Source organism: Camelus dromedarius, chromosome 3, assembly GCF_036321535.1.
Source record: "Camelus dromedarius isolate mCamDro1 chromosome 3, mCamDro1.pat, whole genome shotgun sequence".
Taxonomy (NCBI): domain Eukaryota; kingdom Metazoa; phylum Chordata; class Mammalia; order Artiodactyla; family Camelidae; genus Camelus; species Camelus dromedarius.
Genome location: NC_087438.1, coordinates 3,847,455 through 3,919,543, shown reverse-complemented (window position 1 = coordinate 3,919,543; position 72,089 = coordinate 3,847,455). Strand labels below are relative to the sequence as shown.

The 72,089-nt window shown below is 45.2% G+C and overlaps 2 long non-coding RNA genes across 3 annotated transcripts; one reads left to right on the top strand and one right to left on the bottom strand.

Moving 5' to 3' along the window:
* Positions 1-20,610: 20,610 nt before the first annotated feature.
* On the bottom strand, positions 20,611-29,512 carry LOC105090120 (uncharacterized). 2 transcript variants are annotated; one of them, XR_004133677.2, is made up of 5 exons: positions 29,241-29,512; positions 27,919-28,130; positions 26,517-27,015; positions 22,727-22,813; positions 20,611-21,388 (listed from the first exon to the last, which is right to left on the bottom strand). It is a non-coding gene; the product is annotated as an uncharacterized LOC105090120 (long non-coding RNA). The 2 variants fall into 2 exon arrangements; XR_010377920.1 differs by lacking the exons at positions 20,611-21,388; positions 22,727-22,813 and having other exon boundaries at positions 26,417-27,015; positions 29,241-29,302.
* Positions 29,393-34,521, top strand: LOC105090121 (uncharacterized). Its single transcript, XR_837236.3, has 3 exons — positions 29,393-29,444; positions 31,298-31,447; positions 33,627-34,521. It is a non-coding gene; the product is annotated as an uncharacterized LOC105090121 (long non-coding RNA).
* Positions 34,522-72,089: the final 37,568 nt, after the last annotated feature.

Sequence of the window (72,089 nt, the reverse complement as noted above, 5' to 3'; positions counted from 1 at the left end):
TTAAAACCTCAAGAGAGAAGCGTGGGCTAATATATATGTAGGAACCTAAAAAGCCTTGTAACAAACAACACAGGAATTGGAGGGCTGGGTGTAGGGTGGGCATCGATGCTCAGCTGTTCCCCATCACTGACACACACAGATTCAGGCAGTCCCACTCCACTGTGCCATCTGACTGTCCACATCACAGTTTGGTGATTTGTGATGGGTTCTCACGCCATCAGTTTGAATTAGCCAGGCTCTTTGTAAGTCTCATGCTAATTTAAGATTCGGAAAAAAGGGCCTGAGTTTGTTGACAAGTGCTAGAGAAAAACTTATTCTGATATGTGTCAAAAATGGCAAGGAAGACTTAATTCAAGGCTATCACAATAGGCGGTGCTAGCTGAAACCTGTCACCCACTATCTGGCTCTTCAAGAATGAAGTCACTGGCCATGACCAGTGACCGACCCTCAGCACACCCTGCAAGGAATTCAGGGTGGAGATCGGGAGTGAGACACTGTGATGTGGGCAAAGCTGGCAGCACAGACCTTCAGAGAGTTCAGCGTTTTCAGGAGAAGCTTTTATGAGCCCAGTTACCTGCATCTTCTCATGTCTGGAAGGGCAGTAAAGTCATAAATGGAGATGTTTGCTCCTCATGACCAATGGCAATGTTTGCCAAAATGTGTGCTTGATGGCGTGTATCCCCCTTCACTAAAATAATATATTTACTGTCTCCCCCCTGCCTCTTTGGGGCAGTTCCTCAGAGCTCTCTGAGAGCCTGTCTCCCAGGGTGTAGTCCTCATTTTGCCCCAAATGAAACGTAACTCACAGCTCTCACCTTGTGCATTTCTTTCCAGTTGATAGGGAGAGAGCCTGGGCTCAACTGTGAATACAGTAAGGACAGTGGGGGCTCACAGGCCAGTGAGCAGAGCGAGGGGGCCAGCAGGTGGAAAGTTACTGAGAGGAGACATCAGGGCAGGGGGGATTCTTGCTAAATCAACTTAACAGGATTCTTGCTGAAGGCAGCCAGGGTGACCAGATACTAAGGACCAAGGGTAAGGATTCTCTTTAAAGTGACTTGGCAGGATTCTTCCCAAAACTGGGGAAGGCAAACGCAGCAAGGATGGGGGCCAAGGTTGAGGCCCAGCCAAAAAGAGGGCTCAGAGAAGCCTGACTAAAATGTAGTCAAAGAAAGGGTCTTTACCACAAGCTAAAACCGGAGCAAAGAAATCGAGGCCATATCATGTGGGGTCTGGCTTTGTTCCAGACTTTGAATGGTCCTCCTTCCTCTCTCTCATGAGCCGTTATAAAACAGCTTCCAATCCCAGCAGAGATGCCAAGATCAGATCAGCCCAACTGGGCTGTCATTTCCCATTTCAGTGCCCAAGTGAAGGGCTTGCCAGTTCACGGTCACATCACCACCAGCCAGGGCCTGGCACGTATCAGAAGCTCATGCGTCTCTGTTGAAGGGATAAGTGAGGGAGGGAGCAAATGCAACTGAAGATCACAGGCCTCTATACTAACAACAATTCTTAGTGTTCATTATTAGGTCTTGGGGACGCTCAAGTACATGACCACGACCCTGTGCTCAGTGATATTTTGTGAAATGACACAGAGACCCCTTGATATGCCAACATGTAATTTTATATATTACTTCAGAATGATACTGTAATTGTATATATTATTTCAGAGTAATTTTATTTATTAACCTGCAATATATATAATTATAATTACTAGTTACTAATACATAAATTTACTCTGAATAGTTACATTCTGATCTTGTAACATGAAGAATGAGCTAGAAAAAATTCACTCAAAAAATAAAAGCCCTAAATTAAAACAGAATATTCAAGTACTAACCAATCTATGAACAATGGGTAGATGACCTATGGATTTTTTAAATGATTTTCTGTTTATCCTAAATAATGTCTCTCTACATGAAAAAGAATCACCACCAGCTGACATGAGAACATAAATGCTCCCATTAAAATTGAAAGGTGATCTCACACACCTCATTACTGAAAAGGTTCTGATTATGGCCCATCTGAGTGGTGGCCCAAAGTCTGCAGCCAGTGATGTGAGGCTATTGGGTTTAATGTCTCAGCCTCTGCAGCATATTCACTTCCTTCCTTGTCATTAGCCGTGTCCATCTGTCTGGAGCCACAGATTCGACTGTCATTGCTGACATTCTTCAGTTGTCACCTCTTCAGTCTTCTTGCTGGTGGCCCGCTCACAGCCCTTCAGCTGATGGTCAGCCCAATGCTCCTTCCACATGGTTCTGGCTGGTTTTCGTTTACAGCCGTCCTGGGCTGTATCAGAAGCCGTTAAGACAGCATTCTGGTTTTTGCTTCCCCTATTGAGTTCAGGACAACACTAAGGCTTTTGTTCATTTTGGTAGTGAATCTCACTGATAATAAGGAGCTGTAAGAATCATTCGATTGATACGAGTATATCCAATATGCTATAAAAATCTACTGTGGTTCATACACAGCTATTTTAAACACATGGTTTATAATCATCCTTTGATCAAATACTTGAATATGCTGGGGTGTTTCTGCTGTATTAATAAAAAAGGACACCATGAAAATGTTTGCCTCTACATCCTCTGGAAATACTTCATAAAACACCGTGCAGTAAAGACAGAGAAGGTGTGCTTCACCTGGGACACACGCCATGGCGAAGGGGGCCTGCCTGCCATCCTAGACGGACAGGCGGTGCCCCAGAGAAGTGAGGTGCTGCAGCACCAGGCGCTCGGCCCCCGCTCGTGCCGCCTCCTGCCTGAACACACAGGAGACAGTGAAAATGGAATCAGGTCTGTGAGGCTGAGAAACAGTTCTCCAGACAAATTACCTGTGAGCATACCTCATATGTTAAATTATTTCAGTATTAGGTACTGCTTCTGAATATTTCAGATTGCATTGTGGAGTAAAAACAGAACTCTAAATATCTAAATTTAGACCTTCCTGTTTTGAAACTGAGATGTTCTCATTATAAAACGTAGCGTGGTTTCTTGCCGTTAAGAAGGATTGCAGGATCTCTGCTTAGGGGTGCTGTAACTGTCTCCTGAATGTTACTGGAGAAGAGACTACGGTCCTGCACCACAACTGCTAACACTGGGTGCTGGTCCTCGAGCCAGAGAACCACCCTCGTTCAAACAGCAGGGATCTGTATTGGCTGATATTAGTGACCCTCGCTGAAATGACCTGGTAGGCGCCAGACACTTTTCAAAGATAATTGCACTTAACCATTGTAACAGATGTAGAAGGTCATTATTAGGGACCACTTTCCACAAAAGGAGAGAAGGCACCTTGAGGAAGCTCATTTGCCCACTGAGGTCTCATAGGAAGGACACTGTCCTGATTGCATCCAACCCCAGATGACCTGAGAAGTTCAGATTCTGAGCTCCTGGCCAAACTTTGTATTTCCTTACCTTTGAGCACGAGATAAATGTCTTCTTATGGGATTGTTATGCTTACAGTCTTGTTAGAGGTCCTTAAAAGGGTGTGCCCCAGGCTTAGCCTTGCAAGCAATTCAGCATCACCGAGCCCCCGTTGTGAGCTGGGAACATCCTCATACCAGCATTAAAGTATACGGTTCAAAACACCAGTAGACACAGGACAATAATAGCACATGCTAAGAGAGGTATGAAGGGCTATGGACTCCCAGAAAGGAGTCTAGGCTGTAAAAGGAAAAGGGTGCTGGTGCACAGAGCGTGCTAATGAAGGCGGTGGGAGGCACTCTTCATGAAGGACAACCACAGGCAAAATATGTTAGGAAAGAAAATCGCCTGTTTGCAAAGAGGTACGAAGGAGTCTAGGCTGCAGATGGACCACTCATGAAAAACTAAAAAACCCAGGTATTTAAAATGTAGGAAATTAAAACTACCAAGTTTATCAGTTCATAGTCTGATCATGGTGGATAAATGGTAATTTTCTCAAGTAATTTCCACATTCTCATAGTTGTATCTTTAAACATTGGTATCATAATATTCAATGATAAAGTTGTTTCCACTTAGGAGACAGTAACTTACAGGAAAGCTTCATTTTATCAGCTAGATTAGTGTCCTATAGAGTGTACCTGTTATTTTTTATTTTATCTCAGGGTACAAAATGTTTTGTCTCTGAACGTGGGATGTGTCATGAGAGCTCACAGACAAAGATAGCAAAACAAGGAGCCACTCAGGCACCACAGTCCCACCTTGTAGTCAGTTTTATCCACCTCTGTATCAGTTACTTATTGCTGCATAACAACCATGTCCAAAACCAGGGCTTTGGAACAAGAGTTATCTACCTTTTCTCACATGGCTGTGGGTCTTCCAGGGTTTTGTTGATCTACATTGGGCTTGTTAGGGATGCCTCTGCTTCAGGTATCAGATCTGGGATCCAGGTCTACCCACACCCCTTACTCTCAAGCCAAGGCTGAAAAGCGAGCAGCTACCCATGGGGACGTGTTCTAATGGCAATAGCAGAGACTCGACATGGTGAGTGGAAATGTGTGGGACCTTCCACGGCTTAGAATTAGAACACAGTCACTTCTGCTGATACACCATAAGGCAAAGCAAGGCACATGACCAAGTCCAAAGAGAAGGGTCAGGGAAGTACAGACTGTCTGTGATGAGGCCATGGGGGATATGCATGCACGGAGGGGTGAAAAGCTGGGGGCACCACGCAGTGCACCATAGCCTCTATTGTGTGGCACTGACTACACCATTTTGTGATCCTCTGATTGTGTATGGTTAGTTTTATGGTTTGCTTTACTTCCCACCTTTATTTACTTGTTAGAAAAGATGCTTCTTAATACATTACGTGGTTTAGAAAGCTAAAGCTATACACCATTGAGACTAAGAATTAACTTCTTTGATGAGGCTTTGTCAACCCATAGTTATTTGTCAAAATTATTTTATTGCACTTGTGAGTTAATCTACCAGATCAGACAGAAAGAAGCATCTAATCCATCACCACTATGTTTTTTCTTTAATATCTTCAAGAATAAAGGCACCTTCTTTCTCTGAGATACAAGATTTGTCAATCTCCCCCCACCTTGCCAGGAAGAGACAATGCTTGCTATCATAAGGCCAGGATCCCTTGGGCTACAGAGCAGGCACCAGCCAGCATTCCTGGGAAGCCTTCCCTGATGTCTTTCCACATCTGAGGAAGCATCCCAGATCTGTATCTGCAGGCTGGTCATAGCTAGTGAGATAGGATTTGTGGCATGGTCATGGTTAAAATTATGTTCTGTTAGAAAGGAGAAAGGACTGTTATTGACTCTACATATGTAACTACAGGACCAGGAAAAGCAAAAAGATTCAGCAAAGTTACTTGCATTATATTTCACCAGTGGCATCATTTTTAAAAAAGGTTTGTAGACACAGACAATTAATACACGTAAATATTTTCTATTAGAATCACAGTACTTCAGTGAGCTAACCATTTCCTAGCTTTTATGTAAGAAATTTCATAAAGTTTTTCTTCTTTTTCCTCAAATCTGAGAGATTAGTTGAAACAAGATATTATTTATAGAAACTTTCATTCCAGTTTGTGTAACTATTGGCTGTTACATTGAGTGTTAGAAATAGATTAAGAAGAAACAAGACGGTTTCTCACATGCTCATTAAAAACAGAAATTTAATCATGATTAAATCCACTCTTTGAGTCCATTTCATCCTCTGTAATTTCTTTTTTTTTTTTTGATGGTTCGTGTTAAACAGGTGACTTTCACCAAGTCATCCTTTCCTGAAAAGAGCCCTGGGAGTCTGGCTCAGTCCTGGATGAGACGTGATGGCCTGCAGGGCTCATTCCCCAGGCCAAGGTCAGCTTTCACCGAGGCTCTGAGTCCCTGAGTAGAGTCTATGTGGTAGGAATGGCCAGGAGCACCTCAGAGTTTAGTCATTTATGGCAGTTTCTTGAAGTTCCCAGAAGATTCAAGGTCTGCATGTCACATACAGCCAGGCCTTGAAACAAGTGTCAGGGAAATGAGAAAACCCCAGTTGACAAGGCTCAGTCAGCAAAATGGAACAGCTCTGGTAAACTGATGGCAGCGAAGGCGTCAACGTGGCGGGGGACGTGCGTGACCAAATGAGGAGGATGGAACCAAAAGCTAATCTAAGACGGCGGATCGGGGAGGTTGGGGAGGACACTGACACACCTCCAGAATATTTCCATTTATGCCATCAGCCCTGCCGGCTTGTCCCTAGCCAGTAGCAAGCGTACGTGATACCCAAACTGCAAAGGCCAACCTAACGTTAGCGACTTTCTATTTATTCCTAATTAACCCAGTGAGCAGGTCCCACCTTTTGATGAGCCTGTTCCCTTAGTGTCAGTTCAATCAACAGGGGCGCTCCAACCACACAGCCGAGCTAATTAAAACCTTGGAGCAGGACAAGCCGACCCGATTACGTCCAGCAAGCCTCCTTTAGTGGGACCCAGCCAGCAACAGGAAAGCCCTTCCGAGAGTTAAAAAAGACATCTTTACACTGTTACCATTCTGAGGCTGGGGTATCAACTTGGAACAAAAGACAATACATATACGTAAGTCGTAAATACTTAAAGACAGGAAGTAATCAGTCTAGAATGAAGCAAAACAAAACTCCGCAGAGGGGAACCATCACTATTGGGGATTTTAGCTTAAAGAAAAGAAAGAAAGAAAAAGAATTTTGTTCAGAGATAGTTCACGAGTGCAGCAGAAAGCGTGGGCGGGAACCGCATAACTGGGTGGCGACAGGACAGCGAGGAGCTGAGGCACAGGGCAGCTGCGCGCTGCTGCCTGTTAAAGGCGGAGTCTGTACATTATTATGCATATTCCAAGGTCCGTGTGCCATTTACCAGCAAGGAAACCCAAATACCGGTTTTTCTTTTCTATGCCATCCATGCGATCATTTGCAGACACGCTTTTACAAGTCTTTTTCTCATTTTATAATTACACTCCTTGACCAAAAACAAACTTTGTCAAAATTTAAACACGTTTCACTGCTCGTCTCAAATTTATTGCTTGTAAGTGATATAAACCCAAGCTTAATTCCCTTTATATTTTTCACACTTACCTTACACTGTCGAAAATGTCTTTTCTTACCTTCTTTTCCATGATGGTACAACCAGCCATTTATATTTTAGTATAAAGTTACACTGATTTCACCTTGATGAACAAACATAAACGCACCCGATGTCTTCTGTAACTGCCCCCTACAGTCACCGTCCTGTTATCTGCAACGTTCTGAGCAGTTCACAGGAACGTGCTTTCTTTAAAAGGCATCAGTCATTACAATTCAATTAATTTTAACAAAATTTTCACATATAATTTGAAATATTTTATAGCTAGAAAGATAATGGGCTTGCTTTATATAAAAGTCTAAGATATTTAGCAGTACAAATTAATTGGAATTTTAATAAAATAAATCTAAATCTTGTATAAACTGGGATATGTTAGTAATATTATGTCTTATGCTCTGTTAAAAAAGGAGGAAAGAAAAATATTAAAACTGAAATTATCACACCGGTCTGAAAATAATTTTGTCAGCTATTTTTCCGTGCTGTCAACTTGCTTTGTCAATTTTTTTTAAACTTTCTCATCTTGCAAATTATTCAGCAAGACCATTAACTAAACTCATGGCTAAACATTGTTTCCTTCTGATTTGAGTAAATGCCTAAAACTGCAAAAGGTGACAGTTTTGAGGCATTCGATGTTCAACTTTCATCATTTTAATTTCTGGAAATTCTTGATGTCACTTAGATTTATATAAATGCTTAGACGTATGTCTAACCTAACCAGAAGAGAAGCCCTGTTGAAAGCAAGACATTTTACAGCCCACCTTTTTTCCTGAAGGTGGGAGAAGCTCTCAGTGTGTGTTTGCCCAGAAACACAGAGAATGGGGCCAACTCCTGGGCCGGCTGTGGGGCTCTGAGGCGTGTATGGACGACCGTGTCGTGGCGTGTCATTCTGCACGCCTTGCCCAGCTGGACTGTGGGCTAAGTTAGGGCCGCAAATTTAAAGTTTATTCCCATACTCCACAGAATGACCTGAGCACCTGTGTGTCGGCATGAGGCTCGCCCGTGCTTTCGAGGGAGGAGAGAGAGATCTCTCCTTTGCGTTTCTTAGGAAGTCAGGATGTTCCAGACGTACCAGAACCTGGCTTCCTAGTCTGTCCACATTCCCTGCCAGCCACGGTGCTCAACACATTAAGGAGAACTCTCCTCTGTGTCTCTTCTTTGCTCTCCAAACCACATAAAAAACAGCTGCAAAGCTGCTTCCTCCCACCTCTGCCTCTCTTCCCTTTGTTGATAATGTGAATGAAAATGTCACAGGTCATATCAGCAAACAAAGGATGCTGTGGCTGTCAAGTCAAGAACTATGCCTTTCTGAAGGATGCATCCTTAGAGTGTGCACAAAATCATAGACTCCTGTGGCCAGTTTTTGTGAAATGTGTGTGTGTGTGTGTGTGTCTGTGTGTGGAGGCAGGGAGAGTGAGCGAGACGCTGCATAAACCAGCTGGCCGAGGAACCAGACGGGGCTACAGCTATAAACACATGATTTTAATAAAGGACAGGAAGGGATTTTTATTAAATCTGTCTTTTCCACTTCGACAATCAAAAAGAGAATTAGAAGCCTCAGCTGTATCACTCCACTCACAGGTCAAAAAAAAAAAAAATCACGCAGACCTACAAGCTCACTAGCTCATTACATCTGCAGAACTCAAGGCACTTCCTTCATTCCAGAGGGAACAAAAGTTCTCTTTCGCGGTGACTGGAGGTCATGGAGACATGCTGAAAAGACAAGCAACATAGAGATTCTCCCGATTGTCAGAGGACAAGATAAACCAGTGATGCGGAGAGGGACAGAAATGACATCATCCTTACAAAAATCGTATCTTGTGATCTGGTGGCCAGCAGACGTCTGTTTCAAATGCCAGAAGCTGTCAGAGTTCCAAGACCAAATGGCCAAAAAGCCAAATGCACTCATGCACGTGTGCACACAGGTGTACATGCATGCAATCACCAGATACAGTACCATTTGCCACCCGACAGAAACTATCAGATGTCAGACTGTAAGATTCCCAGTTGTGCCTGCACACACAAGGAGAATGTGAGTGGCCAGGCTCAAATCAGAATCAGAGCCAGAGTGACTAAGAACCTGACTTAATCCAGAAACAGAATAGGAAGAGAGTCAAAAAAGAAAAAAAAAAGACAGAGATGGATCTAAAGATATGAGATGGAGACAGAGAGAGAGAGAGAGGGAAGAAAGAATAGAAATAAAAGCCCTTGAGAGCTGTGCGGGATTCTCCCTGGAAATTGAAAGAAAAAAAAATGTGTGACTGCTGGGGCAAAAAACAAACAGTGAGGTGCATTTCTGTGGTGGCAGAGGTTCAGCTCTTTGCAGTTTGGTTTGGTGGTCTCCGCTGGTGCGTCCACCTCAGCACCTCTCAGTGGAAGCTCCACCTGGGAAAGAGGGACACAGAAAGAAGCATTTCAGAAAAGCCACCACAGAAAAGCTACCTGGAGAGGCAGGTGAAGGAGTCTCGTGTTTAGAAGGCTTTGCTTGTTCAGTTCTAAGGATAAAATAACCGACAGACACAGAACAGAAGGGAGGCACACGAGGCTGTCCGGGTTAGCAAGCCCACAGTTCATCTTTCCCTGATGGAAAAACAGCCGTTCCCTCCCCTGCTTGTCAGGCATGGGGAGGACCCTGAAGCGTCTGCTGTCGTTGCCAAGGTCAGGTTTGGCAGGGTTGTCCTCTGAGAGTGAGAGGCTGAAAGGAATGCTCCTGTTTCCGGGGACCAGAACCTGACAGGACGGCCTCGTGTGTTTTCCAGGGATTTGTGTTTGTTTGTTTGTTCTGTTGCCTACATGGGAGACGCTGCATGTCCACTCCTGTACGGTGGCAGCAGGGAGAAGGGTTGGTTTTGCTTCCACAACAGGAAACCAGAAAGGCGGGTGGAACCAAACCAGGGCGGAGCACGAGGACCAGGTTGGCACGTCTGCTCTTCATGGGGAGAGGGAGGCTTGGAGCAGAATGGACATTCCGCTTGTTAAAGGGCCCACAGGCTGGGTGACGATAAGCTATGACTCCTGGGTTCGCAGGCAGGAGTGGCTTGATCTTCTGCAAACACAGTTTTACTGATTGAGACAGAGTCATAAAGATGCTCTAACAGAAGCTCCCGGCTCAGGCAAGAATGTTCTCTTCCTATGCTGAAGGCTAAATGCAGCCAAAGTGGAGGGGACAGAAAAACAGCCTCAGAGGCCATTTCCCCTGGGTCACCCCCACCTGGCTGGGAAGAGACCTGCCTCTCTCAGACGTCAAGGCTTGACAGGTCCCACGGGAGGACAGCTGGTGAGCATGGGAGACCCAGGTCTCACTGAGTGGACTCCGTTTCAGATGCTGAGAATACTGAACAGACTCCACCCCCTTCCCAGATCTGTAATGGTTTACATCAGTCAAGCTGCCAATCAGAATCTTACCATGTATCAATTTTTTTTTGCAAACTAATTAAGCATACTGCTAAATGTACCCCACCACCAAAATGAACTTTTCTATGTGGATATTCCATCCATCTCCATGGACTGAAGTGGAGATTAGGAAAAGTGATTCTCTAACCCATAAAATAAAACAGATTACAAGACATGTAGTCAGAACAAAGCGGAGTGATGACGCCACTGAGCAAATTCATTGTTTAGTTCGATCAGTATCCTCCTCGACTGAAAAGGAAGGGTTCGGTGTTGAACTTTCATAATCTTGATTTACGACGCTCCTCGGCCCTACAGAGGAGTTCATGCCATTTGCTAACGGTATCTCCACAACATAAAAAATTGCTGTTTACACTGTGGGGTCTCCGGGGAAAACTGATTTGCCACATTATTTTATGAGGACTAACAGAGCAGCAATATTAATTACAAACAAAAATCATCTTGGTACTAAATCATGGATAATTTCCACCCCCGGGGCCACACTGTACCTTTGTGGATCCCAGGAGATGCCGTCCTGTTCCTTTCACTCCAAAATAATATTGTCACTTCCAAGTCAGAAGCAAAATCGTAGCAACGTGCTTCTCTGCATCAAGTCACTCAGTGTATGAATACAGTGTTATCTCCAAGGACCACCAAGACTTCTGGGATATTCAATATTTTATTTATAAGCCTGTCACTTTCAATATCAAAAAAGCCTAATGGAATGGAGACCTGGGTGCCCACGCTTGCAGGCTTCCATTTGACGTGAGTGAGTTCTTGCTGAGCTGGCCAGCGGGTCTGGGTCTCCACGCGCACAAGGGCAGCTCGCTGCTTTCGGTGGTGGAGTGTTGGCACTACCGGACATCTGGGTAGGTTATTCCTGCCGTAGATATTGAGCCTGTCTGGTTTGCATCTGGAGAACATAAAACAAGGCATCATATTCCATCTTCCGTCACACTTTTACATCGTTAAAACTTCCTTTTAGAACGTTAAATCTCAAAGCTTTAAACACACATTCTTCTTTGTGATTCCAAGTCCTTCAGGTTAATGTTAGTCCTGACATTAACTCTGTGAGATTGACCACGAAAGGGATTCCCAAGGAAACACACGTGTCTCCTGTGTCTCCGTCACAGTGGGAACTAGTGTCACGAAGAGGTTAAAATGCGGGACAGGATCCTTGTCCGAGCCCAGCAAGGCGCGTGGAGAGAGCAGTGAGTCCCAGCTCCTCCCTGTCCGAAGCCGGAGGGGAAGGCAGCGGCAGGAGGGGCAGTCCAGCCAAAGGGGCAGCGTGGAAGCCCCGCCCCAGCCCAGGGCGCCGGCTCGTCACCCGCACCCGGGGCAGGGCGGGCCCCTTTCGGTAGCCCTGGTGTCCCTAGGAGTCTGGATTTACTGCAAGCTCCCTCACGGTGCTGAGGCTGCTGCCCACTTTGAGAAGCTTCTTGACAGAAGGTTCCCACCTGGGCTCGCATCTCGGTTTCCCCACTGACCTGCTTGTGGCCTCAGGCAAGACACTTGCCCTGACCCTTCACCTGTGTGTAAAGTGACTAACAGAGAGGCCATGTTCTAGAGTGCGTGTGAGGACCCGGTGAGGTGACGCAGGCCAGGTGCTCTGTGTGGGTCTGGCACACGGACGGGGTCAGAATGCGGCCTGCGCTCCTCATTCTTGCTGCCGCTCTTGCAGAGCCGCACGGAGGGCCGCGCACCACGCTCCCTGGGCTCCCACAGCAGCGTCCTGGAGACTCGGGGGTGCCGCTGGGCGGAGCCTGCACGCCGGCCACGGTCCCTCACTGCCGTCCTGGGTCTGAGCTCCACATAAGGGCGACTGTTTGGTACAAAATCACTTTGAAAGCAGACAAGTGACACCCAAGATGGGATTAGAGCTTCCTTCCAACTACTGAGCTTCCTCGTGGGCCTCTCTGAGGATACTCTGCAAACTGAGGAAGACAGCCCACTCCCCTTGGCATGACTGTGACAAGCACAGGGATCTCACCGACGGTCAGTTTATTATTTGTCAGTTTCATCCTCTTGTGAGGTCATCAGAAGTTGTATGATGGCCTACCCTAATCCAGTATGACCTCATCTTAACGTCACTGATCTCACATATAAAGAACCTATTTCCCTAAGAAAGGTCACATTCTGAGATTCCAGGAAGGCATGTACCGGGGACAACCCCGTGCAAGCCGGTACACCCGCTTCGAGCCTCCAGAAGGAACGCTGCCTTGCCAGCACCTTGATTTTCATCTGGTAAGAACCACCCTGTCCTTTGACTTCTGGAACTGTAAAACAGGGAATCTGTGTCGTCCAGGCCACTAAATCTTGGTAACTTTTCCCAGCACTTGTGGGAAGCTGTAGGTCACCCAGGCTGGGGTCACTGGGTTTGTCTTTTTGTCAGCCACACACATGATATTCACCCTGCTCTCTTCATTCACAGAGGACAGTATATTCTTAAATATGACAGAATCACATACTTCACTGCTTGTGGTCTGTAATCAGTCCTAGGAAAGGGCTCAGTGAAGTTCTGTCAAGTTACCCTGTGCCTCCCATTCTTGTTCAGATGTGAACGGCGCCATTACCACCATACGATGCATTGCTCTGAGACCGTGAAGCTGGCTATAAACCTTTACCATCCTCGGAGCATCTCAGATTTGATACACGGAGTACTCAGCTCTGACCCCCACACACGTGCTCTCACTCTCTTTCATTACAACCTCCCCCATCGTGGTGAACAGTGGTGGCAAAGTGGGAGATTTTTCCTTTCTCACAGCCTAATCTGAGCAGTTCAGATGATATGTATGGACAGCTTCCTGACTTCATACACAAGACCAGTGTAGCTGCACAGAATAGCTGTGGCTGGACCATCACCTGCCAGGAACAGACATGCCCATATGCACCTTTACAAGGAACAGTCACACGTTTACAGACACTGCTATGACGACACCATCCCATCCTGCCCATTCTTTTCCACCCAGGCTGTTCCTGCGTCTCAGTGCAACCAACGGATTTTTTTTTTTTTTAAAGCCAGCAAATAAATTACACAACAACGGGAGAGGAGGAGAGGAAGGCCAGCACTGGGCGGGGACTCTGAGTTTGACAGATGTGGTCACATTGTCATGCAGGCTGGTTTGATGACTGTGCCCCAGAACTGCCTGAGAACACTTGGGACTGGGGTCCTTAGAAGATGGCCAAGTGCCGTAAATTAGTCTAGTATTTGTCTAATGCCGTGTCAAAACAATCGATGCTGGGTCCTTGTCTTTCAGTCCTCCATTTAGAATTTCCATCTCATGTTCTTTCCTTGAAATTTGAGGATTATGATAAAGAATTATCATATGTCCTTTCAATACAAAGCTGTTTATACTTTAAAATGCATCATATCTCCTTCAAAAATCAGGGGAAATAAATTAGGAAGAACTGGAAGGCACGGTGCTGTTAGGAGCTAAGTCAATTTTTGTCTCAGAATTTTTGACATCTATATATATATATATGACATATGTATGACACATATATTTATGGCATATGTATGTAAAGAGATGGCAGCTTGCTGTGTGTATTTCTGACACATGTCACAGATATTTTCTTGTTGGAAAAATCCCACATTGCTGTGTGTTCAGGTTCAATGAGTTTCTGTATTAAGCCCTGCAAATGAGATCAAAACTCTTCCCAAATTAGCAAATGCAGAGCAGTGGATACATTTCACTTTTTACATGGTCTCTTGGGAGACCCCCGAACATTTTAATATGAAATGAGGAGCGATGAACCCGATCTGCTGTTGGGTCCCTACCAAAGCACGTGATAATATCCATCTGGGGTGGATTAACGGTCCGGTTGGTTTTATTGTGCAGAAAGGAATGAGGCAAGTCATAGGCAACGGCTCAGGGCTCCGGAAGACAGTGCAGTCGGTGCCCTGTGGGCGCTGCAGTCTGCACTTTACCTCGCGTGTCCACACGATTCCCAGTCCACTGAGTGAACAAGTGACCTTCGCTGCACAGCATATCCCTGGCCCTGGAAGTCTTCCTGGGCTGGGGTCTTTCCAAGGAGAGGTGGTTGTAAAACGAAAGTCTAGTGCCAACTGCAATGCACGTCCATACCGGTGCCTTGAGGCTGTGAGTGGAGGATCAGGTGACAAAAATGAATGTCACCATGCTTGCCTGACTCACAGCAGGTTAGCGTGCTGAAAGATTGTCGAGGCTAAGGCTCACGTGGTGCCAGCTGGCTTCTCAGGCGGGGGTCTCCTGCTGCTAGAGCAACAGGCTATCAGTGGTGCCACTCTACAGGGAGACGGTCCAGGGGAGGTGTCAGCCACACCCCTCCAGGTGGTCTGTGCCCTGGGCTCCAGCCAGGTGTGGCGGGGAGTCGGGAACAGTGGGCTGACAGCTGCCACTGCTGCTTGCTGTCCTTTATGGGGGCATTGGCACCTGTTTTTGAATCTTGTTCCTCTTTTCTAAGAAAGGAATGACATTACTCTCCCTGACTATCCTCTACCTAATTATTTTCCCAACCTATTTATTTGTTAGCTCCCTAACTAAAAATCACAGGAAAATACATTAACAACTGTGAATGTCTCTGCCAATGTGAAGTGAAGTATTACTACCTCTGCATTCGTATCTCAAAAATAAAAATAAAACCCCTCCCCGCTTCTATCAGTAAGTCAGAACTGACAGTCCCCACTTCTTGGACTCTTAGGAGAATCCAGTCATAGGACAATCCATCCGGTCGCCCCAGGTTACCGAGCCCCGTGATGCGTGGGAGCCAGCGAGCTCCCTTCCCTCCTCTCTGACCGTGTGGGAGGCACAGGCGACTGAGGACGTCATCAGAGCTCACCTTCGTGCAGGTGAATGTGCTGATGACTTTTTGACACCCCAGGATGTCTCTAATCACTTTAAAAGATATACTAAGTATCCAGGAATACTTTCCACCAAAATTAACTTTAATTTGCGTTTAGAAGAGATTGGCGGGCCAGGCTCAAAGTGGACCCATTAGATCCGCTCATCAAAAGTGGTTGGTGAAAAAGAATGTGAAGATGAATACATGTATGTTCACGTGTGACCGGAGCATTCTGCTGTACACCAGAAACTGACACACGTTGTTGACTGACTATACTTCAATAAACACACACACACACACACAAAGTGGTCAGGAGAAGGGTCTTTAAAACATAGCTAACATTAATCTCAAGCCTTGTCTCGGGAGACTCACAGCACAATCCAGGTATTGATCTCGCCGATCTTCGTAAAAAACTTTGGAGAAGGAGGAAGGCAGGCCCTGGTTTTATTTTCTGATTCAGAGAGGAGAAAACTAAGGGCAGGACCCAACAGGGCGGGGCTGCCCTGGGGCTTCTGTGGAGACTGGGGTCCATCCTCGGGGCTCTTCTGGACAGTGTGCCGCCCCCTGCTTAGTCACGGTGGCTCATGAATATTCATGAGATCCAGCCACTTACCCTCGGCGGAGCAGACCCATTGGTGCCTCCACAGCTTCCAGGCTTTTAAGTTCGACTTTGACATCATTCAGTCCTTTGATTGTTATTATTTTTTTAAGTTAACACTGTTTATAGAAGAGCCCAAAAGCTTAAATAATCTGTGGACGGCAGTGGGAAATTAAAAGATTCTGAATTTATGCTCACAAAGTGGAAGGCATCTGCTCTCGGGAAAACAAAGGGCTATAAATACCAACGTTAGACAAGAATTGCTGCCTTTCCTCCCCGAGCCGGGCATTTCTGACCCGGGGATTTAATGATCAGCAAGACAGTTCTGCCAATTAGTCCTCTACCCGTGGAATATGGCGGCTTTATTATTTCCAAGACTTTAATGTCTAATTATTTACAGAACATTTAGTTGAGGGCAGAGAGACCGTGCAAAGAGGCTCATGACCTTCAGGCTCTTTGGAAAGCCGACTTCCCAGCAGGGGGAGCCTGAACAGACCTGCTCGCAGGAAACCGCAGTAGTTTTTCTTTCAAACCACTGCACAGCTTCAGACTTAATTATCTCCCGGCCGTGGCAGAGGGGAGATGCTGGGCAGACCCCATGGCTGTTACTGTGCGACTCTGATTTTTCATCACGACTGTTTCTCAGTGTCACGTTCATCGTTGCTGACAAGTACCAAACAAAAAGCACACACAGACAGCGTATATTTTAAGGTTTGGGAGCTGATGTTTGCCAGACCCTCCTATTCTCAGCTAAGTAGACGTGCTCTCTATGTGCGGGAGGGAATGGTGCAGTGAATAGACACATAATTTGTCTATATGCTCAAGATTATTTGCCAATTAAAACCTAGAAGTGTGAGCGGAAGAGCAAGGAAGGTGGAGGGAGAGGTATGGCTGTGATCAGGGATATTTTTAACGTCTTTATTGAGTTACAATCTGCATATCATACAGTTCACTCATGTGATGTGTGCAATTCCATGGTCTTGGTATATTCACAGATGTGTGCAACCATCATCAGAGTCAATTTTAAAACATTTTCATCACCTCAAAAAGAAAATCCATACCTTTTAGTTATCACCCTTCCTCTCCCTCTCCCCAATCCTTTGCTAACCACTAACCTACTTTCTGTGTCTACAGATTTGCAGATTCAGGGCATTTCATATGAAAGGAATCGTATAATATGTGTTCTTCTGTGACTGGCCCCTTGCATTTAGCATAATATTTTCAAGGTTCACACACAATGTAGCACGTATCAGGGCTCCCTTCTTTTTTATGGCTGAATAATATTCTATCATATGGATGGACCACCTTTTGTTTATCCATGTGTCCACTGATGGACATTTGGGTTGCTTCCTCCTTTTGAGTATTATGAATAATGTTGTTATAAATATTAGTGTTCAACTTTCTGGGTGGGTATGTGTCTTCATTTCTCCTGGATATGTACCCACGAGTGGGACTGGTGGGTCCCCTGGTAATGCTATGTTTAATTATTTGAGGAAATGCCAGGCCATTTTCCAGAGCAGCTGCACATTTTACACTCCAATCAGCAGTATACAGGAGACCTGATGGCTCATTCGGGCTTGCATGTTCTTTCACACCTTGCAGGCTGCACCACCCATCCTTGGCCATCCCGAGCTCTCTGAGTGGGGGTAGGGCCACCATACAGCAGCTCCCTTTGTCCTCCTCTTCAGCAAACTCCCTGTACAGACTTGACAGTAGTGCTACAAGCGAGCCCCAACGCTGGCCTGGAGAGGCTCGCCCACTGGGCACGTGACAGAGAGGACCCGGTGGTCACTCCATTTCAGGTAAAGGGCTACACCTGGTCCCACACATCACCTGACTTGCCAGGGCTGCCTCACTTCTCTCCTCTGAGTGGCTCTGTGAGATGCAGCAGAGCACAGGCTTCGGGGGAGCAGAACATCCTTCTGATCCCAGAAGGGCCAGTTCTGTCTGTATAACAGGGCTGCTGATTCACCCCCTCAGCCTTACTTACCTCATCTACAAAAATGCTGGAACAAAAATAAAATAGCACAATGGCTGACACGAGGTAGCTGTCCATCCCTGTGAGTCTCCCTCCTTCCCATGGGATGGATATGAGTTCATGGGATCCAGTCCTAACTTACTCAACCCACTCAATGGAAAGGAGAAAGGCTGGGACTCACCTTCTGATATTTTAATTCAAATTCTAATGATCATTTCTGTTGCATCAGTGTTGGGCTTTCTCATTAAATATGAGGAAACTCAGGGCTCTGGTGGATTCCTAATTAAGTTATCCATTGCATCCTCTCCTTCAGCACTGAGATGACTGTCTCTCCTTGTAGTGTTAAAATGCTGCCGCGTCAGCTGTTTTGTGCTTATCATTGTGCGCGTATTACGTGCTTTGCAGTAGTTGCCAGTCCTGCTTCGGTAATAGTAAAATGCATACTTTTGGCATCTACCGGTCTAGACAGCAGAGGTTGGGAAATGTTTTCCATAAAGGGCCAGATAGCAAATAGTTTCATTCTGGTGGCCCTTACAGGTTCTGTGCGTTTGCTCAGTTCTGCTGTAGCAGGCGAAAGCAGACGTGGGCAATGGGTGAGCCGCAGGCATGGGCGGGCGGTGCACACCCCTGACCGAGAGGAACATCGGGATTCTGTGGCAGCCCCTGGACACCTGGGAAGTGGTCAGCTGGGGTAGGGACACCTCCGTCCCTGCAGACAGAGGTTTTTTTGTTTTTTTTTTTTTAATTTTACTATTTTATTTGTGAAAATAAACTACAAGCAGAATTTATAAACAGACATCTCTGTCTAAATCAGGGAAATGATACAGTGGCTTCTAATAACATAGTCATGCCCATGCCAGTAACAGGAATATATTAACATCTTTTATTTGCTAGAAAAGAGCAATGTCCAATATTAATTTCCCCCCAAAATTTAAGACCTCCATAAAGAATGTGGGCAGGGCAGTGCGGTTGTGGTGACGTCACCATCCTCTCATCTGCCTACAGAGTCATTGCTGATAATGTCCTTGAAACCCAGGTCAGAAGCTGAAGGTCAAAGGTGATGGATGAGGACTGTGAGGGTGGCAGTTGATAAGTGAGTCACTAAAATGAACTCCAGAGAGGGGCACATTTGTCCAGTATATTGAGGCTGGCCCTGTGGTCCTGCCAGGAAGAGTCACATCAAGTCAGACTAGAGGAGAACACTGTCTCCCAGACGAGGAAGGAAGCCAGCAGTCTGTGATGGACTCAGGGAGGTGAGGGAGAAATAGGAGAGGAAGAGGTCCCTGTGAGGATGCGAGCAGCCCTTCTCCGAGGAAAACAAAGCTGGAGGGCTGACTGAAGCCCAGAGAGAGGGCCTTCAGGTGTGTCCTCACCTCCTAGAGTGGAACCCAAATCTCCAAGACTAGGTCACAGGAACAGTGGGACCAGCATGGACACGGTCTTGGGATGGTGTGTAAAATCTGGTGATCCTTGCTGGGCAGCATTCAGTGGTTCAACTGATGGCACCTTCTAGTCAATATTCCTTCAGATTGGGTGGTTTCCTTGGGGTCTGGTTGGGAGTGTGATCTTGTGAACATCAAGGCCACATTCTTTGCATCACTAACTGAGCAGACACCTATTGGGCACGTCCTCTTGCCCAACACTGTTCTGTATGTTGGATCTCCTGGCACAAGAATTGCATACATGGCAAGACTCAGCACTAAATAAGATTTATGGCACAGCGTCCTGCCAGATCAGTCAGTCTGGGAATTTCATCTTGAAGGTAAATCGTTTGGACAAAGGGGACCTAAGGAGACAACATTGCAGCCTTGGTGCATCAGTCATGCAGTGTGTGTAACAAATCTCCCCCAAACATGGAGGCTGAAACAGGTCCTACCTCAGTTTCTGTGGCTCGGGAATCTGGGATGGGCTCAGCTGCATGGTCCTGGCTGAGGCTTTTTCCCGTGGCTGCTTTCCATCTCTAGGCTGGGGACATCATCATCTCAGGACTCAGCCGGGGCTGCTTCTGAATTCACTCCCAGGACTGATGGCAGACCTCAATCCATCACTGGCTGTAGGTCAAGGACTTGCTCACTCCCTCAGGCGGCTCAGGACAAGGCAGCCAGCAGTCCCTGGAGCAAGCAGCCTAAGACAGGGAGAACCTGGGGTGAGACCCTGCGCCATTTTGTAACCTGGCTTGGGAAGTGTCATCATTGCTTCTTCATGTGCTGCTGGCCACACAGACCAACCTTGGCATGATCCAGGAGAGGACTCCCAGGGGTAGGAAAGCAAGGAGGCAGGCTTCACTGCGGGCTGTCTTGGAGGCTGGCTGCCACCCCTAGGACAGCATCAGAATTAACCCACCTCCGGGCAGCTCCCAGGCCCAGATGCAGGGAGGGATCAGAATGCTTGAGAGCAGATGGAGAGGGTTGGTGTCTCACGAAACAGGGGCAACTTACCCACTGGGCAATCCCTAGGGCTGAGCTGAAGGGCAGCCTGCTATCCCTGTGCATCCGGGGACGTGTGCTCACACACACACACACACACACACACACACACACACACACACACGCCCCAACATGAGTGTGCAGTGACAGCGATGAGAAAACACCCACAGGTGTGTGGACTGTGCGTGTGATGAGGGAGGGAAGTTCGTAAGAAGGACAGAAATTGGAGCAAAGGGAACTAACCTGTTAGGAAAACTCTAAGACTCTGCTTACAGTTAGGGGGAAGAATAACATGTGTCTGTTACAGACAGAGCAGACAATGCAGCGCAACAGGTGAAGGAGAGAAGTAAGTGCCGCTTGGCGGGCTCACCTGGAGCACAGAAGCCGGCGTCTCTCTGCGTCAGACAGGCCCTCTGGCTTTTTGATAATGAGTGTCTGAATAATCACACTCCTTAAAACCCACAGATGGCTGGCTCCTGGGGAACAGATCAAATGCGAGCCTTCAAAATAGGTGTGAGCATCCCAGACAGCCGTGTGTGAATTATCTCCTGCTGAACGAAACAGCCACTTTCCGCAACCTGGTGCCTTGATCTTCCTCTGAACCTGCAGCAGGGAGATGGAATGGGAGATACGCACTCTGCCGGGGGTAAAACCAGGATGTGCTTCTTCTGAGGGCTACACACACCGCGTCTCTGTTCCCAGAGCAGCACAAAGAAGCCACACGCATCAGCGGGTCATTTTCACTAATGCGCCCCCACAGATGACGCTCAGAGGAAAGGGCATCATGGATGGAAGCTCGGACACCAGGAGAAACCCACTGGGGTCAGGATGGGGATCCAGGCAGATCTCGGCAAGTGCCTCAGGCACAGTTACCAGAACGTTCTCTATGAAATAGCCACCTGTGAGTGGGGGCGGAGGGCCAAGCGAGGGCACTGAGTGTTGCGAACGTCAGGTCAAAGTTGATGTCGTCTTCAGGCAGATTCATCGTTCCCCAGAGCATGCAATTCAAACTTCCGAAAAGCCTCCCCCCCATGTTAGAAACTGGCTCAGTGTAACAGAGTATCTATTTCCTTCTTGTTTCCATCAACAGCAGCCATTCTCAGGTGAAGCAGGAACCACATTCTCTTATCAATCATTCAAATCTGCCATCAGTTCCTGGAAGTGAACACACAAAAAACTTGACAACTGGTGGAGAGATAAATGGGATGGAAAACTCTGGGTGGGGTTTGGGAGAATGCATTGTAGGTGGAAAATAAAGCGGCTGTAAGGATCCAGGGATACAAGGGGACCCCAACAACAGGTGGAGGCAGCCCTTCATACAAAAGACTGCAGAATCCAAATTTCAAATTCAATCTGGGAATTTCCTCGTCTAAAACCAGTAAGCACTCCTCCAGCAGTGGATTGTATAAAGCCAAGGGTCTCAAATTTTGGTGCATCGTCTAATTGCCTGAGGGACCTTCAAAAATTGCAAGACTCTAGCCCTAGAGATGATCACATAGTAGGTTTGGGATGGGCCCAAGTATGCGCACTGTTAGCAGATACTCTGGGTGTTTGAAGTATGGGGTCCAAGGATTTCAGTTAAACACATAGATTTGGGGGGGGGGCAGAAAAAAAAAAGACATCTGAATGAGTTTGATGGGATGTTGTGGTCAAAAATTCCAGACAAAAAGTGTGCAGAGAAAGCCCTGTGGTTATGCAGTGAATTATTGGATTTGGAAGAGTCTGAGGTCTCATCACACCTTGGGTCATATCCAGAGCACGTTGTTTAAAAACTCAGAAACACATCTGCATAATTCAGGCCAAGCCACGTTGAGCCATCGTCCTTGTCCTGTGCTTCATTTTAGCTGTGGGAATAAAATGCTCACGTACACAAGCTCCATTTCTTTGGAATCAGACACATTCTTAATGCTTAGCATTTTACAAAAGTCTTTCAATGTGCAGTTGTGCAATTGTGCTTGGCATTAGTTCTGGACGCAGTCCCACTCCCTCTCAGTGACAGCTGTTAACCGTCCAAGAGAGGAAAGTCCCAAAGACTGTTCCAGGATGAACCCTGCTGGAGTAACTTCTCTCTGTTATGAATAAAATGAAAGATAATGTAGATACCACGACAGTGAAAAACAGCCTCGCTGGCAGTGGAACCATCATGCTCTCAAGCGAGCATAAACGACGTTCAGAGAGTATAAACGATGTTGGGGTAAGGCCACTCCATGACCACACAGGGATCAAGAGACAGACAGATGCCACTCTCATGCCAGCAAACCACTGCACACCCCTCTTCCAGCGTGAGTGGCACTGCCCCATCATGATGGGTCCCTGCACAGATAAACCACCTGTGCTCAAGCCTTAATCTCAGGTTCCGCTTTAGAATGAACCAAAAGAAGAAGAGAGTCAAAATCCCCACCTGTTCATATAGGTGAGTCAGAATTGCCAAAATAGTTTATACCTAAAGGGCAAAACAACCAACATTTGATTTCAACCCGTGGATTTACTGACCTTCCAGAATTTAGAGCTTCTGGATTCTCTGCAATAAAACTCTGCCAGGTCATTACACACAAGAAATCATGCTTTTCCTTACTGAAGCTGGTAGAGAAAGGGAACAGAAAAATTAGACATAAATATGAAAAGGAATCTAACAAATGAAAAGACATTCATGTGTACTTATTACCAACCAAAGCAAAGTAGATAGTGAATATTTAATGTTCATGATGACCAGGTTTTACTGCTGTTTCTGAATACATGATGTAGATATAACCCTGAGATTTGCCTAAATTATAAATTTATAAAATGTACAGAATCACTGGGGTATTTTCTGTTGGGCTGTAATTGCTCACTGGTTGATATTTCACGTCTAATTAGCTTGTTTTTTTGGGGGGTTGGAGAAACCTCTGAGCAGCCACACAGGCTGGAAAACGTATTTATTATGTGCATTTACATTTCAAAATGAAAAGGTCATATGATAAAAATGGTGGATCTTAACAAGCTCTGCCTAATTCCATATTTTATCATCTTTTGAAATATCCCAGGAGTGAACACCAAGGAAACTCTTAATGTTTATGATTGTGATGATTTATGTTTTAAATTAAAATGATTCTCTTCATTTTAAACCACTTATTTGCCAGAATTCCTGTGCTGAAGCCCTAACCCCTTAAAGTGACTGTATTTGTTGATAGGGTCTTTAGAGAGATAATTAAGGTTAAATAAGGTCATAGGGTAGGGTTTTCATTTGATAGGACCAGTGTCCTTATAAAAAGAAAAAGAGGCACCAGAGCTCTCTCTCTCTCTCTCCAAGTGCACAGCAAAGCCATGTGAGGGCACAACAAGAAGGGGACATCTGCACACCAGAAAGAGAGCTCCTTCCTGGAACCAGCCCTACTGGGCACCTTGATCTTAGACATTCAGTCTCCAGAACAGTGAGAAAATAAATGTGTGTTGATTGGGCCACCCAGCCAGCGGGATTGTGTCGTGGCAGCCTGAGCTGGCTACGACACCGTTACTCCTGGATGTGTGCCTCTGGGCCTAGATCCTCTGATCCAGCTCTGCACACCCCAAAGCACCGGGGCAATGTCTTAAAGATGGTGGAGCACTGGGGAGCGCATATTTATTGCATCTGGATCTATTCAAGAAGTGTTTATGGAGCGTGTGCAGAGATATGAGCTCTCTATCTTGGCGACAACAAGCCTCAGCTCTCACTTTTAGGGACGTTGTTCCCAGTGACTAAGTGTCTGACTCAAGTATTTATAACACACACATCACATGAGCCAGGGCAGGGGACCAGAGAACAGACAAAATATCTCCTTATTTTGTGATAGGATTTCTCCTTGAAGTCCAACTTTTTAAATAATACAGATCACACTAATGTTTCCATCAGTCAAGTTATTGTTAGAGAAATTAGACCGAGCCAGTCAGTCCTAGGGTTGCTGCCAGAGGTCGCCCCTCCCGTGTCACCGTCCCTTCATCACACCAATTTGTGGCCCTCCTCATTCCTCAGGAAGCCCCTGGCTTGTGTGCTCAAACCCCGCAACAGGGTTCTGGGTATTAAGTGTGACATTTTCTCTCCCAGCGTCTCATTCCCATGGAAGTGCCACCCACCCTCTGATCCTCACCCCCCATTTGTGACATTGCCCTGTCCAGGCATCCCTCCCAGAGGAGCAGGGTAGCACCCAGGAAAAATCAGCGACACCAAAGTAACAGCCACCTATGAGCCTTATGGAGCAAAGGGATGGCCCAGCCATGGCGCACATGGACCGCCTCAGTCCCTGGGGAGGAAAGGGAGCAACAATTCGCACGTCCCCTGAGACAATTCCTGCCTTCGCCCCACGTCTCCGCTGGGTCCCATCCTCCCATACGAAAGTCATCTCTTCAAACACTGAGATATGGAGAAAGCTGTGTTCCCATGTCATCTACTGTGTCCTCATGACCACCTAGGAGGTGAGTTTTCAGCTCTCAAAAGCTGGGTTAAACATTGTCAACACTCCTCTCCTGGGGAAGTAACCTGGGCGGGAATGAATACGGAACCCACCGGCCACTTTGAATTGAGAGACATCTAGCCATGACTTCACTATTACTTTAAGGAAATTAAAGGAGTGAACGGTGGCAGTGGTAGAGAGACCACACTGACAGAGTCACCAGCCTAGCCTCCTCCAGGAACAACTTACAGCTTACCCGGGACCCGGCAAAGGCGAGAAAGAAACAATGCAAAAGAGACAAGAAAGGTCGGGCAGGAGAAGAGTCATTTTATAGCAGGAATGCTGAAATTAAAAATCTACATAAAGCAAAAATTAACTGCAGCTGCTTTCTCATGGCATAACTCTCCTTCCAGTGGAATAAAGTAAATTAATGGTCTCTTTGGCTTCCCATTCCAAAACTCAGAGCGTGATCTGGAAGGAGAAATCAAAGGCTGGCTTGTTCTGCATAATCTTAAGGAGAGAGTAGCTCTGAGTTTCCACCAGCAGCCCAGGATCAGTGAGGGGAGGGATGTGAAAATGAAGGGGAAAGGGTCCAGAGGGGCTGGGGAGAGAGTGGAGTCCAAACACACTTAAGAGACAGTGTCAGGGAAAGAAATCGCTCCTGCTGGGGGAGCCGATGCATTTTGTAAAAATGGAAATGTGGTAGCTATAACTGTTTCCATCACAGCATTCCAATAAGACTGTTTTCTTCCAGAATCCATCTCTACGAGCCCCAAAATGTCCATAAAACTTTCCACCTATATTAGCTTTTTGTTCAGTGCATTAGGTCAATGTTGGGAGAGGAAATTTGCCCAGTGTAGGGCAACACTGGAGACCAAGAGAAAGCAGAAGTATCAGGAACATGAGGACAGGTGACAGAGGTCACAGGCATGGTCCACAGTTGTGCTCCCCAAGAGAACAGAGAAAAATCAACGGGAATTCTGAAGGGGATGGTGTTCCCATCCTATGACAGCTGTAACAAATTACCACAAATTTAAACACACATTTATTATCTCACAGTGGTGGAGATCAGAAGTCTCACCAGGCTAAAATCAAGGTATCAGCAGGGCTGTGTTCCTTCTGGAGATTTCTGGGGAAGGCATCCATTCTTTGACTTTTCCAGCTCCTAGAGACACCCACATTCATTGGCTTTGGGCCACATCAGTCTGGTCTCTGTTTTTATCCTCACATCCCCTTCTCTCACTCTGATCCCCCACCTCCCTGTTGTTACTACGCTGGACCACCCCAGCAATCCAGGGTCCTATCCCCATCTCAAGATCCTCAACACAATCACATCTGCAAAGTCCCTTTTGCTGTGTAAATTAACATTTTCATGGGTTCTGGGGGTTAGAATGTGAGCGTCTTTGGTGGTTATTGTTCTATCAGCCACAGGCACCTTCCTAAAGTGTTCTAGATGGGAGAATTTGATTAAAGACGGACTTATCTGAGTTACAAAAAGATGTGTAGCATTAAACTGGTGATCCTGGCATTTTCGAGGGTGCAAGGAACATCTGATATTAATGGGGCACATCTTTAAGCTCTGTGTGCCATCCCAGAGTGCACCAAGCATGTCCACACCTGAGAGCACATTGCCATCTCCTATTAATGCTTTGAGGCAGGTTTATGACTCCTGATGCAAACATGCCCACAGGAGATACATTTTAAAAACATTTTGTTATAGATGTTCTATAGAATCAAAAGGAATTTAAGAAGAGTAAATCAATGGCTGTATCATGTATTCTTTGTCAATGTGCATGTTCTATTTTTATGTATTGACAGTATCTTAGAGATAAGTTACACTCTACAGGTTCCACTAAAATCTTGTCCTAAATAGTTACCTGTGGGATTTCCCCCTCCTGTGCTCCAGTAACCAATCTTAGTTGCAGATAAGTGCCCCTCCAGTCTCCTCCACACTCATATTTTCAGTTGCAAACTTATAAACAGTCTTCTCTGTTTCCCCCTTCTCTCACACAGCAGTCTTATGTGAAAATTCCATCAGATCAATGAGGAACTTTTAAAGGACCTCATATGATTCTTATACATTTGTTTCTTTTTTGTATCTTCACTTCTTTGTTAAGATTTTGTATCTTTCCATGTGTTTTAACAATGTTCGACATTCCTTCTTGGAGCCTTTTATCATAGTCTCTTTAAAGCCTTTGACAGATATTTCCAACATCTGTGCCATCTTGGGATTGCTTCTTCTGGGTGCCTTTTCCCACGTAGCTGAGATTTTCTTGGTTCTTCATACGCTGAGTAATCTTGGATGGTATCCTGGGCACTTTGAATATTATAAGGCTTTTGGGTCTTATTTAAAGCTTATGAGAATGTTGATGTTTCCTGTTATGGAAAAATGAGGAAAGGGCTGTAAGTTACATCCAGTCTTCTGTAGGCAATGGTCTGAACAACCATTCCACTTTTAAAGTTTGTAAGCACTTGTATGATCTGAGTAGCGTGTGTGATGGCGCTGAGTCTACAACCCAGGCAGAGTGTCCGACTCTTAGTTCAGTTCTTAAATTATTTTGTAAGCTACTTTAGATAAACAAGGTCCATGCTCGTGCACTTTGAGGCTAAGCTTCTGAATTGGTAAACAACTTACGAGGTTGCTTTTCCAAGTTCTTCTCTCTCCACAATCTTTTCAGTTCCCTAAGCTCCACTTTTTGATCCTGAAAACTTAGTTTTCAGGGTTTATTTATCTTACTCTGCTGTGAACTTCCCAAAAACTGTGCCCACCGTTAAGGCCAAGTGACAGGAACTCATAAAGAAGGAAAACAAAGATGCTCAGCCCGCTTTCCTAAGGGCAGAGCTCCTCTGACTGAAGAGGGAGAGTCTCTCCTCGGCAGGTTAGGTGCCTCTGCCTGCTGCTGCTGCTGCTCACGAGACAATTTGCTGTCTCTCGAGCCTGAACTAGGGGATTTCTCCTGGAGTCTTTTGTCCACCCTGATGCCTATGTCTGGGCTTCAGGCCATGAGATGTGGCAAACTCACCATCAGTTCGATGGAGGTCTGAACTCTGACCTTCCGCAATCCACCTGAGTTCTCGAACTGCTGATCCCAGCGATCTGTCCAGGTGTCATCGCTGAATTCACTGGGGTGTGCAGGGGGAGGGGGGCCCCTCCAGCTCAGCCGGGACTAGACCCCTGACTCATGTGTTTGTCATCCCCACTCCGTACCTTGTGGTTCAGATAAGCCCCGCCCCCAAGTGGAAATGAACTTGACACTTTTTTTAATTTATAATACTTACTGCGTTTTTCACATGATACTCATTATTCCGCCACTTTCACAGAGGGAGGACTTCAGACAAGGAGGCCGGAGACACACAGCTGATATGCAGAAAAAGAGACTCGAGGCTGCATCTCCAAATTCCAAGTCCAGCAACTTTAGTGCCATTCTTTGAATTCCTTTTAAGTAACGCACTCAGTGAGGACACGTTCTTATGGGATCACAATCTTCCTCCTGGGACAAGGAGTCACAGGTTTTGCATAAAACAATTTCTTTCATTAGACTTGAATTAAGATGATGATGTTGATGGTGGTGATAATGATTTAAAAGTGAACTGGGTAAAGTCCAAGAAAGTAATTATTTGTGGAAAATATGTCTATCTATCTCCCTACAGCCTCCCTTGCCAATACACCCGTCAAGACAGAAGCATGATCACTACCAGCTGCTACTTCCCAGAATGTGGTAATTATGTATTTATTCTTTGTAGTACCAGTACAGCTCGTCCTGAGGGAACTTTATAACGAAGAAAATCAAGATTTCAGATTGGCTTTATCAAACTGTATTTCTCTAGTAGAATACACTATTTTATTTCCTTGGAGTCTGATGAATAAGAAAAAATGAAGTCTTTTATTTTTCTTTTATAGAAAAAATATTACCGAGAATGGATGGCTAAAAGTAATTTTAAAACTTCTGAAACAGAATACCGAAATTAATGGAAACGTATTTTACATTTTTGTACGTATATCAACATCCTAAATGTCCTCTCTTCATATTGAGGAATAGAGATTTTATATTTTTTACTGAAATTGAAAATGGAAACTCCAGTTGCTTAAAACTCTGAAAATGAAAGCTCACTCATCAGAATTCCCCTGGTGAAAACTTGCTGGAGGCATCTGCTGTCTCTGAATTTTAATAATCCCTTCTTTAAAAAGTTTTCCTTTTTATCACCCACATTGAATGCGAGCACTTGTTTTCAAGCTCTCATTTTGCCCCCATGTAATAAGAATGATAAATAGGGCTCCTCTGTGTTTCAGCCCCGGGCTTGGAGGAGTGTGCCCCAGAAAGCCTTCCGCATTCTTTGATAAACACTCCCAGAGGCTTCCCGCATGCCTTGGCAGCTTCCATGAGTAGTCTTTGCACTTTTCCTTTCTAAAGGGATGAAACTGAAGAATGTGTCAGAGAAGGAAAGGAAACAAATGTGGCATACGATTACTTGATGGAATATCGGATTCAGTACCTGGGGGAAGAAGGCTGTAAAGGGATTCGGGAAAATCTTTGTTTTAAATAAACCTGTGTTCTTAAAAAATAAGAAAGGAGACCTTATCCCTCCCCTTTTACCGTTACCTGTTTTGAGAAAAGCCTGATTTGTCACAGCGGTGTCAGTGAAGTGCAGACTGTCGCTCAGGAGGGCGAGGGGCAGTGGCCTGCCTTCCCCTCCCTGCCTCCTGCCAGGGGAACCACGTCTCCACGCCGAGTCCACGCACTTGCTCCTTCTGAAAACCCCGTGGCAAGAGCAAGCGTGAGGAGCTACGGGGCAGAGCTACTCCTGTAAGTAAATTCTTGATTATTGGGTCCTCCACTGTGAGTTTCTGTTTCTGCTTCCTAGAGAATGCACTGTCAGGACAAAACTAAATATGCATGACAGGGGAGGCGCTCACCACCCCGCAGACGTGAATAGTTCCCATTGCGTTTGTGCCTTAATTCAAGCAAATGTTAAAAAAAAAAAAAAGCCTCTGAGCGCCAGACCACATGATCTCCATAGTCACTTCTAATTTTAACCTTTTGTGATTCAGGAAAACTCTTTCAAGTGACAGCTAATACAACTAATACATGTATTGTATTATATCTTATTATAATTTGTATTCTATTCTATGCAATATGTATTAGGGGTGATATTTAATCTACCAGATGCCTCCGGCAAGTTTTATGTACAATACATACCACATCATTATACATATATATATATATTCACATATAACTTCAAATATATACATTCACTGAAGGACATCTTGTTGGCTTCTAAGTTTTTGCAGTTATGAATAAACCGGCTACAACCATTGGTATACAGGGCATTTTGTGCGCTTGAGTTTTCGGCTCCTTTGTACAAACACCAAGGATCATTGCTGGATCTCATGATAAGAGGGTACTTTTGTAAGAAACCACCAAACTGTCTTCCAAAGTGGCTGCACCGTTTCACTTTCCCACCAACAATGAATGAGAATTCCCATTGCTCCGCATCCTCACCAGCATTTGGCGTCACCAGTGTTTTGGATTTTGGCCTTTCTAATAGGTGTGTAGTGGTATCTCATGGTTATTTTAAATTGCAATTTGTTGATGACATTAGATGATGAGCATCCTGTCATATGATTATTGTCACCTGTACACCTTCTTTAGTGAGGTATCTGTTCAGGACCTTTGCCCATTTTTAACCAGGTTGTTCTCTTACTGTTGTTTTTAAAGAGTTCTTTGTATGTTTTGGATCAAAGTCTTTTATCAGATATGCCTTTTGTAAATATTTTCTTCCACTCTGTAGCTTGTTTTTAATTCTACTGAAAGCTTATTAATTATTAATAATTAATAGCTTATTAATTATTCCTTTCATGGATCATGTCTTTGGTACTTTATCTAAAAAGTCATCTCCATACCCAAGTTCATCTGAATTTTTCATGTTATTTCTTTGCAGTTTTATAGTTTCGCATTTTACATTTTGGTCTATGATCCATTTTGATTGAATTTTTGTAAAGAATCTGTGTCTAGATTTATTTTTTTTTTGCATATGGACGTCCAGTTGTTTTAGATCTACTTGTAGAAATTACTACTTTTTCCTTCAATGTATTATCTTTTTTACTTTGTCAAAGATAAATTGAGTACATTTATGTGGGTCTATAAGTTACTTTCAAAAGAGATTTTAGGAGCACTTTATACATTATGAACATTAATTTCTTGTCAATTGTATGTGTTGTAAACCTCTTCTTCTAGAGGTTGCTTGTTTTAATTTTGTTTATGGGGACTTTTAGACAGAAGATTTCGACTTCTAGCTGTATCATCTGCTCATTATTTCTTTTAAGTCTCTGTATTATAAAAATATTATCCTATGTTTTCTTTGGACAGTCTTACCGTCTTTTTATATTATGCCAACCTACATGGCAGTTATCTTTGCATCATGTAAAGTAGGAAGGTATTAAACTTAATTTTTCTGAAACTGATAGTTTCTTTTAAAACACACAGGACATAATCTATATTTTCCCTGTTCTATTGCAATGAAAGTCTTACCATACATTTATCTTAAGAAGGATCAGTTCTCCCCTGATGCTTCCCGTGGATTTTATGTTTGTACCCGCCACGTGAATTCCCCCGTCAGCTTGTCCAGTTCCCTAAATAGTATTCTGCTCTCTTGGTAGGTGTCGCATCCATCTGTAGGCTGGTTTGAGAGGGGCTGATGTGTTCGCGGGCCAGCTGTGCCACCTCAGGGTCTCACTGCACCCCTCCAGTGACTCATACTCCTTTGATGCTCTCCAAAAAGTGTTACGAATTTCACGTACCTTCCACAGGTATTTGGGGGATTATTTCTTGACTTTCATTTTGATGGAATTGGGAACTTTAGTTATAAAGTGTTCCGATTGCTCATTCCTGCACAGAGACAAGTTGCTGTTTATAGTCCCTGTAACTGGCCGCTTTACTCAGTTGGCAAAAAGCTTTCTGTTCCTCCTCCCAGCTTTCCTGGACATCTAATTACACGGTTGGTGAATGTCACTGTATTTATTTTTGTATCTTTATTTTGTATTTTTTTATTTATGTATTTTTATTTTCACCACGGTGGTTAGCACATCCAGGTCAGTAGGAGCCAGAAGCATGAAAAGCAGAACTCCTTGGCGTACAGGTGACTCTGGGGGAAATGCCTCTCCTTTTAGGCAGGCAGGTCATTTCTCGTAGGTTCTGGCAGACAGCCTGCATCAGGTCAAGCGCCTTCCTTCTATTCCTGCTCTGCCAGGTCTTTTTGAAGAATTGGTGGTGAATTTTACCCCATGCATTTGCGATAATCATATGCACATAAATTTTCTATTTGAAATGCTAATATAATTAATTCCACTAATAGATTGACCAACCTTTTAACAACCTTGAAAGGTAAGTATTGTTCTACCTGCTCTCACTGATGGCCACCCTGATGCTCGGGGAGGTAATTGACTGGCCCGGGATACAGCTGCGGAGCGGTGAAGTCAGGATCAGAGCAGGCCTGCCTGGCTCCAAAGCCCAGGATCTCTCCTGGCCTCAACCTTGAGATTACAGTATTGGTCAAACCAGCCCTTCAGACTGTGGGCATCTTGTGCTTTCTGAGAGTGAAGAACAGCAGGGGGACATACGGGTATGCTGTGTCCCTGGAGAGAGCCTGTGGGATGCCCATGCAGAGGACATCGTACTGGGGTTCTGGGGTAGCTGTGGTTGGGGGAGCCCTGTGGGGTCTTCTCAGCCCCCGTGACCATGCACAAAATACCTGCAGTGTCTCCTGCCTCTCAGCAATCGCCCATCAAGGGTGCTGCTCGGAGCCCAGCACAACCACGTCACATGGGAGAGCAGAGGGGGGAACGGAGGGAGGATGGCATCCCCTTATCCGCCAAGTATGGCTGGTTTCCCTAACTCCTTCCCACTCAGGGCGAGGCAGCTGGTGTCCCCATTTAGCTGTGGACCTGAGACACACTTTGACCCTAACCTCTGTTCTGCTGGGTTGGATGTACGCAATTTCCTGTGTGGAAGCCCCCACCCCTCCCCTCCTCCTGGGCAGGTTCTGTCACTCATCACAGTGGGTGAGCCGCCTGGGGCTGGCCTCTCTGGATAGAGCGTGGGCCTCACCTCAGCTGGTCCCAAGTGCAGGTTTCCATTGTCATTCTTTAGCACTGCCTCCTCCCTCACCTCCTGGCAGTGTGACAGCATCCACGTCCCACCCAGGACAGGGGCATCTGCCCCGTTCATACAAGCACCGAGCAGACGGGGCAGAGTGGGGCCTCCATGTCTGCTCTCCACACGCACGTCCCCTGGCCTCCACCACCTTGTGTCCTCAGAGTTGGTGTGACCTGTGAGCCCTTCTCCCTTCAAGGGTTTAAAACCCACACGACACAACATTTCACCTCGTCTTCAATGGAGTTTTGCCGAAAGCAGCATTTATGTCGCTCTGCAGCCCACGACAAATAAACATGGAAACTGATAGCCACACAGATGGAAGGACCTAGGAGAAAAGCACATGTGGAAAATGGGCCCTCACACGCACACACGCACACACGCACGCACACACACAGAAGCAGTGAAGTACCAGGTCACTCCGAGTTGGGCACAAGGAGTGGTACTTAGATTGCCCTCACTAGTGACAGTAATTTCTGTGCCATCGAGAGGCTGCGCTGGTGGCTCTCATGTCCCGCCTGAACTTTATTTCCTGCCTTTCTATTCAGCAGCCTTTTTTCCAGCGCTGGTGTGAGTGGGCTGAGAGCCGCGACCGACACTCACTAAGACGCGGGAGGCAGCAGCACCCCCCCCACCCCCCACCCTGCACTGCTGGGTGTCAGGGAGACGCAGAGGGAGCAGAGATTTATTGAAATGGTGTGATTTAATTATCTCGATGGCCTTTTGCAAAATGAGGAAGGAAGGCATCCAAGCAGCCACCTCACTGTCTTGGGGGAAATGTTTCGTAGTTACTGTGTGTCTGGTTCTCACCTTCATCTTTTTGATGTTTGCTCTCAGGAAAATGCAATTCCTCAGGATTACGAGCCTGGGGTATGAGCTACTGCCTCCTGGACAGTGGGCGGCTTCCTGGTCACTCTCAGGCCGTGCAGCCCCGGATCCCAGGCTCGCCTCTGAGACACACAAGCTCTCTGATCTCCGCCGTAGTAATTGTAAAGCATAGCTTCCAATTCAGGCTGAATCCCCAGATGTGAAGAAAAGATTCCTCCCCAGCCAATGCTAGCCTTACTGGCTAAACAATGCATTTGTCTGAGGCAAGCCTTCCCTGCTCCGGATTCTAAGTTCACATCGCTGACATTCTCAGAAGCAGCACTCCCAGTGCAGAGCTGGGAGCACAGATGGGGCCACCTGCCCTTGTTTTCAGCAGAGCAGCATCATTCCTGGACCCCACCCTCAGCCCTGCAGTCACCACCGTTCCATCTTTCCCATGCCTGCCGGGCAGAACCCCAGCCCTGCACCCCCTTCCAGGCTGCTGGGCGCTTCTGGAAATGCCCAACAACTCCTAAAAGACTGGCCGTTGGACACAGCTGTGCAGCAACGCCCCGTTCACTGCCCTGCCCCGGGGTGGCGGGTACGCGAGGGGCAGACGGCAGGGGCAGTGAAAGGCTCAGACTCCCCAGAGCGTGAAGCCAGGGAAGCCCTCAGGTGGAGGAGAGTGACTGTGGTGGCTGGTCGTTCCTTGGTTGGCCGCTGCCCCCACAGGGATGGTTCTGCCCCTGCCGGGGCCTCTGGGGAGCCTGCACCAGGCTTTCTGAAGAGGGCTTGGATCTCCCTTTGAAAATGCCCTCCTCCTACGCTCCCGCCGACTCTCTGTTTCAGAGTCAGAAGCTTCCAGCTGCACACAATGTCACAACGTAACAAAGTAACAACGTAACAAAGTAACAGTGTCACATAATGGAGGGATTCTTTATTTTTAAAAAAATTTTAAATTAAAGTACAGTTGATTTACAATATTGTGTTAGTTTCTGGTGTACATATCATGATTCAGTTACATATATATTCTTTTTCATATTCTTTTTCATTATAGATTATTCCAGGATATTGAATATAGTTCCCTGTGCTGTACAGTAGAACCTTGTTGTTTATCTATTTTATTTATGTATTTTTAAATGGCAGGACTCTTTGAATCATGACAGCCAGGAGAGAAATAGTCTACGTCCGGGTGTCAGACCCCACCACAGGATACTGTGCCCCTTGTACATGCAACACCGCACGCCCACAAGCAAAAACATCCCTTTTGATTTGCAGCACTCGGGGAGGAGAAGCACTGATGTCATCGGCGGGGTTTGCCTCCTGCTTCTCCTCGCCAGTGTGTCAAGACGGAAGCTCTCCCCGTGGTGAGGAATCACCACCCCAACATCCCAGGCAGATCCCCTGCAGCATTTCGTGAGGGTGCATGGGACCGAAGCTCAAACACATCACCCCTTCTGCCTCCCAGGCACCCCCCCACGCCCGCTCAGTGAGGGTGCCTCTCCAAAGCCACATCCTCGGAGGACTTTACAACGTGCGACTGCACATTAATTTCTCTGTCCTCAATATTTTCACTTTTCTTCTTTACACCCTCAAAGCATCCTTTAGACAACGACAAACCACAGGGGACAATCAATCTCACCCATCTCTGTTTTTAGATCCTGGGGCCTTTCTCTCCCTCTTCCTTTCAAGGTGTCCCTGACTCCTGTGTGTGAAGGAAAGACCAGTGTCCCTGCCCCCTGGTCTCTGCTGCAGGAGACCGACTGTGATCCTGAGGCAGAGAAACCCGCTCGTATTGGGAGGACCCCTCTTTGAGTGTAGACACTGACATTAAGCCAAGTGCAAGATTTAATTTGGGAAAAAGTCATAACCATGTTTTTGTTTCATTCTGGATGTTTGCCCACTAATAAAAATGCTGGCTAAGCAAGGAGCTTGCAACCAGATATAAGTCAGAATCTATGCATCAGAGGAACAACCAGCCCAAGCAGCTCGTGGCTTTCTCTGTTTTTTGCTTTTTAAATAAGTGACATCATCTTGCACTGTTTTCTTCCTTGTTGGTTTATGGAGGAGGCACGAAGAGAAAATGCATGAAGACAAGGACTGTGAGAGCTGGGAAAGACCCTAAGAACTCTTTCTTTCTGTTCTCATTCCCTTGCAGAGGCTGGGGAAGGGGAAACGGGGGTTCAGGAAAGGTCTCTGCTTTGGGTCACAGGCAACGGCAGAGAGGTTGCCCCAGGACCGGGTGCATGGTCCCAGCCTGCAGTCCATCTCCAGATGCAGCTGCCCTTTGGGCCACTGGCTTTGTGGGTGCCAGCTTATATAAAGATTTCACCATTAAAAAATAAACCATGAGACGTAGGAGTACAGTGATCTTTGGAGCCTGCTTTCTGCTTAGTTTAATTCAAGTGTCATAAAATATACAAAAGGCAAGGCCTGGTATTTTAGGAAAAAAAATGGTAACATTTTTAAATGATTTTAAAAGTTAGCAGAGCTGATTAAAATCTTCACTGTATCCCTCATCATCTGTATGAGGAGAACTTTGAAGAGCATCCTTGATGGACAAGAAATAATGTCCTTCTGTCTCCCTGCAAGGCCGTCTCTACGGGGTGTCGGACGGACCGTTCTGCCTGCCCCTGGGGTATCCGGCAAGTCTGAGAGACAAGGAGGGCCGTTGTATCAGGCAGGAGGTACGTGGCGGGTAGTAACATTTGGGGGCGTGAAATAAATCCTCATCTTTTGGAGTTCATTGCTTTCTGAAGAAAATCTTTATTCCTGCAATTCATGTGACTTCGTTACTAAAATCCAGCTATTAAAAACACTTTTTTTCTGATAGAAAAGATTACTCTTTACATGAATCAATTACTCTCTCTACTCAAGTCACCTTGGGCAAGAATGTAATGAATAATTGTAAGATGGGAAGGTCAGAAATGCAGAGAACAAAATTCTTTCCATGGCTGAGAATTAACTAGACTAGGATTCATGCCATTTGTGATCTGAAGGAGCACCATGGAAACACTGTTGCGAAGATTCCACTTCGGCCGGCCCCCGTGCTCTGAGGCCGCAGGGACTTCGGATGAATGGAAGGACCTTGCTGGCTGGAAGTTACCAGCTGCTCCCCTCGGCCAGGCACCCCTGGTTGGTTTCCCTTTGTGCTCTGGGCACCGTCTCGCCCTGCTGGTGCAGAGAAGGGGTGGAAGTGATGCCTGTAGCTCTTTGGTCGTTGACAGGCCAGGACTTGCGCATCAGAGCTCTGAGTCATCCTGGACTTCGCCCGCATCAGAGCGCCGAGGGGCAAGGTCACAGCGCAGCATGCTGAGAAAATAATGGCAGTTAACATTTTAAGAAATAAAAGACAACCCCTATTAAGAACGTCATTAACAGCAGCCACCACAACGAATAAAGCGCTACGACCGTAAGCTCATGATGAAGGCGCCCCCTTTCCTTCTGGGAGGGACCCTGCATAGAATACCAGGGCTGCAAGGTGTCTGCAGTGAGGACCCTTGGAAACAGCCGATTCCCAGTGGTGCTCACGTAGCCTTCTCCCCACCCCTTTACTGAAGCAGACCCCACCGCTGGCACAGAGCCCCGAGAGCTGAATTCAAAGAGCGCATTTTTTTTTCATTGAGGTGTAGTTGATTTACAATGTTGTGCTTCTGGTGTACAGCATAGAGGGTCAGCTATACATGAGTACAAGTACTCTTTTCCATTATAGGTCATTACAAGCTACTGAATATAGTTCCCTGTGCTCCACAGTAGGTCCTCGTTGTTTATCTACTTTCCAGATAGTACTGTGTATCTGCTAATCCCAGACTCCCAGTTTATCCCCCCTACTTTCCCTTTGGTAACCGTTTGTTTTCTATGTCTGTGAGTCTGTCTGTTTTGTAGATAAGTTCACTTGTGTCATTTTTCTTTTGATTCCACATATAAGTGATAGCCTATGATATTTGTCTTTCTCTGTCTGACTTACTCCACTTAGTGTGATCATCTCTAGGTCCATTTATGTTATTGCAAATGGCATTTCGTTACTTTTTAGGGCTGAGTATAAATCTCATGTCTTTATCCAGTCATCTGTCCACGGACATTCAGGCTGTCTCCATGTCTTGGCTGTTGTAAACAGTGCTGCTATGAACATCGGGGTGCATGTGTCTTTTCAAATTAGAATTTTCTTCAGATATATGCCCAGAAGTGAGATTGCTGGATCATACGGTGACTCTAATTTTAGTTTTTTAAGGAATCTCTGTACTGTTTTCCAATGGCTACACCAAATTACACTCCCACCAGCAGTGTAGGAAGGTTCCTTTTTCTCCACACTGTCTCCAGCATTTATTGTTTGTGGACTTTTTCACGATCGCCATTCTGACCAGTGTGAGATGACACCTCATTGTAGTTTTGATTTGCATTTCTCTGATAATTAGTGAAATTCAGCGTTTTTCCATGTGCCTATTGACCATCTGTATGTCTTTATTGGAGAAATGTCTATTTAGGTCTTCTGCCCATTTTTGATCAGCTTTTTGTTGTTGTTGTTATGGAGTTGCATGAGCTGTTTGTATATTCTGGAGGTTAAGCCCTTGTCAGTCACATTGTTTGCAAGTATTTTCTCCCATTTTAAAGGGTTATCTTTTTGTTTTTCTTATAGTTTCCTTTGCTGTATAAAAGATTATGTTTAATTAGGTCCTATTTGTTTATTTTTGCTTTTATTTATTTTGCCTTGGGAGACTGACTTAGGAAAACATTGCTACACTTTATGTCAGAGTGTTTTTCCTGTATTATCTTCTAGGGGATTTATGCTGCCCTGTCTTATATATTTAAGTCTTTAAGCCACTTTGAGTTTATTTTTGTGTGTGCTGTGAGGGAGTGTTCTAGCTTCATTGTTTTACATGCTGCTGTCCAGTTTTCCCAACATCACTTGCCAAAGAGACTGTCTTTTCTCCATTGTATGTTCTTGCCTCCTTTGTCAAAGGTGAATTGACCATATGTGTGTGTGGTTTTTTTCCTCAAAGAGCACATTTTAGTCCCAGTCTTGTGACCTCCTTGACCTGGTGCAAACTGGGAGCATTGCATCACTCGGGGTCCAAGCTGGGAAAATATATTGATCTTAAAACAGCTTAACTGATGAGTGTTTAATGAAGAGTCTACAAAAAGATTATGCACAGGGCCCAGGGAAAACATTAAGAGGTGGCCAGGCCCCAGGTACTGGCAACACCAGGAAGCAAGCGGCAAAGCACGGTCATCATGTTCCAGCCTTAGCACCTCTTGTCTCTGGCCTGTGCCAACCGCTGGCCGGACTCTACCTGGAGTTAAAGGCACAGGCGCCGATAAGTGTAATCGGTCCCAGGCAGCCTCCCAGCTCGGAGGAGGTGCAGAAGGGTGGACGCGGGTTTTGGGTGCGATGTACACCCTCCTCGACTCCCCAGCCTTCGGGCTGCCCTTTTCCACCGCCCTCTTGGTGTCTTCTTCCTCTGCTAGTCCGTAAGTGGAGCCTTTCTCCAGGGTTCTGCCCTCACCCCTCTGCTCCTGCTCCCCTTCCCTCAGGGAAGTGTGTCCAAGGTGTGAGGTTAGCTGATCCCTCTCCACCTGTGTCCCGGCCCAGCCCTGTTTATAGAGGCCCCCAGCACAACACACTAAATCTAGTTGCACCTCCTACCTCTAACCTCACGGCTTTGACATCGGTCTTTGGTGGGAGTTATCCTCACGTCTGCCTTCTCCTCTATCCCCACCTCCAATGAACCACCAAGTCCAATGAAGGATCCTGCCCCAGACCCTGCACTGCCATCCCCAGGTGCCGCTTTTCTCTCTGAATTCCTGCCACTGCCTCCCAGTTGGTCCTGCAGACACGAGGCTCCTCCAAGAAATGCAGCCTGTCAGTGCACGGTCACATGTTTTCTTTTTCCTAAAGCACATCTGAACAGCTCACAACATACATCATGATGTACACTCAGAGAATAGCATCTGGGAAGAGTTAAAACAACAGACAAAATGGTTGTTATTTGCAACATAATTACAGAACAGGAATTGGACTGAAAATAAAAGTGCAGGTCCTCATCAATTCTAAGATTCATGAGATGGAAGATAAAAACCTAAATATCAAGAGCTGTGTTTGAAGCTTTGGGAGGGTGGCTGAGAGCTGGATTGGCTGACACCCACGTGGTCCTCCTGAAGGAATAGCTTAGCACTACTGCTCACCTAATGCTAAGCTTGTGGGAGGAAGAACTTAAATGTTCAGCAAAAGATACTAGTAGGATGACTCCTGTGCCCAGACGCAGACTGGGGTAGAGAAAAGACTTGTACTCGGGTCTTCCGGCTGGGCTAAAGTTTAAGGAGATTTTACAAGTCTCTCCCTGCCTTCCTCAGGAGGGAGAGGTGTAAATAACTTGCACAATTCCTTGTTTTAACTACCTGGGGAGCTTTTTCCTGATGAAGAGGCACCCAGCCCAGGGTCCTTCTCCATGCATTTATTGCTGATCTGGAAGAGCAAGGCCGGAGAGTCGCCATGGAAACCATCATTGGAGGCATGGACAACACCTCTATTTGAACCAGAAAAAAATGCATCCGGGCATTAAACAATGGCTGGCATCGGAAGTCCTGGCCAGGACTCCCTCACCTTCCTCCCTCCTGCACCATCTCAGCCTTGGTCTCCTCCTGACCCAGTCCTCACCTCATCAATTACCTGGTCTCCTGGCAACCACTTTCGGCATCTCCCAGGCACGTTCTTCAACAGCCTGTAGGTGCTTCAAAAAGCAAATCATATCATCATTCCATCCCTGGCTTGGCCCGCAGAGCCCGCCCTGCCGACTTCTCTGAAGTTGTCCCTCTCACCTGCTTACCGCCCCAGCAGGCAGAGCAGGTCTTCCTTATGCAGTTCAGCCCAGTGCTCCCTGCCTCAGGGCATGTGCACCCAGCATCCCTCAGCCCAGAACATCCCAGGAATGAGCCATGCTTTTCTCTTTTGTTCATCCTAATATTCTTAATCCCTAACTGAATCCTGGCAACTGTGGCGCTGGAAGCATAAAGGCAGTAAGAATGCACAGGGCTGTGAGAAGTGGCAATGATCAGGCTAAAACCAATAGGTGGGAGGGTTTGGCTCACTCAGTCATGAGGAAGTGCCTGAGACCCTGGCGGTCCAAGGACAGGTAGGAGAAGGTAAAGGTTTCCAACCACATCAGTGCTGAGCAATGGTAATGCCTGTCAGCTGAGGTTTAGTAAGAGGGGTCCATCTGCACACAGAAGTTTCTAGTTTTTTTAATATTTTTTTATTGAAGTATAGTCAGTTGGCAATGTTGTGTCAATTTCTGGTGTACAGCATAATGCTTCCATCATACGTATACGTACACATCTCAAGATAATAAAAGCTGTTTATGACAGACCCGCAGCCAGCACAACACTCAAAGGTGAGAAGTTGAAAGCCTTCCACTAAAACCTGGAGCAAGACAGGTGCGCCCACTCTCCCCACTTCTGCTCACACAGCACCGGCTTCTAGTTTCACAGCTGATGATCGTGGTGATATCCGGCAGGTGTCCTTGGATGCTCGTCTCCCTCGCTGGCCTGAACTTGAGAGAACAAAGGTCTTATTCCTCGTTATCTTCACAGCATGGGGACTGGTGCGTAGGCCAAGAGTAACAATCGTTTCATTGATTCCTCAGCTGCGCTGCAGCTTTATGACTTCATGTGTTAAATTCAGATAGCTTCTCTATTTTGAGCTGGTCACCTAAATCAGAGTCTGCTTGTAAAAGGACACCTGAAATGTGGGTGGGAAACACCACCTCCACTTCTCAGGGCAGCTCATGGATGATAAGAGCCCAGCAGACAAAGAGGCACCGGACGCAGGCGGTGCACCTGTCACCTGGCCCAGGTGCTGGACCGGCACATCCAGACGCCGCAGTGCCGCCCTGGAGCTCCGAACCCCCTGAAGCGTGAAGCCGGGGTGTGAAGCGGGCGGCCTCGAGTCGCTCAGGAGGGGCATTATTAGCGGCGCCTGGCTAACAGGAACGTGACGGGGAGTGTGCCAGCTAGTCTCATTAGCATAGCCTTTTATTCTGGTCAGGACTAGAACAATTAATCACGCGGGCTATAACCCAGACTTCCAATTTCCATGGCGCTATCTGTTAATTTTAAATTAATGCTGTGCCCTTTGTCAATGAGCCCGAGGTGCTTTATAATAAGAGAATAAACATAAGTAAAAAATATAAGAACATTCTTGGCATCCAATTTTCTCTTAAATGAGTGCATGATGAAGCCAACTTCCAGCTCTGGTTTAAAACTGAAAGCAGAGATGCACTGAGAAGAAAGAGCTCTGGGGAGGGGAGGGACCTCCGTCTCCCGCCAGCCTCTGTCAGCAAAGAGCTCTCTGGTCGTGGGCGAGCTGGTCCCGCCCTCCACACCTCGACTTCTTTCTGTCAGAGAAAAGCATGAATGGCCTTCTTCCCTCCTGGGTTTTGTCAGCATCTTGTGTGATCACAGGTGGTGCACAGGTGGAGGTCCTTGCGAAAATAGATGGCACACTCCAACGGGGAGGTGGAGGAGTGCTTCGTTCCAGAGATGTGGGCAGGAAGCAGAGAGCTCCGAATGGCTCAGTGCCTGGTTCTAAGCGGTCGGGGCACAGGAGTCAGGAACCTGGGGTAGAGAGACCGAGTGGAGAGGGACACTGGCAAAAGCTGGGACCAACAGTGGTGAGTCAGACAGCCCGTGACAGCCCATGTGTGTGTCGAGGTGCCAGGAGTAAACACCCTGACCCCATCCTGCCCCTCCCTCTGGAGCGACCAGTGATCTTCCTTGGATGAAGACAAATGGGGAGGCGGAGGGCAAGGAAGCTTGTTGACACAGCTTATAAAAGTCAGACTCCTGGAGCAAATGAGAAATGTCCAGTGAAATCACTTTTAAAAAAATGTGACATACAAGGGATTTTTTTAAAAATTGAAGTATAGTCAGTTTACAGTGTTGTGTCAAATTCTGGTGTATAGCATAATGTTTCAGTCATGCATAAACATGCATATATTCCTTTTCATATTCTTTTTCATGATAGGTTACTATAATATATTGAATATAGTTCCCTGTGCTGTACAATAGAACCTTGTTCTTTATTTCATATATAGTAGTTAGTATCTGAAAATCTCAAACTCCCAGCTTACCCCTTCCCACTTCCCTTCCCCTCCAGTAATCGTAAGTTTGTTTTCTATGTCTGTGGGTCTGTTTCTGTTTTGCAAATAAGTTCATTTGTGTCTTTTTTTTCTTTTAGATTTCCCATATAAGTGATATCATATGGTTTTTTTAAAGGGATTTTTTTAAACCTCCCAGTTTGAACTAAGAGATAAGAACCAAGTAGGGAAAGTCTATGATTTTTTGAGCATGGGTGAATTCTTCCATTCAAAGAACTTTTGCAGTTTGAAGACATGTTATGATCAGAACGTATATTCTTATTCATCTTACACAAGGGGACCTTGCTGTCATAAAACCACATGGCACCTGGCTCTGGGAACAAACGGGGTGCTGTCAGAGTCACCCCTGTGTAAGGATCAGTGAGTGGGAGCCTGCTTTCCCAGCAAGACTCCTTCCAGGACAGATAGCACATTTGCCCCCACGGCGGGAACAGGCAACAGAACGCAGGGCAGACCTTACCTATAGAAGGAGGTCCTCTGTCAGGAGGACCACCTGCCTCCCTGGGCAGTGGGACTCCCCGCTCCAGCTTTGAGGACTGATCCGATTGACATGATAGTGAAAACTTGCAGTTAATGTAAAAGAGCATCTCATTTAAACAATTATATTTTAGGAAGTTTCTTGGAAAGTGAATTCTGGTGCAGAAAATATTGTTTGCCTCACTTCTGCATCTTGTTACAGCTGAGTTACATCCTTGGAGAAGAAAACAAATCCAATAGTACAGGAGATGGGCTATCAAAATGCTCCTCCATCCTTCACCTGTAGGGAAAAAAATCCCAGACACTCCTCAGATGTAATCACAGAAGACGAGCGAAGAGGTCATTGGCCGTCCTCACACCTCCCACCCCGGAGCAAATTGTGCCTTGTGCCATCACAGCTAAGACATTAGGAGAGACAGACCCCTAGTTGACCCCATCTCTTTAAAGAGCACGTGAGGAAGTCGGCATGGGACACCTGGAATCCTGCCTAATTAGGAAGTAATGTCTATTTGGTTCTTGCACATGGATTTCAATGCTCCTGAGATGGAAACATGCTGGCACTTTACTATAAAAGAGCCTACGTTCTTCTAAACTATGCTATGAAACTGTAAAGACTATAAAATAGATGAATTACAACTTTGTGCAGAGAAGTCCACACAGAATAGCTGTTGCCTCAGTAAGTGCCTTGAGATCATCTTCATCTCGCACTTCAAGATGCATGATTCGAGCCTCGGTGAGATCCATTCCTAACTGCCCAAGACGGGCAGGACGCTGTGACCACATCCCCATTTTCCTGTCCACACCTGAAGGACAGGAAGGCTGGCACTGGTCTGACGGTGAAATGCCTGGGGCCCATGGACCATTGTCAAAAGGATTTGTCCCTGTCAGCACATTCTAATAGGGCCCAGCTCTTAAACTAATCTCTACCCAAGCGTAACGGGTACGCCGGAGTAACAACTAACTCCCACTAAGCCTTCATCCGTGTGTGCGTATCAGTTACCCGTTTCTGGGTAACAAATTGCTGCAACCTCAACAGCTGAAGACAATAATATTTTAAAATTTTCTTTGATTGAGATTTAACTGATACACAAAAACTTGTACATGTGTTTAATGTGCACATCTTGGTGAGTCTGGAGACACACATACACCCATGATTTCTACCACATCCAGGGCACGTTCTTGTGTTCTTTTGTGGTTTTCTTTTTTGGGGGGGGGGTAAGAAAATTTAATGAGGTTTATCTTCTTCATGTGATTTAAAGTGCACACTACGGCATTCATTCAGCAGTAATGTATCATCCACAGTTTCTGTGGTCAGGAGTCAGGGCACAGCCCACTGACTGTGTCCTCTGCTGATGGTCACAAGGCTGTGAAGTGTTGGCCAGAGGTGAGTTCTCATCTAGAGGCTCAGCTGGGGAAGGGTCCACTTCCAGGCTCCCCAGGGTGTGGGCAGAATCCACTCCTTGAGGCTGTGGGATTGAGGGCTCTGGCTTCTTACTGGCAGTCAGCTAGAGTTCGCCCTCAGCTCTTGGCAGCACAGCCGCTTACCTCCTCAGTCAGCAAAGGAGCTTGTCCAGAGCCAGCCTGCTAAGGCTGTTTTAGGCAACATGACAGAATCCCAGAAGTGGCCTTTGCCGTGTTTGCTTGTTGAGAAGGTAGTCACAGGTCTCACCTGGACTCGGGGGCATAACTACATTTCTGCAGGGGATGAGGAGATGCCTTAGAAGTCTTGCCTCTGCAAAAAGTCCTCTAGAAACCCTACAGTGAAGCCCCACCCTCATGCAAGTAATCACCTGCCTTGTATGATTTATTTCCACACATTTTTCTGAAAGAAAAGATTATCTATACCAGAAGGGTTTGGGTAGGAGCATGTTAAAAAACAATGAGTCCTGTGAGAGAAGCCAGTATCTCACACACACACACACAAACACACACACACACACACACACACTCCTGATTCAGCACATAGTGACAAGCTGAGCAGGTGTAATGTTGGAGAAGTCCCATGCGGACAGGGGTGGGCTCTTCCTTGCACCCCGACCACACTCAGTCTCTGGCTGGGAGCAGCCCAGGCTGGATCCATAGGGTGGGAACCAGGGCTGTTTGCCAACTCTGCTCCCTTTGTGGTCTCCCAGCGGCAGGTTCTTGAAGAAGGTCTGAGCGCCTCCACCCCAGCCCCATCCCCTGCCCTGCTGGGCCCCCGGGGGGGACGGAGCCAGCACGCAGAGCCCACGTCTCTGCACACTAAAGGGGTTACTTGCATTTCAGGTGCTATTTCTTTTACCTTAGACATTCCACTAGGTTACTTAAAATGCACTTTAATTTTCAAGGCTTTGACTAGGCAATGCTTTGAAAGTTTTGCTTTATAAAATTGGGAGTTCACTTTCAGTTTATTTCCAAGCTTCCCAGAATAGAGGATCTCAGGCAGGGAGAGGCTGTTACTTAGTTTTCAAATCTGCAGGATCGTTTCACGGGAAAACTAGATGAGACTCCCACTGGGAAGTAGAAGCTGGGGAATTTCACTTTCTTGGTGTTTTCTTGGGTTTCATTTTGTTATTTTGGTCTTGGGATTACCTAACATGTAATTCGCAGGTTTCTCTTATCACATACATGTTCTTATATACATTCTATGTGTGTGTACACATATCTATAAAGGCAGAGATGAGGGAGACATACACACATGTATGATATATGATCTATATTCAGTTTATTTCTACATAGATGCATATGTATGTACTTATGTGTGTATTTTTTTGAATTTTTAAAAATTTTAAATTTTAAGTTGGAAGGAAGAGAAATGGAAGAAAACAACTACAGATGCCTCAAAACCATGCTTCTAAGGATGTCAATCTCACTGATAGAACAGACTATAATGAGTTATTTTTCCACCTAAATGAAAGATGGTAAAAATTATGTGTGAAAGAACAACTCTGAAGGCAAGGCTTCGGCATTTACAGATAAAAATTTTTAGTGAAAATGTCATCACCTGAATGTACATTTTCATTAAAACAGTGGCATGCTTTGCGTGGACCAGCCAGTGGATGATGGCTTATTTACCCCCCGCAGGAACTGTAGGCAGCAGGTACTGTCCGTGTCTCATTTTGGTAGTTAGGGACTCAAGGTCTTAAGAGATGGAATTTGCCCCAAGCTACATGGTCCAAGGTTTAGTATTTTCCCTCTGTTTTTAGTTCGGTTTATTTGCAAGTATATGAGATGATAGACACCTAGGTTTTGCAGAATAGAAGCTGGCTGCAAGGGTGCTAATCATGAAAGCAGTCTAAAATGCTTTCAGTGCCTTCACTGTTTTAAACAGCGTTCCAAAATTAAATTCAAAAACAACCTATGAAAAGCTGAAGGTAATAATATGGTTGATCTACTGCTTCTACCCTTCATGTTTTCCCACTTGAGTGAGGAGAGCTGGTCTTTGCACATGTTCGCAGGACATATTAGCAGATTAGGGGTCAGAGTGAGAAGTTGTGCTTTTTTTTTTTTTTTTTGCATAATATAAGAGCTGTTGGGGCAAAAGTAAGCAATTGGTGCTGACGCGGCCACAGCCTGCTTCTTTGGGACACTGTATACATCTGGATGGTGGGGTCAGTCAAGAGAAGAGCTTCCTGTCACACATGTGCAGGATCCTGTACCACAGGAGAACAGCACCACCAGCGATGTTGTGCTGGTCGGGTGTAGCTGCCGCTCAAACTGAACAGAGCAGAGCTCATGAAACTGTCATCCCAAATCAATTCCATCTGAGGGGAAATTTGGGTCCTGTGTGGAGAGAACGTGAAAGGTGGTGCTGAGACCCGGCCTTGAAACGGCACTTGGAATGGTCTTCCCATGTGATAAGTCTGGTTCATGTCAAGGGGTGCACCGTGTTTGGTGGAAACTGAGGAGCTTATGACCCCACGTTGCTGATCCCTGCATCGCTTCTTACTGATGCCCGTCTAATGCAGGGCTCTGATGGCCTCCAAATGATAACACAAGCTTCAGTCTGAAATGCCAGAGGCGTGGGGCTCTCCCGAGCTTATTTTAAAGACACCAAACTCATTCTTTCTGGAGTAGAATAAGCCACAGTTTGAGGAACCAGGCTCTGACTCAGGGACTCATATTTAAACTAATGGTTCTGAGTCCGACTAAAGAGGCTGGTTTGGGAAAGACAAGACCTTCAGCCTCACTTGGGAAAGCCCATCCTTAAGTGGAGAAAGCCATCCTCACACAGCTGAAGCATTCTTTTTTTTTTTTTTCCAACTTGATTGAAATATAATTGACATATAACATTGTGTAAGTCTAAGGTGTATAATGTGATGATTTGATGCATGTATATATTGTGGATTTATTATCACAATAAGGTCAGTTAACACATCTTATACAACATAAGTTTAATTATATTACCCAATATAAACATTTTTTGGGGGGAGTGGTGATAAGAACATTTAAGATCTACTCTCCTAGCAACTTTCAGGTATACTAAATTGTTAGCTATAGTCACCACGCTATGTATTAGATGCCTGGGACTTACTCATCTTATAATTGGAAGTTTGTACCCTATGACCAACATCTTCCCATCACCCCCCAGCCCCCAGGCCCTTGCAATCACCAAACTACTCTTGTTTCTATGAGTTCACCTTTTTTAGATTCCACATGTAAGTGACATCACATAGTATCTGTCTTTCTCTGTCTGACTTACTTCACTTAGCTTAAAGCCTTCAAGGTCCATTCATGTTGTCACAGATGATGGAATTGTCTTTTTATGGCTGAATAATATTCCATTGTATTAATATTATACATTTTCTTCATTCATTCATCTGTCAATGGACATTTAGGTTGTTTCCATGCCTCAGCTTTGTGAATAATGCTGCAATGTAGATGGGGGTACAGGTATCTCTTAAAGATAGAGATTTCATGTCGTTTGGATATATACCTAGAAGTAGGGCTGCTGAATCATATGGAAGTTCTATTTTTAATTTTTTGAGGACCCTCCATACTGTTTTCCACAGTGGCTGCAGCAATTTACATGTTTATCAGCAGTGCCCAAGGGTTCCCTTCCCTCTGCATTCTCACCAGCACTTGTTATTTCTTGTCATAATGATCTTTCTAACAGGTGTGGAGCGATATCTTGCTGTGGTTTTGGTTTGCATTTCCCTGGTGAATGATACTGTTAAGCGTCTCTGATATTTCTGCTGGCCAGTTGTATGTCCTCTTTGGAAAATTTTCTGCTCATGTCCTTTGTTCATTTCTGATTAGATTATTTGCCTTTTTGCTTTTGAGTTGTATGAGTATAATATATTTTGGATATTAACCTCTTATCAGACATATGGCTTGCAAATATTTCCTCCCATCTCATAGGTTGTCTTATCATTTTACTGATTGTTTCTCTAGCCATGTAGAGGATTTTTTAGTTTGACATAGTCCCATTTGTTTATTTTTTCTTTTGTTGCTCATGCTTTTGGAATCATATCCAAAAAATCATTGTCAAGACCATGTCCAGGAGATTTTTCCATGTGTTTTAATCTAGGAATTTTAAGGTTTTGGGCCTTATATTTGTCTTTAATCTAGTTCAAGGAAAATTTTGTGAAGGATATAAGATAGTGGTTCAGTTTCATTGTTTTACATGTGAATATATGGTTTTCTCAATATCATATATTGAAAAGGCTATCATTTCTCCATTGAGTATTCTTGGCTTCCTTGTCAAATATTAGTTGACCATATATGTGTAGGTTTATTTCTGAGGAACTCAGTTCTGTTCCATTGGTCTATGTCTGTTTTTATGCCAGTACTAATCTGTTTTAATTCCTACAGCTTTGTAGTATAGTTTTAAATCAGGGAGTACACCATCCCCAGCTTTGTCCTTCTTTCTCAGGATTGCTTTCCTATTCAGTCTTTTGTTGTTCTATACAAATTTTGGTGCTGTTTGTTCCGTTTCCTGAGAATAATGCCATTAGAATTTTGACAAGGATTGCATTGAATTCATAGATGGCTTTGGGTAATGTAGACATTTTTATAACATTAATTCTTCCAATCCATGAACATGGGCTATCTTTCCATTTATTTGTGCCTTCTTCCATTTCTTTCATCAATTTCTTACAGTTTTCAATGTACAGATCTTTCACCTCTTTGGTAAAATTTATTCCTATATATTTTATTGTTTTTGATACTACTGTAAATGAGATTTTTCCTCTGTATTTCTTTTTCAGAGAGTTTACTGTTAGTGTATAGAAACATGACCAATTTTGTATGTTGATTTTGTGTCCTACAACTTTACTGAATTAGTTTATTAGTTTTGTTTTTTGATGGAGTCCTTTAGCATTTTCCATATATAAGATAATGTGATTTATAAACAGAGAAAATTTCACTTCTTATTTTCTGATTTAGATGGCTCTTACTTATTTTTCTTGACTAATTATTCTGTAAGGACTTCTAGGACTATGTTGCATAAGTGTGATGAGAGTGGGCATCCAGGTCTTGATCTTGACCATAGAGAAAAATCTTTCAGACTTTCATAATTAAGTATGAATTATCTGTAGGCTTGTCATATGAAGTCTTTATTATGTTGAGGTATATTCCTTCTGTATCCAATATGTTGAAATTTTATTATGAATGAATGTTGGATTTTGTCAAATACTTTTTCTGCATCTATCCACCAGATGATCATATGATTTTTGTCTTTTATTCTATTAATGGGGTGAATCACATTTGTTGATTTGAATATGTTGAACCATCTTTGCGTACCAAGGGGGATTCCCAATTGATCATAGTGTGTGATTCGTATTGTAACATGCTATTGAATTTTGCCTGCTACTATCTACATTTATTAGGGATATTGGCCTATAGTTTTATTTTCTTGTAGTATCCTTAACTGGGTTTAGCTTCAGGAAAATCTCCATTTCTTTGGAGTCTATTACTGGAAAATTATTGTATTCATTGGTGGTGTCAATTTTCCTTGATTTTTTTATGTTCCTTTAAGTCTTGTGTTGTCTTCACATTTGAAAAAATAATCACCTTCCCCATTCTTTACTGATGGGCTCCAGAAAGAAACACCTTCTGTTAGCCCTGCTAGGGACTCTGAGGCTTTCTTAGAGCCTCTCTATGGAAACACCTCCTCTGTACTTTTTGTTTTCACTTGGGGGAGGTTCTTAAGATTGGACACCTTCTCTCTATCCAGCAGAGCCAGGCTGCTTGGTGCTGACAGCCTCCTATCTGCTTTCTTTAGGGCAGTGTAGAATGTTCAAGTTTGTGTGTTTTCTACAGATTCTACAGATTCAGGCTGGTTTCTGTAGGCGCCTATGAGCCACCTGCAAAGGCTCGCTCTCACCGTCATCAGGGGCACACACAGGGAGCCAGCCGTGGGGTAAGGGTAAGCGTGGGCGAGGCACACAGAGCCTGGGGGTGTCTACAGGCCAGCTGGGGGAATGTGCAGATGAACGGTCCCCAGAGGCTCATGTGTGGGCTTTCTGATGAAGCCTGCAGAGTGGTTAGTAGGGTCTGCATCCCTCTGATGCCATCCAGAGCCCAGGCTGCTGTTCTCACAGCCGCCCCCATGGGCAAGCTGTGCAGCATAGCTCAGTATTCTGGAGGGGATGGGAAAGAAGTGGGCAGTGTCCCACTCGGACGGGGAAGCCAGGCACTTCCTCACACACCCACTTTTCACATGGGAGACATCGTGGGCCCAGGAGGCCTCTCTTGACCCCAGGCTGCTGCCTTGAAGGAGGGGTGATGTGGATGGAGTGAAACTGTTCCTCCTACTCTCTTCAATGTGTCCAGTCTTGGATTTTGTGTGTGTTTGTGTGTGTGTGTGTGTGTGTGTGTGTTCCAACTGTGTGCTGGAACTTCTCTGCTGGACTTCCACAAAAGCACTCTTATCCATGGGTGACTGTCAAAATTGGTGTTATTTGTAAAGAAGACAGTACAGAAATCCTATTCCACTTCAGAGAAGTTTGACATATTCTTCATAATGACTGAGAATAACAGATCCAAGCCAATTTCATGATTCAACCAATTCAACAGAGACAGAAAGAGCGATAGTAGAGGAAGTCACAGGTGCTCGACATAAAAGATTTAAATTGCAATAATCAGTCAAGTAGGGCGTGGTTTTTACAAACACAACCTGCCTTTAATTGCTAGGAGAGTGGAGAGATCCAAAAGTTAGGAAAAGGGGCAAATATAAGATCAGGAAAGAAGCGGCATGTAACGTTGAATACTGAAGATGGGGTAGGGTGTTACGCATGTCCTCAATTCCAATAAAGTAAAATTACATGTTTGTCCTGGAAAGTACTAGGTTGATACCATCTGAAGGAGAACATTGAGTAGCCAAAGTCTGGGGCCCAGAGGAGTCAGACTGCACTTTCAGAGAGCAGCTCCACTCCTGGGCACCTGAGCCTACGGTCCGAGCATGACATGCGCTGGCACTTGGCCTCAAAGTCTGCCCACAGGGCCCATGGTGCGTGATGCATTTTTATTTTATTTTAGGTAGGGGCACATTGTCATCTTTAGGAATTGTTTGCATAAGACTCATTCCCCATGTTATCTTAGTCAGTGATCATTTACTTTACAGCAGTTCTTATCTCAAATAATGCTACACGTTCTCCCTACAAAGCTAGGGTTAACTGGCAACTTATGTGGATTTGGATCCATGGATTTTGCCACACTAGATGCCACAGACGGAACAGGCTTTCCTACAATTAAGAAATAGTTCAAATCCTGTGTTCACGGAGGTTCTAAAACCAGGAGGAAGGCAGCCCAGCCCAAAGCTTGAGGTGAGCCGAGAGCTAGCGCTTCTGTCCTTATTTCACCGCTAAGCCCTGGACAAAGGAGGACAACCACACAAGGAAAAGCCAGGGGTCACGTGAAACCCCAGGCCCCTTACCTCGAAAATGGCCAGCCTGTGAGTATTTGAATAACAGAGACAAGCATCGCAACAGCAGGGGGAAGTCTCAGGGAAACTCTCTATTTATAAACTAAGTAGAAAATGCATCTATTTCATGATCATTTTAGTGTCTCAGGTGAATGCTTGTTTCCATGAATATCTCAGAGTCCTTTCAGTTTTCCTACATTCACTTACCCATTCTGCAATGTAAGCTGTCTTTTTTATGGTGACAGCGCGCTTTCACAAGAGGGAGCAGGCACTTTACTCTTGGAGTGACCTTTGGCTAAATTTACAGGGGATAGAAGTCCAGGTGGGAAGCAGAGGCCCCTCTTCAATTTCAAGGCGATTCCAATTCCAATGAGGCCGACCACGAGTTAGACACATTCGCCCTGTCTGTTTACTGCAAACCAAGCTCCAAGTCTCTGAGATAGAATCAACCTGGTTCTCCCTAACATGTTAGCAGGGAAAACTGCTGGATCAACAGTCTGATTCTTATTGAAGGCCTCCACTTGGCAGGACGCTGCAACACTGTCCCTGTTGGGTTTGTTTTCTAGAACTGGTCACCTGGCAGATGCCAGTGTGGGCTGCCTGTGTTTGGTATCAGGGCAGAGATTTCCGGGAGGTTAGCTGGAGCCCCCCTAGTTTCAAGCACATCATGCAGGCACCAAAAAAACGAGGTGTCTGGTCAGAAGACACTTCAAGTCCTCAGGCAACTTCCCCACTGCACGCTGCCCAGTTCTACAGCTCCAGATAAAAATGACAGTGAATTACAAGATAGGTTAAAAGAGCATACCTTCACTCAAAACAAGATGAGCATCTTTGTGAAGTAGATTCAGGATCAATATGAGGTGTTGAGCAGGAGCTAAAATGCAGACCTCCTCAGAGTCAGATGGGTGACCGATCCTGAGGGGCAGTGGGTCAGAGGCCTCTGTGAGCAGGGACAGAGTGAGACTCACTTACCTGCTGTAAACCTGCAGTGCTGGGGGGGTGTGTGTGCAGGGGATGCTGATACGACAGTTCTGAACTCGACACCTGGTGGGCACGGAAGCTACAGTGATAACTGTGTGCAAACAAGGAGAGGAAACTGAACACACCACACAAATACTCATACACACACTACACACAATGCACACGCACTATACACACCACATACAGCACACACACCACACACACACCATGTGCACCACATACAACACCATGCACACACATACACACAACATAACACACACAACACACCCACACCATACACAGAACTTTTCTTGAGATGTTCTTAGGAACCAAAGTCCCCATGCACTTGAAGAAGAACAATTCTATGGGTGTTTGAACTTCACAAACTTGACCGAAGGAAGCAGTCATTCCAAAGAAAATGCAAGTAACGGAACAGTCTTCCAAAAGGAGGACTGTCATCCAAAGAAGCCGTAGTAAGAAAGATAAAACAAAAAGTCAGATACAAGACAAGCAGACAGAGATTGTTTTAAAGGACAATTAAAAAGTATGAACAATATAATACCAACAAGATAACTACTGGATAATAGAAGGTCCTTGGAGAATTAGAAGTACCAAAATACTGGACTGAAATACTGAGACAGGAAATATAGAAATGATCCTAAAAGAGATTAAAGATAAACGGAGGCACTCCAACATTCACCTGGGATGAGGGTTGGAAAGAAGGGAGCAGGGAAGGTCTGCAGTTATGACGGTTCAGAAACGCCCTCAGGAGGAAGACAGCTCCCACGTGCGCTCTGAGTGCATGCCAGAGTCAGATTCAACAGGGGACATTTGAAATATCTGTATCTAGGTGTGATATAACATAGCCCGAAGAGTATCGAAGGTAGAAAGAACCTTATGCCTGCTTTAGAAAGAAGGAAAAAATTAACCTTCAAAGACTGATAAGCTTTTAAATAAATGTTAAAATTAAGCACCACCCAGAAAAAGCAATGAAAGGATTAAGTACACCAATTAAAGGATTTATATCATGCAGCCAGCATGACTGCTAGTGATAAATAAAAACGCCACTTTCAAAAATGCAATTCCAAGCACAGTGCCAACGATCCTAAACCGTATACTTGTATCATGACTATGTCTGAGTGCTGTTCACCCAGTGGCTCTCTGTACACTTCAGATCTGCATGAACAGCCCTCATATTTACCCTTTCAGTGTTGCTCTCCCCGCCACCAAACAGCTGTGACCACAGAGCCTCTCTCTCCCCCTCCCCCAGCTTAAGTCCCGCCCAAGAAACTCTTCCATCAGAAAGAACACGGTGTTAGTTGCTTTGCTCTCTTATTTCTGGGGTGCCGTTTGCAACCACCAGACAGTATTTGCACACTGTTTGTTATTTCTTTACTTGGCACAACAGCATGTGTCTTCAGGGCAGGAAGAAGACACAATTTGTGTCTGCATCATATTTTGCAAACCTCTATTAGTTCATTAAATGTTAAATAATTATGTACCTGGCTTTAAAATTATTTTATAATTTGCACAAACCTTCAGTGGACTTTTATTTATACATTTAAATGTGTTTTAATGGTACTTAGGGAAGTTGGTGGGCAGACATTTTTGTTGGCCTAGGAACCATGAAACACATTATATTTTTTCCAATGTGAAATGGAACAGTCTCCCGCTTTCTGAAAATTCAGGAATGGTTTAAGCTTGGGTAATGAGAGGTACCTGTGTCTATAATGAAGTCATTCTTGCTGTCACAACAGATTTATTTTCACTTTCTGACTTGAGACGTTGTTGTGCAGCAGTGAAAGAAGATCGTCTACAGAAATCTCTACAATGGGCTCAGCATTGTAAGGGGGCTTCAGGACCCCTCAGTGTGACCCCCTCATGCCCACGTCTTGTCCATCACTGCAAGCCCGGCCTTTCCTGGTTCCTGGTCTGGGTGTCATTCTTCTCCATGACTAGAACCCATCCATCCACCCCTACTCTAGTTTCCAAGATCAGTCGTGGTGTGAGTGTGAGAATCTGCTCACCAAGATTCAGGAAACAGCTCACTGCAAAAACCCACTCTTCCTCAGCTGACTTAGGTAAGACTCTGGGGTGGCCCCATTTTTCATTCATGAGAAGTCCCAGCACAGACTTCCCAGTCCCCATTCCTTGCCTCCTCAATGTTTAGCTGAATTTGTTGTGCTCACTGACCAGTCTGGACAAGATACCTGGGTCGTCCAAACATCTCTCCTCTCCTCAGGCCTCTGAACTTTGACCCACCCTAGCTGAGCCAGCAGACAGCCCTTCCCAAGAATCAGCAACCTACAAGGAAAGACCTGATTAGCTGCCCCGTGAGGGCGCCCACCCCGACACCCAGGTCCTTGTTGTCCTGTCCACTCCTCTCTACACAAGAGGATGCCTTGCTGTCTACTCTTTGAGAAACTTGGCGGTCCTGGGGTCAGAACGTTCTCCCTACAGCAGTACACCCCTCCCTTACTGCAGTAATCCCTATGAACAAGGCTCTCCTTGCTGTTAACCAAGAATTCCAAGAGAGGAGATCTGATTGAAGCCAAAAAAAAAAAAAAAAAAAAGCTTTTGTTTGAGGTTGGTTTGGACTGCAGCCTGAAACGCACTGAAATGTGTTCCTTAGGCCTACAGAATGGATGAAGCTCATAAAGGCAAAAAAATTTAAAAAACCACATACATTGTTTGTCAGAAATTAGAACTGGAGCTCGTGAGAAGGGTGCTTATTAAGCAAGGATTGGTTGGTATTTCAAACGGCTACATATTTGTGAAGCAAAGGGGGCGTTGAAGCTACAAGGTTGTATCTGGCAGCTGCTAGCAGATATCCATTTGAAAATGTCTGGTGGTGACCTTGAGTTTGATACCGTTCAGAAAATTCAAGGTGTCAGCGGTGCAGGAATGTGTCCGAGACCACCTGCACGGTGGCCCTAGGCTCCATGTTGGATGCCTGAACCACAGGTGCCCGACTTTGATTTTTCAAATGATCTTAAATACGTCACTATTGCCTCAGTCCAGATTGTTTTTATCTAACACCATGCACCCATATCTTTACAACCTAGGCTTGGATCTGAGCTTTTTTCCTGGAAATTCCCCTGGGACCAGAACTTCCTCTGCTGACAGAGACTGTCTCAACCTGTGAAAACTGCAAAATCACTGTTCTCTGACAGCCTCTGACTCAGAGCCCTGTGATGCTTCAGTGTGCTTAACTCCTGTGGCCCCAGCACACCATTCCTCCATGACATAAATATTCATTAAATCCTGTGCGGAGATTCACGTGGCCAGACAGGGCTTCCTCCCGTGCCTCATACCCATGGACGTTGCCTGCCTCAGCCGCATGAATGTGTCTCATCGCAAGTCCAGGCTCCCTAGAGACTTCCCAATCTCACTGCATCTCAAAACATGGGGGGAAAAAGCATTCATTGCAATACTTCTATTCAAAATAACAAGAAACTACTAAGTGTGGGAAATTCACAAAATCTGTGGATACCAAAACATTGTGCAGGATTTATAACACTGAAACAGATCATGAGCAGTGTAATTGCACTTCCTTAAAGAAATGGACTTTTAAAATTTAGTCCATTTATATGACAAACCTTATAAAACATTTAAACAAGCAGTCTAGATTTTAATGAATCAATACAGTTAGGTCTCAAAAAAATATGCTGAGTTTAAACATTTCAGCTTAAATTGCTCTAAGGGTTATAAATATTAAATTCCCAATAGATTGGGCTATCTCCCAGATACCAAATATAAAGCAAGTAAGATATTTTGGCAACAACTTTTTCCTGAGATTAATATTTTGTGAATAACTTGAATTATACTGTGATTAGCTCTGTATTAAGATGTGCAATTCTTGTGACCATAGTAAACATCTCCTAAATAATTTCCTCATGCTTGGGAACCATGCACAAACTTTGCTGAAATAATTTAATTTGGAAATCTAAGGTCACCCCAGAAGTAATTTGTACTCATGAGAAACTGATTTTTTTCCTTCGAATTTTTTCCTGATGACTAAAACTAATGTGAGCTTGTGTGGGTAGATAACACTTCACTTTAACTGCAAATATTTCAACCACAGCACCACAGACGCAGAACAATGGTGTAGAGGACCAGACAGTGGCCAAATACGGTCAAAGCGTCATCGTCTCTCAGCTCTAAGAATCTCTATTCAGATCTCGCTACTTAAGAAATACAGCACCGTGTGCCGGGAAGTGTCAGGTGAAGTGTCTGAGACTGCTTCCTGCCCTTCCTGCCCAGTGGACGCTGCCCCCTCAGTGACAGGCCACCTTCTAGGGAGAAGGTGTGTGTGTGGCAGAGTAGTGCAGGTGCAGCGCCAGACACCTGGCTGGTCCAAGCTGTAACTGTCCCACTTTCAAGCTTTGTGACCATGGCCAGGTCACCTAAAAACAGGTTCCTGCTGATCCTCCTTCATCTGCCAAACAGCCAAGGTGTCCTCTTTGTGCTATCACTATCCTGCTGTCGGATAACACACGCCCAAGCATGCGGGAGGTGGAAAGTATGGCTGACATCAAAGTCATCAACATCACAACCAGAGGAAATGCCTGCACTGGCTGATTCCAGTCCCCACACTTGAAGTAACAGGTGCCACCAGATGGGTTTCATCTCAGTTCAGAGCTCATCATAAAACTATAGGATTGCCTTCCGCCGCATAAAATATGCATTATACTGTAAACCCAGAGTAAAGTGCCGTTAAAGACTTGAAGTTTGGCAAACCAAAAAAAAAAAAAAAAAAAGTATTAATGCTTATAACTGAGTGGCAGGGACTGGAGCAGACTTGAATCTGACCTGCAGCCTGAGAAAAACTGCTCCAGCAACTCACAGACTCATGAGCGAGAAACTAACGCTGCTATAGAAATTCACCAAGATCTGTGCATCATCATCACTGCAAAATGTTACCAACACAGAACTTGGTATCAGAAGGGAGGTGTTGTCCTAACAAACAGAGAAATTACATGGCATTGGCCTCGGTTCTGGGTGTCATGAGCACTATGGAACTGCAAACTCGCGTAATTAAAAATCAAAGTGGCCTCAGTGTTTTTCATGGAAATAACAAGACCTCATGAATAAAAAGTTATGTTAATTATAACTAATATAGGAAAATATAGGCTAGAAAAATGGCTATCTATGTTAGGTGGTAGCAAAACATTTGGTCAAATTATCATCTTTGATAAAATAAAAGTAGTAAATAATCTGATGAACTGAACTTGTGGGACTAGGCAAAGAGGCTGTGAGGCCAAGTCGTATGTGAGTTCTTTGTCCTGGTTCTGTTTTACCAGGTTCTGTGAGAAAGATTTAATCTCAGAAAAGAACTATCCAGTTTCACGTAGAATTAGAGGGAACAGGTGAAATACAAAAATTTCAGATACTGAGGATTTGGAAAAATAAAGCCGTGCTGATGCCCATTTACACTCACGCAGGAGGCAGAGCAGACCCCCCACCACACCCACGGCATTTAGAAGCAGTATCATGAGAGAGATGACAGAGCATCCAAGGGTCTTGACATGTTCACAGTGTAAGAAGAGAGAGTCTACTGGACACCCATTTCCCAAACTGCTAGAAACACTGCCTTCCCCTCTCCATAGGCTCAGATTTCTGACTCCAAGAAGTGGTAACGAGGAGCTGCTTCACAGGAATTTCCTGTTCCCACCTTGACTCTGGTAGCCCAGTTGCCAATAGGGGTGACATGTCCTTTGCTTTCGAATAGCCCAGCTGCTGCGAGACTACAGGTCTCTGACTTCGTTCTTCGTCTACCCTGACAACGCTCCCAGGCAACCTTCTAGCGCTGGTCTTTTATGCAAACATGAATGTCTGTTCTTTTGCTTTTCCATGAAAGCTTGTGAACCCAAGAATTATGAAAGCATTCAAGGCATGTGACATGTGGTAGCTGGTATGAGGCAGTGATGGACATTCTGGTACTTGAAGAAGGACTGAAGGAAGAATTTTGACATTAAGAAGATACTCTAGTTTATCAGTCCATTTTTACGAAAAACATTACGTTAAAAAATCAATGGAAACCCGCCCCACCCCCCAAAAATCAATGGAAATACCACACCTATCAAAACGGCTAAAATCCAAAAAGCTGACAATATAAACTGCTGGCAAGGACTTGGAACAACAAAAACTCTCATTCAGTTCTGCAGCAAATGAAGAAATCAACGTGTTGCGGCCACTTTGGGAATGGCGGGTTTGTAAAGTAGTATAGCTGCTTTGCAAGGCAATTGACAGTTTGTTGTAAACTAAACATAGTATTACCATACAATCCGGCAATCATGCACCTAAGCATTCACTCAGCTAACCTGAAAATTTTTGTCCACACAGAAACCTGCACATAAATATTTATAGTAGCTTGATACAAAATTGCCAAATACTAGAAGCAGCTAAGATGACCTTCCATAGGTAAATGGGTAAATAAACTGTGGCCCATCTAAGTAACAGAATGCTATTCAGCACTTAAAAGAAAAGAACTATCAGGCCATAAGAAGACATTGGTGAATCTGATAAACAAATTGCTGCATGAAAGATGTCAGTCTGAAAAGGCTGTATGACTCCCATCACGATACATTCTGTGAAAGTAAAACCATAGCGATGATAAAAAGATCTGTGGTTGCCAGAGATTCAAAGAGACAGCAGAATGAGTAGGTGAATTCCAGGGGAAATTTTTAGAGAGATTAAATTATTCTATGTGATACTGTAATGGTGGGTACGTGACATTAAATGCCTGTCAAAACCCATTGAAATTTACAGCACACAGAGTGAACTTTAATATATGCAAATTTTAAAAAGTCATGTAAGAGTTTTGGAGGATCTCAGGAAGGAAGGAAGGCTGTGACAAAAGAATATAGTGGTATCACGTATGTGTGAAGGGGATGGAGGGAAAGGTGCTGACGAGTAGCTGAGGAGGAGTGACTTTCTAAGACTAAAGGGAACAGTACTTTTATCTAGTTGATAAAGTTGTTGCCGATGAGGGGGTAGATGTACAATTTCGCTGCCACTCTGTGCGCAAACTGGGTGCGAACGATTGTGTAAGTGGATGGTGGGGAGTGGGAGGGAGGCCACGCTTCTCACTGTTGGGGTGGAGTGGACAGGACAAGCCAGAGCAGGAGGCTAGAATGACCCATGTGGTGAAGGGTTAGGATTGGAGGCATCAATACAAACTCATATCTAGCTTAACTTAGATGTATGGCTACATACAGAAGTATTTATAGGCCTGTGCATACACATGGTAGTATGCACACACGTTTCCTTGATCTGTCAGCTGAGAGGGCTTAGAAACGTTAGACAGACACTCTGGTAGCAAAGAGCACACCATGCACCCCGATCTCAGTTTCTGACACCACTCTCCAACAAAAGGGAGAAAGACTCCTTAGAGAAATGGCTGATTCTAAGACTAAGCAGAAAATACACCAGATGAAAAAGATATTGAAGTTTTAACCCCCTGTACCTGTGAGTACAAACTTATTTGGAAACAGTCTTTGCAGCTGACCAAGTTGGGGTCGTTAGGGTGACCCCAATCCAGTACGGCTGATGTCCACATGAAAAGAGGAAACTTGGATGTGGAGACAGGCAGGTACACAAAGAGAATGCTGGGTGAAGCTGGAGATCTGCGGCCACAAGCCCAGGGGCACCAGAGGTGGCCAGCAAGCCCCCAGAAGCCAGGAGGGAGGCGCGGATCAGATCCTCTCCGCCGCCTCAGAAGAAAATGACTCTGGCTCTACTTCAGCCGGTCTCACTCACCCCCTCACCTGCCTACTCTTGTCCACTCTCACCTTCCACCAAACAGGACCAGGAACCAAGTCCTCTATCTTGCCCCTTTCATCACCAGGTCCTACTCAAGCAACTTTCTTTATTCATTAAGAAATCTTCATTTCAGTATTGCCTTGTGTATAAAATTGACTTTGCAAACTCTTTTTGCATTATTTATGTATGTTTAACATATTACTTCATTATTATGCTCCTTTCAGTGTAAAAGAAAAATAAAATTTGCTTCTGTGTCTGTACGATATTGCATACACAGTCTAATGAGTTCATTATGCGCTAAATAACTAAGTAATTGATATTTTAAGTTATTTATATTGTGGACAAGTCCGTGCAGGGTTGTTAAAAATGTTTTAATCGTGTTGGGGGGAAAAGGTGACAGTTTTGGTTACTCTGCGACATTATTGTGGTCCATCTATGGCTAACCTGCTCTCCCACACGGGTCTTAGGAGCCAGGAGCTCCAGTGGCATTCAAAGCACCTGCAGCAAGAAGGGAAGCTGGATGCAGCCATGACGTGCCCCCAGCAAATGGATCGCGGCACAGAACCTCAGGTTTGTGGAACAAAGTCTCAGACAACCATTCTGCTTTTAAGATGTACTTTCCAGCTTGCTGTTGAGCCCTTGTGGTTGACAAGCCACAGGACTGATGTGAGCAACAGCAAATCCATCATCAAATGGCAAAGGCATAAAAGATACAGGGTTTGATCAAATCCTGGAAGCACAGCAAACCGCATGACCATTTGCCTCAGAGTCTCATGGAACTTATTTCTTCTATTGCCTCCTGTCTGAGACCTCACACAGAGCTCCCTATGACTGGCTGAATTGGAACAAAACTACTAATCAGCCCTGATACAGAGATAGTTTTATAATTTAGTGGCCCTGATCAGTGGTTGACGACTGGAGCATTACAGCGTCATAGAGAGATGTTCATAAATGACCAGGGTTGAAGATAAAATCTTCCCATGTCGTATAGTAGATGGTCCACTTTTTCTTGACTAAAGCACAGCAGAGAAAGGGCTCCACCTGGTTTACAAGCTGCAGCCAGCGGTTGGCTAGATGGTCAGGGATCTGGAATGAACTGGCCGGATGCCTGGGGAGTAGGTACATGGAGGGGTCTCGCAGGCTGGGCATGATCTGTGAAGACGTTTGAGACCTGAGTGAATACCTACCAGCAGGCATCTCTGCAGAAGAGGCTATGAAAACCAGGTAGATAAGGCGGCCTGTTCCACCACGTGTCCTTTCCCCAGCCACACCAGCGCCAAACAAAATGGCATGACATTTGCTACGAGGCAACGCACGGCTCAACAACTTGGAATTCCTCTCAGTGATGCCACTCTGTCTCCTGCCACTGATGAGTTTCTGCCTGATGACAGCACTGTGCCCTGACATGGCCACCATTCCTTGAGGGGACCATTCAAGTACTTGTGCCAAGTTAATTATATGAAATGCCTTCCACGGTGGAAGGGAAAGGGATGTGTCTGTCCCAAAATAGACATGTATTCTGGGTGTGGATTTGACTTCCTGATTAATGCTTCTGCCAGCACCGACATCTGTGGATGTATGAAATGCCTGATTCACCATTAAGGCACCTCACTCCATGGCTCCTAATTGAGCAACAAATGTCACAGCAAGACATACAGCCACATGCTCGTGTCCACAGAGTCCTCTGGCTTTCATCCACAGCCTGCCATTGAGAGACAGATGGTCAGACGAAACAGTGAACCGATCTACTAAATTTTTAATTATGATTTCAGTTAAGAAACAATATCCTAAAAATCTGAAGGACCGTCTTACAGGAAGCAATGTTTATTAAAGTCCAGTGAACAGGTTGTACAGCACTATTTCCCCCAGAGGCAATGTGGACACATCTGGAAATTTAAGGGGTAAAAACTGGGGATGTGTCTCTCACGCATCCCTCTCACTATTGCACCTCATAACAGGTAAGACAAGTGAGGCAGTTATCTCAAGAGTCAGATGTAAGAAGAGCCAAAAACTCGTTCATTGGGATAAATAATATTTTAATGCAATTTTTCAAAAAAGCTCTGGTGAACACAATATTAGGAATTCAAATAAAGACAGGTTTTGTAATCTGACGTTAATTAAGCTTTATTTAAAATTGTCACTTGGTGATGAGAAATTGTCCAACACGGCAATTCTCAGTTGAAAAGAGATAAGCAAGGAAGTTGATTTTGAAAATATTACCATGAATTTGTTTCCATTAAAGCCAGAAAAAGTAGCATTATAATAAATTCTGCTTTTGATATAAATAAAACATTTTAACATGTTTCAAATTCCAAGATACCTACTTTCAATCTTTTAATACTTTTTCAACTACTTTAATATTGTAGAAAAATTATTTACTAAAACAAAATACACAAAAACCTATATATAAGGATGCACATTTTCCCCTTTGCTGCTTAGGCTCCAAAATGGTTTGGCTCCTGTTGGGTCTTGTCTTCATTTCAAATTTTGGCATTTTTGTTCATCATGTATTTCTGGCATCAATATTGATTTTTTTTTTAAAATATTGCATTAAAATACTATTTATCTTGACTAGAATCTTTTGGTGCCTCAAATTTTGTGCCTGAGACAGATGATTCACTTGGCTCCCTCAATTCCAGTCCTCGGTCTTAGTTCCTATGATAGGGTTCTCCAGAGAAATAATAAACCAATAGGTTTATTATAAGGAGTTGGCTCACATGATTATGGAGGCTGAGAAGTGACAAGATCTGCAGCTGTTAAGCTCAGGACTCAAGAAGAATCAACGTTTCAGTCCAAGTTCAAAGGCCAGGAAAAGACCCATGTCCCAGCTCAAGGCAGTCGGGCAAGAGGAATTCTGCCTTCATCATGGGAATGTCAGATGTTTTTGTTCTGTTCAGGTTTTCAATTGATGAGTTCTGTTTAAGTTAGGAAGGGCAACTTGCACTCCTCAGTCAGTTCAGATGTTGATTTCATCCAGAAACAGACACACACACACACACACACACACACACACACACACACACACCCCAGAGAATGTTGTTTGGTCAGATGACTGGTCCCTCATTGTCCCAGTCATGTTGACACATAAATTAACCATCACAGTTTCCAAAAGAGGAATGATTCCACCAGGCCACACAGCAATGACTTCACTGAATCAAAGTTGAGACTAAGGCTCTGTATTTGCTGGAATAAATGGTTCTAATCACCAGGAGGACTTGGGGGTGGAATTCTAAGGGTTCTTGTGAAGCTTGTACCTTCAGTGCACCTTGTAAGTCCTAGAACTGAGGCCAGCTCCTTCAAGACAGAATATGACCCACCGAAGAATTATGAGAATAAGCATGAATAATTTGGATGGGGTAAAAAAAATGATAACATGAAAATATTGGACTGTGTGAGGAGCCCAAGTCTGACAAAAAGTCCACAGAATGTGTTACAATACCTGGGCAGTGAAGCGATGGTCTTCAGAAGATAAAAGGTGGGGTTTGAGTTTGCCAAGTAGATTAATTACCTTGAGTTCCAGAGAATCATCTAGAAAAAGGGTGCCGTGGAAGGTGATTTTCAGTCCCCTATATTGGACTCTGAATATCTATATAAAATAAAACTATTCCTGGAAAAAGAGGGGGCCCCATGCAATTAAATGACCTCAGTTTTCAGGAAGCCAAACGGGAGCAACATCCTCCTAGGGGCCCCCAAAAACTGGATTCCGAGGTCTGGGCTCCAGGACCCAGTCTGAAAGTGTGGCCTCAGTCTGCATCACACCCCAAGATGATGCCCTGTGAGATAGTTAGGATGTTGAGAGCTGAGCGTTGACAACCACGCAGCATCCTTTCCAAGGAAATGCATGTCTGAGCGATCATCTTACAAGTATGCTCTGAAATAAGGATTGCTTCTTCTTTAAAGTAGATTTGTCCAAATACAGACAGTCCTTTTCTCCTTGCATTGGGGGGGGGAATCTCTCCTGAAGATAGAATAGCCTGCAGCACAACTACACCCCCAGGGACAGGAGAGAAAACAGAGCTACGGGTGATGACAGAATTAGACAGGTAGATTGCAGCAGCCGACCTCTGGATGTCAAGTGCGGTGCTGGTGTGTATCTTGGAAACGATGGGTGGCTATGCCAGCACAAACAGGCACTGCTCCCATCTCAGAAAAATACGATCTTTACTGGACAGTAATTGATATCAGGCAATTCTTGAGGTCTTGAAAATGGGACATGGAGTGTTGCAGGTGTGGCTTTCTTAGTGCCTGACTTCTTGTAGCCGAGGACCCACAGGAATCACAGGAGTCACACTGGGAAGCTGATACATGATGACAAACCTAGGGTGCAGGCTTGTTTCAGAGGCACTTCTGCTGACTGGCCCTTGCCTTTGCTAGTTATGATTTGGGAAGGAGCTCTGATAACATACAAACCCCTCTTCTTCGTATGGCCAGAGCTCTGAAATAAACAAGGTGGATAGATCTGCAGTGGTGAATATCACGCGATGCCCTTTAGCCCCACTTCATAACTGGAACGACCCCGTGTTGGCCAGTGTGCCATTTCCATGGTTCTTCAGCAGTTGCTAGGGGTTGGGGGCGGGAGGTGGCTTAGTGGAGCACAGAGGGTTTTTAAGGCAGTGAAACCGTTCTGTACGATACTGTAATTGCGGAGACATGACATTGCACGTTTGTCAGAACCCATATAATGCACAACACAAAGAATGAACTCTAAGTTACATTACAAACTTCAGTTAGTGATAGTGTATCAAGGTAGATTCACCGGTTTTAGCAAACGCACCGCACTGATACAAAAGGTAGTAACAGGGAAAACTGTGTTCTGGGGAGCAGAGAGTATCTCCTCACTTTCCGATAATTTCCCTACGTATATAAAATGGCTCTAAATAAATAAAATCCACTAAGTGGGGGGAAAAATGTTTATGAAATTGGACCTATTGGATTGATACACAAAACAGGAGTAACAAACCCCTCAGAGAAAGTATACTTAATGAAAACCCAGGCAAGGAATGGAGTCAAATAAACATCCATGAAATTAATATCAAAACACCTGGCCTCTGGCTGGAGACTGCAGTGTTTGAGACAGAGGAGGCCACGGACAGCACCTGGCGGAAACCAGTGTCTGCAACAGCAAAGAAATTCATGAAACCTGTAAGGTGCGTTAAGAGGATGCCCAAAACACTTGGGGAGGAAACTTTGCATAGGATTGGAGAATCCTCCTCCTCAGGCTGGAGAAAAGCCAGTGAAACACAAGTTGGTGTATTCACAACAAGGCTATAGGTTTCTTGAGGTTGTTGTGCTCACAGGGACACTGGTCATCCTTCAGTTAGATGATTTGTATATATTAGGATTTAAAACAACAGTTTTCAAACACTGTCTGCGTTCATTCATAATGTGGCTGGGGTTCAGGTTGAAAAGTGCCAGGATCTCTCCAGGGGTCCTCAGAAGAAGACCTCAGGCATCAAGGGGGAGCTGGAGGTCAGAAATAAAGGGCAGGGGTGCCCCAAAGAGGGAAGGGCCCCAAGAGTGCAGGCAGGTATGTTTTCTAGGTCTGGTCCTACGGGATCAAAATCTCCCCTGCTCTACCTCCTTGTGGACCTTTCTGGAGTGTTCCTTGGGTGTATTACAGAATAACTGTTTTCTGTGGCCAGAAAAATAGATGGCACCTCTGTGGAGTGAGTTACCTTGCCACATGCCAGACAACAGGTAAAGAAAACAAAAATGTGCCCGAATGAGACGATTACACAGAAAATCGGGAGTTCATGGCAGATACTCAGTAAGGCCTGGGAGTCCCACTGGGTCTGGAAAATTGCAGCAATTTAGCAATTTAGGGAACTGTCACTGAGAAAGAGAGAGAAAAATGGAATGTTTTTCAGATCTCCAGGTACTGCTGCATTTTCAAGACAGGACACTCATCACTGACACGTTGTTTTTCTAAAACAGCATGTTTATTGAAAAAAGTAGCAGTTAAATAGGGAAATCATGAAAGATGACATGAAAAACAGACAAGGGATTATTTCCTGGCCCAAGTGGATGTGATTTCTCATTGGACGGTCAGTTAGCTGGAGCAACACCTGTTTACCCAAAGGCTCAGTGTTCAGCAATTTCATATTTGCGTTAGCAAATAGCTGTGATAAAGCCCACAGTTTCAATTTTTTAGAACCGCCTTAGATTGGAAAATTGTGCATGAAATATAAAGTCTTTTCCTTTGTTTATCTGTGCTGTCTGTATGCAGTCCTGCGGACCACCGAGATGTGTAACAAACCAACCACAAGTTACTGAGTTAAGACAACGGTTTTGTGGTTTTACAATTCTGAAGGGCAGAAATCTGACTCGGGTCCTACCAGGCTAAAATCTGCGTGTCAGCAGGATGTGGTCCATCCTGGAGGCTGTAAGGAAGAATCTGCTTCTGGCTAAGCTGGGTAGTTGGCAGAATTCAATTTCTCGTAGTAGGACAGAGGCCCCGCTTCCTCAGCTGAAGGCGCCGGCTGAAGGCTGTTTCCAGCTTCTCAGGGACCGTCTGCACTCCTTGGCTCACGGCTCCTTCTTCCATCTTCACGCCAGCAAGGACGGGCTGAGTCCCTCGCGGCTTCAGGACCTTCCTGCTTCATCTTCTGCTGGTACATCCCTCTGATGAGTCTTCTGCCTCCCTCTCCCCCTTTTAAGGTTAACATAATTATACCAAGCCCACCAGTGTATCTCCTGGGAGATAACTCAGGATAATCTCTGTGTTCTAAGATCTGCAGCCTTAATTCTACCTACAGAGTTCTTCCATGACAAAACATGGGGTCCACGAATTAGGGTGTGGACACGTGGGGGCAAATTCACCCGGACTCACCTCCCAGGTGAAAGCAGCCTGTGTGTGGTCCAAGAACGTCCACATTCGCACACTGCCCCTGTACCTTCTTAGGGCACAGGCTCACCTCCCAGCCCACCCTTTCCTATTCATAAGAAGCGTTTATTTTCAGGATGCAAGCAAGGATGAAGGGCTCTCACTCCTGCTGATACACCCATCCTTAGGGACAGCTGCACAGAATCCAGAGAGCCTCCTTCTCTTCAAAATCCTTCACTAACTAAAACCTACTCTGAGCCCACTCCCAGCAGTCTCCTGACCTTCCCACCTGCGGTCTCCTCGTGCTTTGGGGTGGAAAACTATGGACTGTCAGGGCCTCTGGCTTTCTTTGGAACTGGCTTCTGTCTAATGGACACAGAGCACAAAGGAAGTGCCTTCGTTGACATCTGATGACTGGATATGGCTGTCCAGTCCACCCATTCTGCTCATTTATCACAGAACTTGGAGGGGTCACAGCTGTCTCCCAGTTGCCCACCACTTATTTATAAGAATCATCATGAACATCACAATGGAAAGATCAGTTTACACCATGAAGGAAAAGCTTTTGGCAGGTGCATTGGTTTGTAAGGTCCTCAGTGGGTTGTTGACACCCAAGGCTGGTTGGTTAAAGGCAAAGCTGAGATCCAAGACTGATCTTGGAGTGTCAAGGAAATGACGAATTGCTCGTGTTCCGAGACGCAGTGCAGGTACAGTCAGGCGGGGAGAGCAATGGCAGAGCCTCAGGTGGCTCATGTGCCTGCACTTACGTGCTTGTGGGGCCTGGACAAGTCAAGCCCTGTCTTCCAACATAAAAGGGAGCTAGCAGCTGACCCATTGCATCTGACACAGGGGAAGGTGACGGGAATGAGGGGTTAAAAGTAAAGCCAGGGACACCCTGAGACCCATCAGAAAAGGAATCAGGAGACTTCAATAGGGAGGGACCCCACAAAACAAAGCTGGGGCTCAGAAGAGACCAGATGGCACAGAAATTTCTGTTAAGACAAGGGTATTTTAGATGCCACTCTTGAAAACATACAAGTTCAGGATTCCTGCCCCAGTGAACAGTCCCTTGATCTGTGTTATTGGGTAAAGTGTTGGGACTACACAGCCCACCCCTTGTTCCAGATCACATTTCTCTCTTCCTGTCCCCATCCCATACAACAGGGCAGGTGCAAGCAGCCTCCCTAGGTAAGGACACCTTTCCCCCGAGTCTCCTGGGGATGGAGAGGGCTGGGGGAGCACCACTTCTGTGCTATATTTGCTGAAAATGCAGAACCTCAATCTAATCAGGAGAAAGCATCAGGCAAACCAACAGCCAGGGAGCCCTACAAAGTGCCCGGCCAGTAAGGCTGCACCGGCAATGCGACGGAAGGCGCTCGGTGCAGAGCAGCAGGGCGATGCCCCGCAAGGCAGGGGTTTGGGGTGTTGTTGCCCCTGCAGCCGCTGCTGTGTTGTTTTCATCACGAGGACTGTGCCTTACAGGAGCTGATAGCTGACTGCAGAGGAAGAACCAGCCACAGAGAATCCGCAGTGCAGAAGGCCATTGAATCGCCTGCTCCAGATACAACCACTAAGTCATTCAACTGCTGGCTTAGAGACGTGGGGGGGACGTTGTTGGACACACAGAAACCTTTTTGAAGGGAGAAGTGAAGCAAATTTGAGCTTGGCCAGAAAGATGAGCAGTATTGCTTTTAGAGGATTCCAAGAAAAAAAAACACAGGGCAGCCTGGAGGTGCTGAGGACAGCTCTTGTGTTTGCAGGAGCACAATTTGACCTCAGAAGGCAGCACCCTCTCCTGAGCAGCTGTACCACAGTGAGCGAGCGCGGCCACCTTTGAGTTAATAATTTCTACCTTTGAGTCATGTATTCATTTCTTATGGCAGCTCTAAGTCCCCACAAATGTATTGGCTTAAAACAACATACATTTATTATCTTACATTATGCAAGTCCGAGTCTTAAGGTGCGGAAATCAGGGTGTGAGTAGGGCTGGTTCTTTCTGAAAGCTCCTTTCTGGCCCACCCCATCCCTCGGCTCCTGGATGCATCTTCCAGTCTCTGCTTCCACTGTGTTTGCTGCCTGCCCCCCACTGACCCTCCTATCCTTTTAAAAGGGAGCTCTGTAATTACACTTGTGGCCCACTCCAATAATCCAGATCAACCTCAAGTCTCAAACACAGAGGGGGTCACGAGCAGAGGGGAGTTTCAGAGACCTCAAAGACAAGCCTGTGAGTTAGAGTTTCTACACTGGAAGATAGACTGACTCACAGCATTTTAAATAGGGTCCTGGCACAAGAAAAGAACAAACAAACGTGTGGCTGTCATCTGCAGGGTAGCTTTCAGCAGGAGGGACAGGGGTCAGGGAAGCAGACTGGGACACTTGGACACTGTTGCAAAGACCCAGGTGCAGGAGTCCCCCAGCGGAGGAGAGCGGCCCTGCTGGGTAAGGAGGACAGACAAGGGAAGGGACAGGTCGCAGGCAGGTCCAAGACTCACGACCACCACACACTGGGGACAAGGAGGAGGGGCTTGAGAAGGGGCTCATTTTCCTGAGAGCTGCAGCAACTGCCAGGTGGACCAGGAGGTGAGGGGAGGACGTGTCCCTGACACAGCCCTGGGACTCCTGCTCCCCGGTATTGGGGTGACTTGGTGTGTTCTCATCCCTCTAGGGCACATTTGTCATACTTGTCTAGTTTATTATTGTCTACATTTTATTTATTTATTTAACTTTTTTTATTGAGTTATAATCATTCTACAATGTTGTGTCAAATTCTAGTGAAGAACACAATTTTTCAGTTATACATGAACATATATATATTCATTGTCACATTTTTTTCTCTGTGAGCTACCATAAGATCTTGTGTATATTTCCCTGTGCTGTACAGTATAATCTTGTTGATCTATTCTAAGTGAATGGAGGGCCATACCACCTTTAAGAATAGGAAGGGACCTGTGTTTACTTTCTGTTTCTGTCAAAGAGGATAATCTTGACCCAGGCATCATGAAAATCCAATAAGATAGCATAGAGACTCACGTCTAGAAATACTATCCGTACACGTGATCTTACATAAGAAGTCTGACAAAGGGCAACACTGAGATAACTAGTCAAGGCTAACACCCATATACCACATGGCGTGCCCCCCCCCCCGCCGTTGCCTGTGACACTGACTTGCATAACTTTGATCACAGGACGGATTTTTCCCTTAAGAAAGCTCTGACAATAATTAGATAAAGTGTTACAGAAAGTTAAACTTACACAACAACAAAAACCGAAAAGTTTGTTACACAAGTTATAAAACTGAGCGAGAGCCTCCTGAAACAGCATGTGTGTGTTTGCACTTGTTACATCGCACTGCTCTTCCTCTTCTCACTTGGGTGGCACCCAATCCCGTGCACACGCTAACTGGAAGTGTCGGATCACACTCACGTGGGATCACGTGGCAGGTGTTCAAGGCCAGCCGACTTCTTTGAAGGCTCAAAGGAAAAGTTATCACTTCCAACGGTTACCTAAATGGGTCCCCTATTGTATATTCAGATGAAAACCCACAGGCAGATGAAAATGTTCGTGTGAAAACCCAACAGGCAGACCTGGGAGAAGAACCCTCATCCAGGCTCTTGGAAATAAATGTGGCAAATTCAACTTCGCTTCTCAGCAACACCGAATGCTTAGCCAGAGTTTTCTTCCATTCATTTATTTCTTGGTAGTATATGTACATGTTTATTATCTTTTTCGCTTGAATTTTCCTACTTTTTTCATCTTTTAAAACATTTTCCAAATATAGAGAAGTCTTAAAAAGGTACGAGGAGCTCGATTTTTTGGAACAAAACTGGTGGAGAAATTCTGGTCCAAATTACTGTGTTTTTACTTTCAATTTAAACAGAATAGTTGAATTTAACCAGATAAAAAACAAAATTGAGACACAACCTGCTTTGCTTGAAGTGCATTAAACCCGCTCACATTTGTCCTGTCTGTCCCTCGCTTCCCACTCCCGACCCCAGCGGGGCTCTGGGACGTCTAGGCCACCTCCCTGTAGATGCCTGGGGAAGGGTGTTTTTGTCAACAATCTCCTTCTCTCCATCTGTGACAAGAACCTAGGCACAGAGGGAAGACCCTGTGGGGACACAGCAAGGGACAGCCTTCCACAAGCCAAGGAGCCTCGGGGCCTTGGAAGACACCAACCTTGCTGACAACTTCATCTTGAACCTCCAGCCTTCAGCACGGTGAGAAAGTAACCATCGGTCTTTTAAGCCACACCTCCTCCGGCACTTTGTAACAACAGCCCAGCCGACTAATGTAAGGGCCTCCCTTTAAAAATGATGGAACACACGTGTCTACCTTGCTCCCTGCCAAAATCCACTTAAATTGTGGAAAAGGGGTAAAAATGCGTAAGTTATGAGAAAGAAGAGAGTGGAAACAGAGGTGGGAGCTGCACTATTTTGGAAGCTGGAAAGCAGATGAATAAACACTTTTTGTTT